The sequence below is a fragment of the Lygodium microphyllum genome, chromosome 25, assembly GCF_053477565.2.
Source record: "Lygodium microphyllum isolate KBCC chromosome 25, Lygodium_microphyllum_v1.1.10, whole genome shotgun sequence".
NCBI lineage: Eukaryota > Viridiplantae > Streptophyta > Polypodiopsida > Schizaeales > Lygodiaceae > Lygodium > Lygodium microphyllum.
This window is the reverse complement of record NC_141159.1, coordinates 96622392-96694480: the sequence shown is the minus strand read 5'-3', so window position 1 is coordinate 96694480 and position 72089 is coordinate 96622392. Positions and strand designations below refer to the sequence as shown.

General features: G+C 41.0%; 1 protein-coding gene across 1 annotated transcript; it reads right to left on the bottom strand.

Annotated features, from left to right (window-relative positions):
• Positions 1 to 14626: 14626 nt before the first annotated feature.
• On the bottom strand, positions 14627 to 63605 carry NAGK (N-acetyl-l-glutamate kinase). The gene is made up of 2 exons (XM_087666865.1): positions 62472 to 63605; positions 14627 to 15060 (listed from the first exon to the last, which is right to left on the bottom strand). The coding sequence occupies exon 1, from the start codon at positions 63501 to 63503 to the stop codon at positions 62484 to 62486; it is 1020 nt and encodes a 339-aa protein (XP_087522991.1). The 5' UTR covers positions 63504 to 63605; the 3' UTR covers positions 14627 to 15060; positions 62472 to 62483.
• Positions 63606 to 72089: the final 8484 nt, after the last annotated feature.

The following is a 72089-nucleotide window of genomic DNA, read 5'->3' as shown; positions in this document are numbered from 1 at the left end:
GAATCTGCCTGTATCGACCGTTCGCGACGAGATTGACCGTAGAGCTCGATCGTTCCAGGAGCTCCGCCTTCGCTCAAGATGGGTAGTGATTGGAAGCTCTTGATCTCAACTTCACTCTGATACCACTGGTGCGCAGATCGGATGCTGTACGCTCGCGTAGAGAATGCCGGAAGGTCCCCAAGAACAATAGAACTCTACTTTTTACACAAAATTCAATGTAAAAAGCATGAACGACATGAACAAGAGACCAATTGGGTGCAATCTCCCCCCATGCCTTGTGTGAGCGCTCCACAAAGCATGTATTTTATGTATTAATCATCTTCAAGCTCAAATAATAGCCCAAATTACAAAATAGCAAGCTTTTAGCTTTTGAGTTTGCTTTAACACAAAATAGGAATAAAGCTAACGGACGGTGCCCAAAGAGTCTAGCATGCCCAATACAATGTCCAAGTATAAATAACATAATCGTGTGCCCATGCGCATACAAAATAATAATAAATATCCAACGCTTCAATAAATAGGCGTGACAAAATATAGGCGTCATGCCTAAGATATGCGCCCATCAAAATATAAGTAATAAATCGAATACTCGCTATCCTCCAATGCTTTCCTCCGCCACTGCTGCTATCTCTACACATCAACTGAAGCATTCACAATCGTTAGTAAAATAATACAATTAAACCAACAAAAGTGAATACCTAGCAGTCTTCAGGCGCCATGCCTAAGGTATGCGCCCATCAAAATATAAGTAATAAATCGAATACTCGCTATCCTCCAATGCTTTCCTCCGCCACTACTGCTATCTCTACACATCAACTGAAGCATTCACAATCGTTAGTAAAATAATACCATTAAACCGATAAAAGTGAATACCTAGTAGTCTTCAGCTACATAAATAAATCAACTGGTTAGAAATCAATCCTAACCTTAATTTATTACGAGTACGCACTCTAAACTCATAAACGTTTATTAATTTAATATGCATTTTGCGGAATCACCCGCTATGGAATCACCCATGTACACACTAAATTAATGAAATGCCCGAAAAGGACTGGCGTCCCCATCAACTTCTCACACAAAGAATCCACTTTGTGTATGAACCCCGGTCATCAAAGTTTACGGAATCCACCGTAAAACCTCACGGAATCCACCGTGGCACGGAATCCACCGTGAAATGTGCCTCCTGGCATCAGGAAATGAGAGGAAGAAGGTAGGAGGAGAGGTGTGGAATGGGAGGCTGTGAAAACAATGTAAGTAGAAGACAAAACAGCACATGTCCTCCTCCTTTTGCTTATCATTTGTATAATCACAAGTAAAAGCAGTTGCTGTCGTTGCTAAGTAACAAAGTCATGAGCGAGAATAAAAGAAGAAAGAGCCATGGCATAAGGCAGCCTGAGAGAGTATATACCCACATCAAGCCTTTAGCTTCTCGTCTCTCTCCACACAGCAGCCTGACTTATCACCGGTAATAAAGAGGAAGGTGACGTTCGATATAGTGGGAGTAGAAGCCACAGAATTGGGCACTAGTAGTACAATAGCGATGATCAATTCTTCACCTTTCTTGCAACTTAGTTCCCAACAGTGCTCCATTTGATACATCTGTATAGTCTTCATCATGAGCTTGGTGAATGTCTTCTTTAACATTACCCTTGGCATTGTCTTTGTTGACAAAGAGGTATTTCTGTCTCTGTACTTGATAGGATGACACAAATAAAATTTCTTGACACCGTATTCTTGCATCTCTTTCTAGAGAAAATGTTGGCAACTGCATAAATTGAGAGAGGCTTGGAATTTGTGGTACCTTTTAATCTTCTCTTCAAGTCCTTGAGGCTGCAATACACTTTTCTCATTTTCTTCTTGCAAACCTTGAGAGCATCCATGAGTAGCCCCCTAGCAAGATCGCCAAAAATGAAAGGCCCAAGGATAGCACTAAATCTACCAAGAGAACATGCCGCCTCATGGTGGCATCTACAATGCCTATGCCCTCAAAAACCTGTAAGAAACATCCTTCCTCTCACCAAGAAGCCATGCTAACACACGCAAGAATCTAGCACACAAGAAATATGGCCATCATCTTCATCCTCACTCTCTCATTCTTCCATGGATGAAAAGAGACAATAAAGCACAAGAAAGGAAAGAGTGCAAGGGTTGTTTCAATGCAAGAGAGAAGAGAAGATACGTGCAAGTAGAAGATAAAGAAGAGAGAGAAGGAGGTTGCAACCACCTCTCTCAACCACTTTTCCCCCAAATCACACTACTCCTCATTTCCAATTTTCTTTTTGTATTTCTATGGAATATTTGTCTTACATGGTTTTTTTCTTGAAATCTTAGAGCAAGAAGGTTTGATTATTGAAAATAAAACAACCTCATCACCTTTCAAATTGGAAAAGTGACACACACACATTTCAAGGCCATGACTTTATAATTGTTAGTCATGCCTTTTACAATGCTTATCTTGAGATTTTGCAATGAAGTTACAAGGTTAAATTATCGAACTTCAAAAGATTTGCCAATGAAGATCATACTTGTGTGCCTAAATTTGCACAAATTCGGGGCTATCATGTCTATGATGCTCACTACTTACATAAGGATTTCTATCCTGATTGGGATGCAATCTATTACTCTTGGTTGTCTCAATTAGAGGCATATTGTGAAAAGATTTAAGATTTCTCTATTGCAATAGTATAGCTGAATCAAAACAAGGATTTTGGGTTGAGAAAATACTCTTTTGTAAGCTTCACGATATGATATTTTATTATGTGCAGGCTATTTTAGATCCGATTATTCCATGCAAATTTGGGACCTCATTTTGGGACATAGATATATTGTTTGTGCTTGATCTCTTATATAGCAAATATTGAATCTTTTGGGATGATTCAATTTGGGATTTCTTTGAGCCATAGCCTCACAACTTTATTTTTCCAAGTGAAAAATATATATCATGTTAGAAAAGATGATGAAGGAATTGAGATACATGTCAAGAATTGAACCTCCCATTACTCTTGAACTTGACATCACAATGTAATGTTTATGTAAGTAATGAATATTGCATCTTTGTCATGTGACATCACAAAATTATGTCTATGTAGGTAATGGATATTGCAAACAATTTCATCTACGTCATATCCTTATTTTGGGAAAGCACTAAAGGTCCCAAAATCATGTTGGGAAAAGGATTGGGCATGTCAATAGTTTTGGAAGGAGTGGTATAACAAGTTTTACATTGGAATGATCATTAAGTATGATGTATCCAAAAGCATTTGGGGAGAAATTTTTGAAAATGATACAAGTCATTATGATTTTTCTTTGGAAAACTTAATGGAGTTTCTAGTACCAAATGAAAATGTTGTATTGGTCAATGATAAGGATGATATGCCATTGTCAACATTTGGGAAAATAAAGCTACATTATATGAGAGAAAATGCATGCTTAAATGACTCAAGTGCTAAATCCACATATGAATGTGAACAAAACAAGCAAATGCAAATTGTAACAACCCAAGATGCACAAGTGGATGAAACATTGGATGTAGTTACTCTTCTAACATTCTTGCAAAGTGGAGATGAACTTGATATTCAAAACATGGAAACCATGCAATTTGAGGTGATTCCTTTGAATTCTTGTAATCATGCTTCTCATGAAACACCCTTGGATGAGCACAATGTACAAAGACAAAGTAACTCTTCCAAAAGAAGGGGTAGACCAAAGAAACCAATTGTTCGTGTAGTGGCCACAATTTCTACTGAGATGATAGGAGACTCAGATGTGGAGTTTGAACAAATAAGTGATGAGGCTATAGAGTCAAAAATAATTTCAAATGGAAGAGATTTTGATGAAAGACCTTTTGAGACAATAGAATAGGAAAGTGGAGAGGGACATTTATGTGAGCGCAACACATTTATCCCTCTTCCATTTTGTGAAGTAGAACCAAAACCCTTGCTACAATCCCAAAGAAGTATGAGTCCATTTAAATTGTTTCTTTCTTTGTTTCTTTTACATCTTGTTAACTCAATCATAAAGGAAACAAATAGGTATGTCCATGAAGCACACGCTACAATGTAGGCACAACATTCTAAATGAGGGCATGGGAGGATATTGATAGAAACACCCTCTTTCAATTTCTAGGTTTAGTTATTGTTGTTGCCTTACAAAAAGGGCCCAAAATACTAAGGCTCATTGGAAAGGAGAAACAAAGGGTGCACTTCGATTTCATGACTTTAGAAGAAAAAGGAGTCTAAAAAGTTTTCCAAATCAAGAGATGTTTGCATTTGAGGGACAATGCACAAAGGCCAATTGACAAGAAGACTTGAGATTACAAATGTTTGCAATCTAAAAAAATTCTAAGAATATTTAAATAAAACTCTCAAGAAATGCTATCAAGTTGGAAGAGATGTTACAATTGATGAAATGATGATTCCAATAGGAATAAACACAATCCAATCAAAATGTACCTACCTTAAATCCACTTAAGTTTGGAATTTAAGTGTATAAGTTGAGTGATGCAAGAACTACATATAACTACCATTTTCATGTATATTACAAGCTACCTTGTAGCAATGGTTCAGGGTTTGCAATGGTTACTCAACTTGTAAAAGCATTGCCAACTAAGGGGCACCATGTATATTTTGATATTGGATTTACATAATTTAATCTTTTGCAATGGTTGATAAACAACAGATTTAGAGGGATAGTAACTATGGTTGTTACAAAGAACTCAAAAGTGTGGCCTAAGGATCATGTATGGTTGGATAAGTAAGCAAGAGAAATAAATCATAATGGAACTATGAATGCAAACAAGAATGGAAATGGAATACTATGCTAATGGACAATTATGTTCTTATCAAGTGTGAAGGAAGAAGCAATAAGCAATGTGTGGTACGTGTACAAAAATTGAGGGAAGTAAAGTAAAATCAAGAAGATTCTTGCAATATGGTTGAAAAGAAATGGCATACCAAATGCACTCTATGGAAATGTGCAGCATGTGATAAGCATATGTGTGTACATGAGTGCTTTGTGTAATATCACAAAGTGCTTTTACTCACACTTCAATAGGTGAATCAATCACTTGAACATGTAGATTTTAGATAAAATTCCTTTTACTTAGTAATCTTTGGTGAAATTTATGATCCAATGTACTTGGTGTATATATTCACCTGTTTTCATTTTTTGCAAGTTTTGGGTTTATTATCATTGGTATAAGTTCATCAACACTTGCAATTCTTGGATATTTTTTGTACTTTCATATCTTACATATGACCATGGATTTTTTTAATGTATTTTTGGGGTTTCAAATACTTATGATATGCTATTTCATGCATATTGTCAAGCCATAATCAAAATATGTCCTATTGCACTATCATTGTTAGAAGCAAGAACGTTAGCATCAAAATGAAGTGCTTTCCACAAAATTTCCATATGAGAGATTTATTTTCAACTCAATTGACGTATGAGGGATTTGCAAAATGAGTTTCGTATCCATGTTGATACTATGTTACTAGTTATGTCACAATCAAAAGTAGGAAAAATAGCCACAAAAGTGGATAAAGTTTTTTTTTTTAAGACTCAGTTTTAAGAACCTTACTACATCAAATTATCAAATATTTTTGTACCAAGATATTGACTAGAGGTTTGATCACATACAAGAGGATTTTTTAGTGTGAAGATGATTGTGCTAAAAATAATTTTGGATCATAATTCTTGAGAAAATCGAAAATGTAGAAGAAAATAAAAAGCGCATCTCAATGAGTGTAAGCGATTTACATACCAACATATGTCAAAACATCTGGCTATTTTTTTTCAACTACTTATGGATGTCTAAATTACTATACTAAGATGTATTTTCACACTATGCCACAATTTTGAAGCTATGAATTCTCTACAAAAGAGCTCAAAATGCCACAAAAGTGGCCTTTTTCCTACAAGAATAGTGTTAAGATATCCATATTATGTATTGCTTGATGGTGCATTGTAAATTTTTGTGTTTAAAAGAATGCCAATCCTTAGCCAATGACCTATTTGATTTAGCTTTGTATAGATGCTCACTAATAGAAACATAGAATGCATCAAAGATCCCAACTATGCTTTAGACTTCTAGGTTTGATGGATATATATATCTATAAACATAAACCTGCACTTTAGCAAATTCCTGAAATATATAACCCAATGTGAAGCCTATCGATATACCTTAACTTACAATTTGATTTATGGCATGCCATGCAAGTGGGCCGATTCTATAAGCACAATTCGAAGTGCATATTTGCATGTTCTTTAAGCATCTCCTTGATTCTTTTCCTTGTTCCTTCAAGTTTAAAATCTTTGACTCGTCCCTTGTAAGTATCAATGAATTCATTTCCATGTCTTCTCTTCTTTGTATGCAACATAACTCAAGTATCAATAAAGATGACAGTAGAAATCCACCTTTGATTATCAAGATTAAAATTGTTGTATATTGTGATTCCTCTCATATAAGAGAAAGAACATTGAGGATGTGAAGCTTCCATTGAATTTGAAGATAAATCAAAACAAGACATGAAATGAAAAGTGAAAATAGTAAATGTTGTGCAAAATGAAGAGAGAATTTATATTTTATCAAATTGTTTAAGATGTTTGAGAAATGATAGGGATATTATAATAAAGGAAAAGCATTTGGATATAATATTCAAGAATTTTAAGAAAACGATAAGGAGACTATCAAATCATGCAATGTTGATAAAAAATATCTCCATTTAGTGCCTTAAATTATACCAATACCTCTTGCTTTTTGTGTCTATACGAATTGTATCCCAAAAATACCTAAATTTTCTTTATTTTAAAAATATTTAAAACAAGATAAGACACTTAAAATTTGAGAAATCCCAATTTTAACATAACGGTAGTTCTCTCTCTATTGGTTGAGAAAACTAAAAAGCCCAAACTTGAGTCCAATTTTTATCTAATGAGTGGCTAGGTGCTAGATTACCAATAGAGATTGGTAGGTCATAGGTCCCTTAAGTCAATCCTAGAGGATTGGGGCCGTGACACTGTTGCGTGAGGTAGATTTTGGAAGTTGTTTGGCCATCTAAGTCTTTGTATCCTAAGGGATGTGAATCGCACTTCTTAGGATAGGCATCCAAGCAACTATCAAGCATCCTCTCCATGGCTTGTGTAGAGCTAGGCACATCACAAAAGCCTTGCACTTCTCAAGCCATTACCACTGCTTCTTTGATCTACAAGTTACCCCTCCAAGACAAGAAGAAGAAAAAAATGCGTGTGCGTGCGTGTGCGTGTGCATGTGCATGTGCGTGTGTGTATGTGTGTGTGTGACACCCTAGTACACTCAATCTATGGAAGCAAGAAGGGAAGAAGAGGAGGAAGCTAGAGCTTCACTCTCACTAGTCATCCATTATCCGTCACTCTCAGTTCTCACTCTCAAGCTATGGAGGTTGCAAGCATATACAAGAGAAGGTAAAAAAAAAGAGGCTCAAAAGTTTGCTCACACAAGGATACGAGCTTCTATTCATTTGACATATTATGTATATAGGGTTTCCTTGTGATTGCACACCCTCAACCCTTCTTTCTCTTGTGAGAAATCCTTCTCCTTTTTACACTACTCTTTGGCTTAGGGTCTACCCATAGTGCATTTGTGGACAAGTTCTTTTGGAAAAGTAATAGGCTTTTCCCAGAACCTCCACAATATTTGCATGTTTTATATTTTTAACTTTGTAAAATATTGCAATCTTCATGGAAGTGAGCACAGCTTTTGCTTTTCACAACTAAAAAATCTACATATGTGGTAATTGAGAATGAATTAATTATTCCATGTCATGAGCTTGCAGTGCCTAGGATAAATAAAATGGGTTCCAAAATTTTACATTATTTTTATACAATACTTTCCTAGTGACCCCTTGGTTGCTCCTCATTGTCTTCTTGATGACTAGCTTCTTCATTGCTTTTGTCTTTCACCTACTCTACCATTTGGGATTGACATAAGCTTTCTCAATTCTTTAAATGGCTTTTTTTTAATTGCATTTAAGGTTTAAAAATTTGATAGTAGATTATGAAAATAATGGTGAGTTCGCAAGGACCCAACACTAATATTTGTGGACAACTCTTGAAGAGACCAAAAGATGTAAGAGCAAAAGCAATATCTCCAATTGTATTGTTTAGGGGTAATATAAGTTTTTCCGATTCTTTCAATGGAATACTTTGTTTGATTCCATTTAAGGTGTAAAAATTGATAGTAGAAATGAAAACAAATGGTGAGTTCATAGGGAATATTTGAAGGCTAAAATGTAAGAGCGGAAGCAATGGCACTAAGAGGAGTGATTGAAGGTAATAATGATTTATTCAAGTCATAATCATAAAAAGTAAATGGGCATACTTAATTGTTACATCCTTCCTCAATGAATAATTGTGTGGAATCATCAACTTTATCAACACCTAATACATACAACTCAATCAAAGGCAAAATTAGTGATCACCAGACCCAACCATGTGATTTATGACACAAGATCAAGCAAGACAAAGCTAATGTCATCTCCCTTCCTAGACCTCATCCTCTAAAATTATAGACTATGATCTGTAACTTTGTCTAGTACCTTATCCAACCCATACCGCATCCTAATGTTGCACGAAAAGTGTTCAAATACTTCTCAAAGACATCATGGATCTTTATAAAACGCACTCAATATAGCTTGATTTCTTCAACTACTACTATTAGTAGTACATCAAGCCTCCATATTGTATCAACTAATGCAAATACCCTTGAATTAGACTAGTTAGATGCTATCACTAACTTTATTCACATTGTTCTATACATCCCTACATGTATCCCAACTCAAGAACTAAGAGTATTTAATTTTTAGCAACATTTGTATGCCTTTTCAAATTATACAAGGCTATAGCAACATGTCATATTATATGTATGGCACTTAAAATAAAAGGAAGAGAGAGTGTTTAAAAAGTAATTATTTATAACTCAAGATTATTAAAATGATATGTATACACATATACTTACACCACACTTAGAGATCCTTGATTTAGTGATATCCAGTGACCAAGTTCGAATGGGTCCTTCACTAATCCCATAGCCTAGCCCTCTTCCATGAGAAATATGCTCGAGATACCTCAATTGTAGGGCCTTTCATGAAAAGCACGCTCGAGATACATCAATTGTAGGACATATATAGGAAGCTCAGCTAACCTACCACTAGATCTAACTCCCTAAGTCACATTGCAAAATATTATTGGCCTCGTGAAAATATCATTTTTCATGCCTTTTCCTCATCATTAGTGTAATGCTTTCTATCCCTCAATGAAAGTACATCATCCTTGCTACAACAATAATAACTAGAAATGGAAAAAAAAAAAGCATATTAATTACATATTGATATTTGTAAGCACGTGCATTCACATGTTATTTTGTACACCAATCTAGACCCGAATTGGGCCCTCAAGTATTGCACATTACCTTTGAAGGTTAAAAGTTATCTAGAATTAGACCATCTTTCAATCTAAGAATATATGTTATGTGCTCACGAAGACTATGACTATCCCACAAGGATTGATTGCACTTGACGTTTTCAATTTCAAGTATTTAAGTGATTGCAAGATGTTGACACTTACCCCCTATCCTTGCCAATGCATTATTTAGCCCTCCTCACCTAGCAATTCTCTTATCCTACACTATAACATCCTCATTTGAAAAGGTAACTTTAACACAAGTGTATTACCAAAGCAATGATGGCAACATGGTCTCTTAGTTACAACAAATTTCACTCATCAACTACAATTTACATTCTCCTCCTCCACGTTATATATACTTTAAGCAATCGATCTAACAAAAGGTAAGGCTCACAATCTACACTCCACCTCAATTATATCTACTCACAAACATCAATAACTATCCATGTTTATAATGCTATTATCGTGTGCCTTAGATCCATGCTACAATAAATTTTCCTTCGAAATATAGTACCAAGGGACCAGCACTCATCTATCAAGGGTGATAAGCTTATATATCTATGGCACATGAAATGGAAATGTATGCAAAAGTAAGCTTCATGATAAGTGAAGAGCACCAATCAAAGAAATGAAGCTATAAAGGATGGACATAACCACTATAGATACAAATTGGAGAATCAAAACACAATCTACAATATGTCAAATGTTTTTTGAACTTATTTTGAGCTCCAAAAATGCAATTTTTTTAAGTTTCACAAGTGCAAAAATGTACATAATGTAAAATCTAAGAGCCATGATCTTTTCCTTGTGGGTTGTAAAATCATGTGGATACGTGATAAAGATGTAGACAAAGATTTGTGCATTGCAATGGGTAAACCACAAAGAAAAGGCTTGAGAGTGGAAGTGCAATAAGATAACCTATCAATCTAAAGTTTGAAGTGTATGGAAGTGAGTCATTCTTGTGTGTGTGAACTTTATGGAGCTTTGTCTCTCTATCTCCTTTGCCTATCCTCTCCTCTATAGCTTAAGCTAGAGTAAGAGTGAACTTCACAAAGAGAGAGAGAGAGAGAGAGAGAGAGAGAGAGAGAGAGAGAGAGAGAGAGAGAGAGAGAGAGAGAGAATGACAAAGAGAATGAACTAGAGTATGAGAGTATAAGAGAGACCTTCTCTTCTCCTTTGAATCTTCTTTCTTCCTTGTTGACAAGAGTGCAACAATGAACTTAAGGATTGTAAATAAAGGGGAGCTTCATTGGTGTGTGCATCAAGAATCATGAGTCTCTCAAAGCCTCTCCCAAATATGCCTAAGGATCACAAATCAAGGGGAGTTTCACCCCTATGTGCATCAAGGATCATAAGACTCTCAAAGCTTCTCCCAAATAGTGCTTGCAAACTACAGTGATGGAGATTAAGGATGCAATGTGTTTTCTAATTTGTTCTTGAGTTCAACGGTTTGTGTCGTATTCTTAGCTAGGAGTGAAGTAGGAAAAGAGAGCAAGAGAGTTGAAGTAGAGCAACCTACAAAAGGGGTAGGTTAGTCAAAGAGAGTGTAAACATACATCTTAGGAAAATTCAAAGTACTCTTGCATGTGTAAATAGACACTTTGCGTATGTATGTATGTACTTACAATAACTATATAATGTACTTCCTACGATAATGTATATACTCTTTGCCATGACCATGTTTATACTTTCTCAATATAGTAGTAATAGGGAACCATCGATTCTTAAATGCCATTGAGAAATTTCTCAGATATGGAAATGTCAAAACTTCTAAAGGTGAAAAAGTGGCATTTGCAATTACTCCCGAGCCTCTACAATGAGTGGAGTACGACATTTTAGTAAGAGAACCATATATTAGTGTTTCAAATAATCCCAATGATATGTGTGAAGATCCATAGGTCCCCAAACTACAAGTAGGTTACAACTAGAAGCTTCTCCTGAAGTATAAGGCAAAAATGTGAACAAACTTACACCTAGTTGTAAGTAGTACAAGCAACTCTTATAGATCCCTTAAGGAGAATCATTAAATACACATCCACTACAATATATAACTAAAATTGTTCCCAGAGTTTAGACCTATGTGGTATAAGGAGATTGGTTTTGAGCCAAAATACAATTTGAAACGTTAAACTTTCAAAAGGAATCATCTATGCCGATGACAAAGCACTCCATAATATGATGTTAGTCATTTAACATGCACCTCTAGCCTTTTTTCTACACATCAAAGAAATTTACAAGCATTTTTCCATTTATCCATACAAAGTACTTTCCATTTTTTTAAATTGAGTTCTCATTTTTGTTATCTTTTAATAATGTATGAAAACATATTAAAATGAATCATAGATATATACAAGCTTCCCAAGTGGGAAATAACACCGAGGGGTGTTTAGAAAACTTTTTGTAGCATCTTGGCTACCACTCTATTTCGGCTAGACTTTAGAGACCTCATCATGGCTACTACTACTCTAAAACATTCATTGGATACCCCCGAAAAGTATTCATTGGGTACCCCCTGAAAGGGCTCCCCATCCGTTGCAAATGCAACCAAAAACCAAGCATTCCTTTTATTTCAAATATCCAATACTAAGGCGCTCACGAATTTCTAAAATTTGGCCACCACCTCATTGAAACAACCTCTGTCACCTGGTAAGTCCTGTTTGGAACCAACCTAAAATACCCAAAACAAGTGCAAAGTGTTCTTCATTACTTCTTTCACAAAAATGGAACAGTGGTGAAATCATCCAATACTACAACTGCTTGGTGGAAAGCTCATCTTCAATGCTCTCCAAAGAAACAAGTTTAACCTTATCGAAGGGGCAACCCTCCAGACCTAGTTTTCTTGCCTCCTCCATACGATCAAGGAATCAAGTGGTAAGTGTTTCTTCCAAGTCTGGATCAATTTTAGAAAGCAACAAAGAGAAGATTCATGGAAATTGCCCTAGTCAAGGGTTCTTATTTGTGTTTTACATGTACCTTCTTAGGTCTAGTATCGATCTACTTACCCATTTCATTTAGTTCACCATAATGACATTTGCAAATGACTCAAACACATTAGTTCAATAGAAATCATTATAGGATTTTAAATTATTCTTCCTAGAGAATTGAATAATCTTTCCAAGCAAGCTTTTTACTTTGTTGGCAACATTGGCAAGGCTACTAAAAACTTCAAGGGATGTCCATACTACCAACTTGGATGGCTATTCACTACCACAAATCCAAGGAGCATCAAACTAAAGTACTCAATTTGTTTTATCACTGCCTTCCATGTTCAACAACCCAAAATCAAACCACCCTCCTTGCACATTAGATATTAGAGATAACTTAATGTAAACACTTCCATTGCCTCTACCTCCCATTTTGACACCATTGCAATACTACCAATTGGCTCTGCCTTACATCTTGAAGCCATTGCAAAGCTAACAATGGGCTCTACCTCACATCTTCAGACAATTGCAATTCTAATAATACACATGAAAGTGATTATACCAACAAATGAGCTCTACCTCACATCTTCAGACAATTGCAATGCTAATAATACACAAGAAAGTGATTATACCAACAAATGGTTCCCAACATGAGCATGCACAATAGTTTGCAAACTAATGCTCTTGGATAAACTTTATACACAAGAAAAAGTATGTCAATAAACCACAAATCTTTAGCATGATTTACAACACAAGACCCACATAAAATAGTCAAATGTAAAGAATTAGCGTTCACCATGGATGAAATGTTGAAGCATCCTTCCAACATGTATGTTGAGGTTGGCTTATGGTTCAAAATGGTCCATACAACTAGTAAACCAAGACCATACTAAAAAAAATTTGCATTTCCTCACACATACAAGCTATCAACCTACTTCTCAAGTTTTAAAACATGCAACGAGCTACTTCTCACCCCTATTGATCCCTACGATGGATCAATCATCCATCATCCATCATTTACCGCTCAATGTGATCTTTGTGGTAGTGGGAAATCGCATTTCTCAAAAAGAGCCCTTTGCATTCTAGAACCCTCTATCCAAATTATGATGCAAAAGGGATTGTGGGCCATGCTTGACTCTCATTGGCCCTTGTGACATCCCTTTAGTTAATATAGACCATAAGTATGTTGTACCCCAATCATTTACAAGTAACTTGATGTTGGTACAAGCACTATAGGTTACATGTCTATACTTGCTCTGTCTTAGTGGTTTTTCAAAGCATCTTGTACTATTTCAAACAACATGTTTTAGCATGAAGCTTGTTTCAACTTAAACTTGGCCCCATCTAAATGCCACGGCATACTTTTGGGCCATAAATGTTAAAATGTGTTGCAACATACTCCTCATGCGTCATAAAGCCTAATAGCCTTTAATTCTAGTTTGGCTTTAAGAAGCATTCAATATTACACTCATTCCAAACAAAAATTCCAAAGGGTTCACCACATTGCAAAAAATACTTCCTTATACCAAATATCCTAAGGAGAAGCAAGCTAGTGCAGCCAGGGTTAGCTTGAGTGCATGGCTAATTATAGAGACATCCCATATTCTTTCTTGTGTTCTCATACAATGAAGATTTAGTGTATTTCATTGGGCAATACTACTAGTTGAATAAAATGTTAAACTTTCACACACAATGGAGTAACACACACGAGTATTGGATTACTCAAACGTCCAAAGCTTACATCATGCACTTGTTGCCAAGGGGTGCCAACAGACTTGAACACAATGTAGGCAGATTTACATCATTTTCTAAGGTCACTCACCAATTGCTCATGATAATGGGACCTTGGGCGTTGGGCTCAAGACCTCTCAAGACAAGCTTTGGGTTTACCCTCTTGCAATCGATTGTACCACATACTCTAAACACTCGCAATATCGTATAGATACAATGAAACGTACAGATACACTCTAATAGCTCAAGGTGCCTTCTTCCACCCTCTCTATATCAGTTAGCAGTGCCCTTTAAATCCATGGGGCCTGTGCTACACGTTTTGCATCCTTGACATGTCAATTGCTTGTTTTTTGGACACAACCAGAGACTTTCTTAAATCCCTTCCTCGAGGAATTGTCAATTAATGAAACAAATGGAAAAACTTGTGATAAGTCAGCACGTCTTCAACTTAGAAAGAGTGTACATGTTGTAGGACAGTACGGGAAAACAATCACAAGAATCTACACTTCAACAAGTCCAGAAACAAGCTCTTGACAAAGGGCAAGAAAGTTATCCACACAGTTTATAAGGAGAGGAGCCTTGTTTCAAGACAAAGCAAATGTTCCAACTCACCTGAATACAGGGCCATGCAACCATAACCAGCATAGTGGCAATGCAGTCTATAAAGAACAGGACAATGATTTTGTCGCGTAGTAGTTCATACCTCTTTCTCTTGTCGCATTTCTCACAGGTATAGTACAAAAAGGACCCATGACAGCTACTTGTCTTTGTTAGTTGAAACAACTAGTGGCTTTACTATCACACTGAAAACAATTATAGACAACCTTTTGAAATTCAACCTCAAAAACCTCCAGTCCTCAGAAGCTTGAGGGAGGCCAATCAGCTACCATAAACTGTCTACTAAGCAGTTCACATGAAATCTGTGAGTTGGCCGACTGCATTACTGCATTATTCAGGTCAATACCTGTAAATTTCCATATTTTAGTGCAAAAGTTGCATGATCCAGGTATGTTATTATGTTTTTGCATAGAAAATTGCAGTTGTTGAATACAAACCTTAAATTTGATCATCTTTTGATGGCTTAAAATTAATGTTTTTTGTGAACATTGAGATCCTCCTGAACTTTGTTCGGAGAATTCAAATAGTAAGTTTGTACACTTTTGAAGGGTTTTTTTGCTTTGGCATGGTCATTGAGGACTCACAAAAAGAGAGCTCCACAAATCCTTCGCCACAAGAAGATTACGCACCATATAACTCCACAGAGGGTAGTAGGTGCCATCAAACTTGTCCTCATAAGTGAGAACACCAGGGATACTGCTCTAGTCATTATGCCCCTAACGTGCCATGCCTCCAATGATGCACAAAAATCAGCAACCAAATACATCACACTGCAGTATAGAATGTACTCTACTGAATACCCAAAATCCCCTCTCGGGATTAGAATGCAAGTGCCAAACTGTCACAATTCTTAACAAATGTGCCCAAGGTTGCACAAACCAGCACTCAGCCTGCAATTTACAATGATACGCTGCTGTACCACAACTACCTCGAAATGTGTGCCCAATCGACAATTTACAGCAATTTAATGCTGAATCTCCCCAAACTTTATTGAAAAACTGTGCCAAAGCTGACTGACACAGAAAGATGATGCTGCTGTAACACCTGTTGTTTGCCTTGGAATGCATGTCAAGCAAAAGCCCCAAATTTCTCCCAAAATTTTAAATAAATTGAAGAAATTTATACCTTACTGTCTAAAATTCTGATGAATTGTTGCCTTGGCACAAGCGCCAATAGTAACCAGCAGTTGTAATCCGCCTCATGATGCATGCTGGAGCCTTGAGATCAAAAAGGCCCAAATTTCTTGCAAAAATCTAGAGGAAATTGTGCAATGTCAGCATTCCTGGTGTCAATTCAAGAGTGCGATGCCGATTCGGTCAAAAGGTCAAAATGTCAGGTGCCTCAGGATGTGCGCATAGACTTTTGACGTTCATGCAGCTCACAATGCAAGTTGGATTGCATCAGTGTGGCAGTTGGAGCTGAGCATGATGAGCACGAGCAGAAGCAGAGAGAGTATGCACATCACTCAAGGTGCTGAACAGTGAGAGAGTGTGAGACTGAGAGTCGACCGATAGGTGTGTACCAGTGTGGTACACACAAAGAATAAAAGAACGTATTTATACTTAGGGTACGGTACACTTACACCCACTAGGGTGAGTTCACATGTGTGAAGTAATATATACACGGGAAAGCGTGTAGGGCCTTTACACCCAACAATCTCCCACTTCAAGGTCCAAAGCGAACCTTTAACCAACTCCCACAAGTCTGATGCAATGCTCATGTGGAGCCTTTGCAAGACTTTTAGTGAGAACATCTCCAAGGTTATCCTGTGATTTGATCTTAGTCAAGGTGACTAGACCATCATCCAAAACATGTCTGATAAAATGACACCAAACATCAATATGTTTGGTACGTGCATGAAACATGGCATTCTTAGCCACCCATACAACGCTCTGGCTATCACATCTAAGTACAGGTGTTTTGGTGGGCAGCCTAAAATCCTTGACCAAACCACCAAGCCAAACTGCTTCTTTTGAAGCTTCAGTGGCTAAAATATATTCAGCCTCACTGGTAGAGAGTGCTAGTATTTTTTGCAATCTAGAGCACCAAGAAACCGCCCCACCAATCAAGATAAAGATGTACGCACTAGTAGACTTGTGAGTATCCAAGTCACCTGCCATGTCTGCATCACAATACCCTACAGATCTAACGTACCCTTGCCATAGCAAATACATTTTCTTTGTATGCCCTTAAGGTATCATACGATACATTTCGCATAAGCAATGTCAAGTCTAGTGGCAACCGTAGCATACATGAGTGAACCACAAGCTGAAGCATAAGGAATACCCTTCATAGTACTAGCTGTCTTATCATCTTTTGGACAGTCTGCTTTGCTAAAGCTTAAGACAAGGTAGAAAAGGTACACCAAGAGGCTTAGCATCTGTTATAGAAAAACAATCAAGTACTTTGCTAATGTACTTTTCTTGTGAGAGAAATAAGAGTTGTTGCCCTTTATCTCGTGTTACACGCATGCCCAAAATATGTTCAGGTGCACCCAAATCCTTCATGAAAAGGCTGAATTCAATTGTCTTTTCAATGCATTAATTTGGCTTTTATGCTTACCAGCAATAAACATATCATCCACATAAAGCACAAGAATAAGAAGGCTTCCATCATCAACCTTCTTAACATGTAAGCAGTGATCTGCACTACTCCTTTTAAATCCATGTGAGAAACTTTTTATACCATTATCTAGGAGCCTGTTTCAAACCATACAAGCTTCTCTTGAGCTAACATACCAAATGCTCCTTTCCTTCTATAACAAAGTGTCACCAGACTATGACAACTAGTACCTTTTTGTTGATTTCTTTATTACATATTTTATTTGGTTTTTCTTTTTGGAAGGATCCCTCATGAAATTCAAATGCCTAAATTGCATGGCCAATGTGTGAAACGGACAAGAATGTCCAGTGAGTCAAGACTGGACAGTTAAGGTCCAGTACAAGTCTGGAAGAGACTGATGGCATTGTAGATTAACAAGCCTGAAAGAGACTTGTGAAAGCGTATATGGACAAGCGTGTTGAAGAACTAGCTTGGAAGAGACTAGTTCAAAGTGAAGATGGACAAATCTTCAAGAGATTAGTTCATGTGGGATCATCAGTGGAACTTCACTTTCAGTTGAGCTACTTTACAGATTTGGATGTAGCCATAGTCTGCAAAGATGGTCAAAAGACTAGTGGGGATGCAATGGAAGCAACTCCTAAAATTTAGGGAGTTACTATTTTTGAACCCCGGAATCTATTCGCGTCATTATCTTCCTTTTTGTACGAGGATTAATCCTCTGGTCTGTGCCGAGGTCAAATTTTGAACCGAGGATGGAGAATTTTAGACCGAAAGGTTTAAACAGAAAAATTGTTACATGTATGCTATGTGTCACAATTTGGGCATAAATTCCCAAAAGAGAGAGAGAGCGCAGCACAAAAACGAGTTTCAATGCGTGAGGGGAGATTGGGGGCTCATTGGAGAAGGACAGCTGCAGATGGAGAGCTCTTGAGAGCTGGTCTTCCTTGTCAATGATGCACAGAGGCTTGAGCCTGCTCTCTACTCTCTCTCTCTCTCCCTAACAGTATGGTTATGTTGCAGAATCAAGGGCTTTTCTTCTGATTCAGGTACAGCTGTGTGGAATATGCTGTTTTTGCATGAGGCAAGAGCCTCCTTTCTCCAGGAACAGGAGCAGTTGTATGCTGTCCCAGCAGGGACAGGTGAGGGTGGTAATCTCACAATGTAAGTGTCTGAAACAGCACTTGGCCCAAATGATGCAGGACAGTGCAGGGAGCAGTATGAACTGAAAACAGGTTTCAGAACAGGTCCGAACCAGTAATTACAGAGGGCAGAATAGTACAGGGAACAGTAAGAGTTGTAATCAGGTTTCAGAACAGGTCTGAACCAGTATTTACAGCAGAATTGCAGGTATGAACCAGTGATTACAGCAGAATTGCAGGTCAGAACCAGTGATTACAGCAGAGTTGCAGGTCTGAGCCAGTAATTTCAGCAGGCTGAAATGGTCAATTCTACACTCCAATCAGAAGTTTCAGACTTGGGTAGAGTTTCCCCTCTTGGTCAACTTGTTTTGGGTCAATAATTGTACTGTTATGCATAATTGCCGAGGCAATAGCCTCTTGAACAGGTACAGGGTTTGCTAACTGCATTCCCAAGCAGATACTTGTGTGGAAAATGCTGATTTCCTGAGATTTCTCGCGTGAAATCTCGCAGGATTCAAAGGGCAAGTGGCCCATAAGGTGCGGGAGCCCGCTGGCTACGCACACAAGTGATTGGCAGGTAAAACAGGGCCCAAAACAAGAAATTACAGCCTGCTGTATATTTTTGCAGGTTTGGGTTTTTGGACATTTTTGGTGTCTCTTTGCGCCAGAAGCTTCAAGGAAGCTCCAAGGACACTGTACATGTATTTTGGAGCAGTTTAAAGACAAAAACCAGAAAATGCAGCGTGCTGAATTTCTTCCCAGGCACTTCATTGAGTGTGTTTAGGTGTATGGAGGCACCAATTGAGTAGGGATAATGACCGGGTCAAGTTATATTGCCGTTATATTGCCGTTATGGTGTCGAAATCAGGTTGGAACTGTGTTTCCTTCTCCACTTTGTACAGGGACAGCTTGTAGGCAGGTTATTGTGGGATTATCCCTTTGTTAATGAATAAAGAAATACCGCAAGGGGCACCTAACTTAGGGGCCAACAGGGTGTCTGTGTTGCAACAGGAGCATTCTAGCTTCCTGTGTTTCTTCTTGATTATGTGTCTTTAAGTTCAGGTAAAGTGGATGACTGTAAATTGAATGAAAGCATTTCTGTATTTTGGTTGTACACTACCGCCCTTTCCAGTGAACAAGCCGGTTACATGGTTCCGTTGCCAGGACCGAGTCACTTTTTTCCTAAAGAGTGAGCCAGGGTTTGTTTGGGTGTAAGACACAGAATTGTGCATTATGGCTGATAGAAAGGAGGACACCAGAGAGGAAGCGTCTTCATCACAGGAGATCCCTGTTGTTCATGAGGTGGGAGAGTCTTCTAGACCTCCACAGTTTGTTACTCCTGTTATGGTTGAGCCACAAGTTCTTACGGCTTCTTCTATGGATGAAGACAGTTTCAAGACTCAGCTAGTTGCTATTGTGAGTATGTTTACTCAAGTGATGCAGAATCCAAGGTTTTTGGCATTTTTGCAACCCTCCCTTCCTTTACAGCAAGTTGGGCAATCTGCAAAGATTTCGGATCCAGTAGAGGTCCAGGATAAGGGTAAGCATGTTGCAGATTCAGTGGAAACACCAAGGCAGCTTGCGGAGTCAATGGAGACTCCAAGATTGGTTCTGGCTGTCTAGGAACAGGTGCCGGAAACGCTAGTTACACAGGCATTGCCAGTTCAGCTTGCCACTTTACAGCAGCCAAATGTTTGTTTAAATTGACAGGGAAACAATTTTCAGGCTTTACCACAGGTTTTCCCACCGACCTCTGTACATCCTGGATACTTTTGAGGTGGATCTGTATTTCAGAGTATGGCTGGTTATGCGCCTGGAAACCAGATTTATGTATCAGGAAGAGTGTTTGGGGGTACTGTTGCGGTTTGAAAAGGCATGCTTAAAGAAGCGGAAAGGCAAGGAAAGTCTTTTCACTAAGCTTAGTATGCGTTACTATGGGCCTTTTCAAGTAACAGAGAAAATTAGTGATGTCAGCTATAGGCTGAAATTGCCTGACAATTGGAAGATTCATAATGCTTTCCATGTAAGTCTTCTTAGACCTTATGTGGGTGATGTGCCAGAAGATATGCCAGCTGAGGAACAGCCCGAAGTTCAGGAACTTGATGAAATTCTTGTTCCAGAACAGGTATTGGCACACAAAGAAAGGAAAGTGAAAGGCAAGGTTGCTAGAAGGTATTTGGTTAAGTTTTGGAACTATCCAGCTATAGATGCTAAGTGGATGGACGAAGGTGAACTTGCAAAGTCACCTAATGTGTTGGAACTTTATCTTGAAGCATTTCGCTTGCAACCTACCTTGACCCCTTGTATCTCTAAGCTGAAATAGATTGTCAAACTGACAATTGCTCAAGAAAGAAATTATGTACAGAAACAGATTTTGTACAGGTTAACACTTATTATGTCCATATGGTTTTCTCAGTGCTAAAGAAGTAAGTATTGCTTGCAAGAATACAGTTTTTACTTCTATTGAATTGAATACATGTTGTAACAATGGTTACTCGATCGGGTATGTAATCTGTGAATTGACTCAGTGGGGATATCATTTTGATGTACCGGCCACTAGATCTCTAGTCAAGGTGATGTGGAGTCATCAAATGAGAATCTGCCACTATGGGGATATCATTGTGGTGTACCGGCCACTATATCTGGAAACAGTGATGTGGAGTCACATGATGATAGTCTACCATGTTTCACAGTTAGAACATACATGTGTTAACAGTGTGTTCAGTTCGCAATGTTGACTGATAGCATGTATGTGTTGTACATATGCTGCCAAGTATAAGTTCACTGGGTTAGCTGGAAGCATTTATGACATTCATGCAAACGAGGACGTTTGCGATTTTGAGAGGGAGGTATGTCACCAGACTATGACAACTAGTATCTTTTTGTTGATTTCTTTATCACATATTTTATTTGGTTTTTCTTTTTTGAACGATCCCTCTTGAAATTCAAATGCTTGAGTTGCATGGCCAATGTGTGAAACGGACAGAAATGTCCAGTGAGTCAATACTGGACAGTTAAGGTCCAGTACAAGTCTCGAAGAGATTGATGGCATTGTAGATTGACAAGCCTGGAAGAGACTTGTGAAAGTGTATATGGACAAGCGTGTTGAAGAACTAGCCTAAAAGAGACTAGTTCAAAGTAAAGATGGACAAATCTTCAAGAGATTAGTCCATGTGGGGTCATCAGTGGAAATTCACGTTCAGTTGAGCTACATTACAGATTTGGATGTAGCCATAGTCTGCAAAGATGGTCAGAAGACTAGTGGGGATGCAATGGAAGCAACTTCTAAAATTTAGGGAGTTACTATTTTTGGACCCCAGAATCTATTCGCGTCATTATCTTCCTTTTTGTACAAGGATTAATCCTTTGGTCTGTGTCGAGGTCAAATTTTGAACCGAGGATGGAGAATTTTAGACCGAAAGGTTTAAACAAAAAAATTGTTACATGTATGCCATGTGTCACAATTTGGGCATAAATTCCCAAAAGAGAGAGAGAGAGCAGCACAAAAACGAGTTTCAATGCATGAGGGGAGATTGGGGGCTCATTGGAGAAGGACAGCTGCAGATGGAGAGCTCTTGAGAGCTGGTCTTCCTTGTCAATGATGCACAGAGGTTTGAACCTGCTCTCTACTCTCTCTCTCTCTCCCTGACAGTATGGTTATGTTGCAGAATCAAGGGCTTTTCTTCTGATTCAGGTACACCTGTGTGGAAGATGCTGTTTTTGCATGAGGCAAGAGCCTCCTTTCTCCAGGAACAGGAGCAGTTGTATGCTGTCCCAGCAGGGACAAGTGAGGGTGCTAATCTCACCATGTAAGTGTCTGAAACAGCACTGAATCAGTACTGTTTTTGGACTGTTCAGAGGCTATTTCAGAGCCCAATTGATTCCAGAATCAAGGGGCATTTGGCCCACATGATGCAGGACAGTGCAGGGAGCAGTATGAACTGAAAACAGGTTTCAGAACAGGTCTGAACCAGTAATTACAGAGGGCTGAATAGTACAGGGAACAGTAAGAGTTGTAATCAGGTTTCAGAACAGATCTGAACCAGTAATTACAGCAGAATTGCAGGTCTGAACAAGTAATTACAGCAGAATTGCAGGTCAGAACCAGTGATTACAGCAGAGTTGCAGGTCTGAACCAGTAATTTCAGCAGGCTGAAATGGTCAATTCTGCACTCCAATCAGAAGTTTCAGACTTGGGCAGAGTTTCCCCTCTTGGTCAACTTGTTTTGGGTCAATAATTGTACTGTTATGCATAATTCCTGAGGCAAGAGCCTCTTGAACAGGTACAGGGTTTGCTAACTGCATTCCCAAGCAGATACTTGTGTGGAAAACGCTGTTTTCCTGAGATTTCTCGCATGAAATCTCGCAGGATTCAAAGGGCAAGTGGCCCATAAGGTGCGGGAGCCCGCTGGCTACGCACACAAGTCATTGGCAAGTAAAACAGGGCCCAAAACAGGAAATTACAGCCTGCTGTATATTTTTGTAGGTTTGGGTTTTTGGACATTTTTGGTGTCTATTTGCTCCAGAAGCTTCAAGGAAGCTCCAAGGACACTGTACATGTATTTTGGAGCAGTTTAAAGACAAAAACCAGAAAATGCAGCGTGCTGAATTTCTTACCAGGCACTTCATTGAGTGTGTTTAGGTGTATGGAGGCACCAATTGAGTAGGGATAATGACCGGGTCAAGTTATATTGCCGTTATATTGCCGTTATGGTGTCGAAATCGGGTTGGAACTGTGTTTCCTTCTCCACTTTGTACAAGGACAGCTTGTAAGCAGGTTATTGTGGGATTATCCCTTGTTAATGAATAAAGAAATACCGCAAGGGGCGCCTAACTTAGGGGCCAACAGGGTGTCTGTGTTGCAACAAGAGCATTCTAGCTTCCTGTGTTTCTTCTTGATTCTGTGTCTTTAAGTTCAGGTAAAGTGGATGATTGTAAATTGGGTGAAAGCATTTCTGTATTTTGGTTGTACACTACCGCCCTTTCCAGGGAACAGGCCGGTTACACAAAGCCTTCGGGCTGTTTCATGTACAGCTCTTCTTCCATATCACCATGCAAAAATGCAGTTCTAACATCCATCTGATCAAGTTCAAGATCCATAGATGCTACAATGGCAAATAACACTAGAAGAGTGATCATTTTGACAACAAGAGAAAACACTTCCTGAAAATCAATGCCTTCCTTTTGTGTATAGCCCTTAGCGACAAGTCTTGCTTTGTATTTGGGCTTGCCATCCACACATTTGATTTTATAGACCTATTTGTTTGGAATGGCTTTCCTATCCTTGGGCAATGTAACCAAATCCCAAGTATCATTCTGATACAATGATTTCATTTCTTCCTACATAGCTAGCTCCCACTTTTTTTTTAGTTCATATGATAAGACCTCTTTATACGTAAGAGGCTCACCTTCATCTGTGAGCAAAATGCAGTCCAAAGAAGGATCAAATCTTTGTATAGGTCTTTTGACACATGTAGACCTTCTTACCCAATGATCTGTATTATCAGGTAATGGATCCACATCCAAGGAAATGTCAATGACCTCATTGTTTGGCTACTGAACTGCATGTTCAAGTTGCTGTAATACAATTTCAGGCTACTGTAATTCATTTTCAGCATGTTGATTCTGGTGCTCAAGCTAATGTTCAACATCCCCTTGCTGCCCATTTTCATCTGGCTTGATAATGATACGCTGATTGTCATAATCAGCATCAAAAGGAGCTGAATTTTCAATGGTTGATGGCTGCTCAAGTAACTGATCATGCTGAAATTTAACTTTCTTTTTGTTTGAGTCAGTAGATATGACATTTTTTCAACAGCTTTGACTCATTAAATACCACATCCCGGCTGCGTAGCACCTTTTTCATACTTGGAACCCAAACTCTATAGACCATTTCACCTTCATGTCCATAACCCATGAAGATGCCTCTATGAGATTTCATGTCAAGTTTGGTTCTGCTATCAACAGATACATGTACATAGCATTCGCAGCCAAAGACTCTTAAGTGGTCATATGAAGTACGTTTGCCAGACCAAACCTCTTCAAGAATGCCACTTTCAAGTGCACAATGTGGAGATCGGTTGCAAATATACACCGCAGTTTTAAGTGCCTCTTCCCAAAACGATTGCAAGAGATTAGTTGTGAACAGCATGCACTGAATCTTCTCACATAATGTGTGATTCATTCGCTCAACCACACCATTAGATGATGGATTGTAAGGAGCTGTAAGCTCTCATTTAATCCCATTTTCATCATAAAACTTATTAAATTCTTTAGATACATACTCTCCACCATTGTCTGTTCTTATGCATTTTAACTTTAAGCCCTTTTGAGTATTAACCAATGCATAAAGTCTTTTAAAAGCATCCAATGCCTCACTTTTTTGCTTAAGCAAGTAGACCCATAGCTTCCTAGAATGGTCATCAATAAAAGACACAAAGTAATGGAAACCACTATGAGTTTTTATTGGCATGGTGCAAACATCAAAATAGACTAAATCCAAGATACATGCCTTCCTAGAGGTTCCATGAGAGTATGTGCTCTTTACATGTTTACCAAGAGTACAATCATCACAAAAGTCAAGCTTTGAGTTTTTCACATCAACTCTTCCAAGTGAAAAGAGTGCTTGCAAACCCTTTTGGCTCATGTGTCCAAGACACTTGTGCCATAACTCCATGTGTGACTGTACTTCAGCAATTGCAACAAACTTTCCAGGAAATACCTTGCAGTAGAGATAATACAGAGTCCCCTTTTTACCACCTCTAGTGACTAGCATAGATCCTTTCTGTATTTTCCACATGCCACCACCAAAAGTAGTAAAGTAACCTTTGTTGTCTAGCTGCAAGCCAGCTCTTCTTGATGCCAAGTACATACCTAACATCATGAAGAATCAATTCCTAACCATTTTCTAGAGCTAGGTATATGGTGCCCATTCCTTCAATATCACATGCATGATTGTTACCGCGGTAGACTTTTCTGAGATTACCTTTTGCATAAGTAGAAAAACACTCCAGAGATGAAGTTACATGAAAAGAAGCACCGCTATCAACAATCCACAATTGTGACAAACCATCATGAGCTGACAACAAAGCATCTATCGCATCTCTTTTAGTGATATACATATCCTTCACTATCATAGCAAGCGGATCTAAAAATGCAACCAACAAATCAGCATCTTTATCATCTTCTATTTCCTTAATAACAACACTAGATACCACATTTGCTTTTTCTCTCTCTTTAGAGATAGAGCTTGTAGGGGGTAAAGGTACCTTTGCCTAGCCACCTGTATATTACTACATTGACAGTACCCACGTCTGCATACTACAAGCGGCGGGTACCGTCACCATCACTTTATTCTTTATTCTTTTAGTGATAGATAAATAAAGGGAAACCGTCACACATTGTGATTATTGGAGTTCCCACATTGCGAGTCTCTCTCTCTCTTGCTCTTGCTCTCCTGCCATAGCTCTCCCGTGCAAGCTTCAATCCTTCTCACCTTTCAACTAGTATCATAGCATAGTTGCTTGAGCATTCGAGCTTGGTCCGTGACTCCTTCAGCATTCATTCAAATACCTACACCATTGGTCCTCACTCTTGGCAACCATATCCGACTCCTTTGAACCGAGCACCTACCCAACCCATTTGAACACCCTCAAAGCATTCCTTCAAAAGTATTGAAGCATTCTTTTGAGTGTTTATTTCAGTTTATAGGGTACAGCAAGAAGGAACAGTCATAGGAGCTCCCCCATTTCATATCTTGGCTCCTACTTGATTAGACTTAACAAGGCTTTGTGTAGGCCTTCTTTAGGCCCTACTTAAGTCCCCCCTTCCACCCCATTAATGCCACGTGGACCAGCAGCATACCAGCAACATTAGCCTTGTTTTGGCCAGCTTGAAGACCTGTAAAAATTCGTTTTTTACTTTAGTCCTCCCTCAGCACTTGTTGGCAGCTTGAAAACACTTCATTTGGCACTTGGAAACACCCCCTTGATGCTCGACATTGATTTGTTGACTGATTTACCTCAGTCTAGGACTGTTTTCCACAGTCCACAGGCAGCCACAAACAGTGTTACATCAACACGTTATATTTATGCTTGGTTGGCATTGACATTTGATGCCCGGTTAGTCCCGAATGGTCCCCCAATGTTAGGGGAATACACTCCAAGGCTGAAGCTTATTTAGTCACTTTAAGCTTTGCCTATTGGTCACGGGTGCTTCCCAAGTGTTTCATATGACTATTGGGATACAAATGAAAGTTGGCATTTACTTGACATTGGTCTACACTGGCATGCTTTGTGATAAGAGGTTATACCTATGGTCTATGTATGACCCGTTGGTACATGCTTGATGCTTATGTCACCTACACATGCTAGTTACATTGTTTGGACTTGAATGCTACTGGAGCTTCGTTTGGGCTTGACTTTGGATATTCTAGAGCTTATTTAGTCTTACTTTGGCTCGTCAGAGATTGATTGGGATTGTCTTCATGACATTAAATGCTACCATTGGATACTTGACCACTCATATGCTCTAGATGTCTTACTGATGTATGGTCTTGGATACTCTGTCACTAGTGCTCTTACATGCTTTGCTTGAGCTTATTTGCTTGACACTTACGACTTTTGTGCCAATGGAAGCGTCTTTGTACGCTTATCAAACATTGAGCAGTGCGGGTTATACATATTGAGCTTTTGGATCTTTGAGACCGGAATCTCCTCGTGGATGATGTATGGTTGATATACCTTGGTCCATGTAGATGTACTTGGGCTGATTCGGCTTTGTATTCATTGAGAAGACACCGACTTGTATCAGGTCTTAGCAGTGGCATGTACATTTTGCCTTGTTGATTGGGGAGTGTACCGACTTTACTAACGGACTTTGTCTGACATGCTTGGGTGTTGACTCATGTCAATTTAACTGTTACATGCTTGTTTATGCCTGCTTAATGCTAGTTTTGCATTGACAATCAATGATTGACTTTGAATATTGGATTTTGCCTACTGTCGGTTCTCATTGTACATTGTTGTCATAAATTATAGCAACCATATATCTCCAGACTGCCATGTATTTTTCATCCTGGTTTGATGTACTTTTGATGGTACTTGGTGGGCAGCATCTTTAAATACTCGTTTCTCGTCATTTTGCCTTGGTTTTTATGGTTTTTTTTATTATATTCTGCACTTTACAACAAGCAATTTTGAACTGTCTGCATTGTTCCAGCTTGCAGTATGGCATTTTCTTTCACTGGCAGTGCTATCTTCAACATCACTAAGCTTGATGGTACGAATTATGCCTATTGGAAGAGCCAAGTTTGGCATGTATTGGTACAAAAATTGCAAATAAAGCCACTAAGATTGAGTGGAGAGCAGCCTAAAACTATGACTAATGACGAATGGATGGAGCTTGATGAGTTATGCAAGTCCACTTAACGGGTTCATTACAATATGGTTGAGGAAGCACAGAGTGCTTGGCAGCTTTGGGATAACATCAAGAACCTCTATGACAAGCAAAGTCCTACAAGTCAAATGTATTGGCTAAAACAGCTTATGGATCTCCGCATGAAAGAGAATGTGACCATGTTAGCTCATCTGAGCCACTTTCATGCTATTCTTAAGAACTTGGTTTCGCGGGGCATTGATTTCAAAGAGGATGTCACTCCGTTGTTCCTGCTTGGAACTCTTAATGAGTCTTGGGATGTATTCCGCACTGCCTTATGTGCTTTTGCCACTACTTTGAAGCTATCTGATATTGAGAGCTCTCTTCTGCAAAAAGAGATAAACTATAAGAATTTGGATGCCTCTCGTGTATCTCATGCTTTAACAGTTAGAGGTCGACATGATAGAAATGCAAAGAATGACTGTGGTAATAGCCTCGGTCCAAGTCGCGTGGCAAGTCACGCAATAAGTCTTGTGGGAGATATGCAAATCTGTCTTGTCATCATTGTCGGAAGAAAGGCCATATAAGGCCACAATGTCATGAATTGCACAATGAAAGGCACAAAGACAAGGGAAAAGAGAAAGTGCACGAAAAGTCTTCTGATTGTAGAATAGTACCTGCTAAGTCAAGTGTTAAAATTAAAGAGATCAATGTTATGCAACCAGAGGATAGTGATGGGGATTATATCCTTGCAGCAGCTTCATCTAGTGCTTCATTGTTGATAGAGATACACTTTATGTATGCACAGTGTTGGCTCTTCAACTCAGGTGCGTCCTTTCATGTGACACCTTGCCGAAAGTGGTTCCATTCATATCATTCTGTTTCGGGTTCTGTGCGCTTGGGTGATGACAGGTCTCTTGAGATTGTCGACATTGGAGATGTTAGGCTACAATTTCCTTCTAGCAACAGTTTTGTTATACAGGATGTATGTCATATACCTACATTGACACGCAATCTCATGTCCGCTGAACAGCTTGATGACGCAAGGTATCATGTGTCTTTTGGAGACTCTGCATGGAAGATTACCCGTGGCAGGCTTGTGCTTACGCAAGGTGCCAAGGCTGGCAGCTTCTACCCCTTAGTTCTTTCTGGATCTACAGTTGATCATGCTTTGTCTGTGAGGTCTTTACCTAAAAGATGACTCAGCAGAAGACAGAAGACGATGAAGCAGAAGAGAAATAGTTTCCCTCCGTGAGCACGAGTGATCCTCCCAACCACGCCTAGATAAGTGCTGGCACCTCTCTCTCCGTTTCCTCTGCCAGCCGTCCACTTTTGGTGAGTCCTACTATTCTTGGACTCTCTTACTCTCTAGGCTCTCCTTAACCCCGTTCGGGCGCCCAAGAGCCTGGACGGTCATCCTCGTGCATGTTCCCCTAGATTTACCTTAATGTCACATTAAATGTCACTTTAATGTCACATTCAATATTTGTGACCTTAATGTTACATTAAATATCACTTTTAATGTAACATTAATGTCACATTTCCTTCCCCTTAAGAATCGGGTTAGTCCTCGAAAACGATACTTGGAAGGTCTAACTGTAAATCGGGAAACCTTTTCGTTAAAGTACTTACTCGCTCCCATGTTGAGCTTTCTTCTGAACAATCTTTCCACTTAACCAAACATTCTTGGTAAATGGTATTCCTTGTTCGTCTGTTGCGAACATTTAATATTCTTTCCGGTTCATGTGGATTAGATTGGTCATTGAATAGCTCCTCAATATCATCATTTAAGATTAGATTATCCAAATCACCCAGCTTCTTCCTTAATTTACTTATATGAAAAACTAGTTGTATTTTACTACCAGTAGGTAGTTGGAGCTTGTAAGCCAATTCTCCCACCTTTTTAAGTATTATGAAAGGACCACAATACCTTGGTGAAAGCTTTGGACATTGTCTCTTTTTTACAGTTTTAATTTGTTCAGGCACCTTAAGATAGACCAATTCTCCTTCTTCAAAGGAGATGTCTCTTCGGTGAGGATCTGCATATGCTCTAGCTCGATTTTGAGCCTTTTTAATATTTTCTAGAGCAAATTTTAACATACTATTCATATCCTCCAAAAAGTCTTTAGCTGCCTAAACCTTTTCCTTATGCAGTCCTACTGCAAAAGGAGCTCTGGGCTGAAACCCATACATTAACATAAATGGACTATATCCAGTGGAAGAGTGCTTGGCACTGTTATATGCAAACTCTGCTATCGGTAAATACTCTTCCCAATTAGTTTGCCTTTTACTTACATATGCCCTAAGCATATCTTCAAGAATTTGGTTAACCCTTTGAGTTTGCCCATCTGTTTACGGATGATCCGCCGTACTCATGCTAAATTTAGTATCCAATTTCCTAAATACCGCACGCCAAAAATGGCTATCAAATTTTCTATCCCGATCAGAAACTATATTTGCCGGAAGGCCATACAATCGGTATAAGTTCTCTACGAACAACCTAGCCAATTATGGTGTTTTAACATCAGTTGAAGTTGGAATGAACCTGGCCATTTTGGTTAACCTATCCACAATCACCCACACAGAGTCGTGCCCCCTCTGTGTTCTGGGTAAAGCAACAATAAAGTCCATGGAGATACTCTCCCATTTTCCCAAAGGAATCTCTAGTGGATGGAGAAGTCCTCCCATTTTTAATCTTTCAGCTTTATTAACCTGGCATTTATTACATTTGACCACATAATCAAGGACGTCCTTATTCATTCCAAGCCAATAGAACTGCCTTTTAATAAGACTATAAGTCTTATTAACTCATGGATGTCCCGCGCTAGGGATATCATGACACTCAAAGAGTATCTAGCGCCTTATTTCTGTATCTTTCAGGACACATACCCTACCCTTGTAGAGTAAATAACCATTATCGATGGTAAAATTCTTCCACTTGAATCGAGTTTGAGCAACCCTTGATGCTCCATTTCCTTGTTGAACATCCTCAGATATTCCTTCCTCAGTAGAAGCACTTTCATTTGGATCCCCATTTTTTATTGCTTCCCATATATTGGAATATGCCCGATCAACCTGGCATTTCCCTTTTAAAGATTCAAGCAAGTTGGAAGTGAACTGAGTAAAACTCAATTCATTAATGATGGGCATTCTGCTGAGTGCATCAGCTACTATATTATACTTTCCTTTTCTATATCTTATCTCATAGTCGAACTCTTGGAGGAGTTCGGCCCATCTGGCTTTACGCCCGTGTAAATCCGGTTGATCATTAAGCCACTTAATGCTTTCATGATCCGATAAAATCAAAAGTTTGGCACCATACAGATAGTGCCTCCATTTCTTCATTGCATGTACTATTGCATACAGCTCCCTCTCATAAACAGAATAATTCTGTTTTGCACGGTCTAATTTCTTGCTTTCAAAAGCAACTAGTCGATCTTCTTGTAATAAGACCGCACCTATTGCCTTATCACTGGCATCAGCTTCAACCACAAATGGTTTATTGGGATCCACTATTAATAATACTGGAGCTGTAGCAATAGCTACCTTAAGTTTTTTAAAACTTTCATTTTGGTCTATTCCCCAATTAAAACTTTTTTCTTTCCCTTTAAGTTGGTCTGTCATTGGAACAGCTATTTTGGCATAATCTCGAATGAATCTACGATAAAATCTAGATAAACCTAGGAAGATCTGCAGCTCTTCCAGGTTCCTTGTAGGTGGCCATTCAATAATTGCCCTTACTTTTTCCGGATCCATGTTAATTCCCTCTTTCGAGATAATATGCCCCAAATATTTGACCTCTTGTGCAAAGAATTCACATTTAGTTTTCTTTGCATAAAGAGAATGTGTTCTTAACAGTTGGAATATTAATTGTAAGTGTTCCAAATATTCTTCTCTTGATTTACTAAAGATCGAGATATCATCCAAGAAGACTACTACAAAATGTCCTAGATAGGGCCGTAAAACACTATTCATCAGCTTCATAAAGGTAGCTGGTGCATTAGTGAGGCCAAAAGGCATCACCAAAAAATCATAATGCCCGTATCTAGTACAAAATGCTCTCTTGGAAACATCTTGTGCCTTAATTCTTACTTGGTGATAACCTGATCTTAAATCTATCTTTGTGAAGAATTTTGCCCCTTGCAATTGATCAAAAAGATCTTCCATTCTGGGCATAGGAAATTTATTCTTCACCGTTATTTTATTAAGTGCTCTATAGTCAACACAAAGTCGCATAGAACCGTCTTTTTTCTTTACCAATAAAATTGGTGAAGCCCAAGGTGAATTACTGGGTTGAATAAACCCTTTATCCAGGTAATCCTTAATTTGTCTTTCAACTTCTTGATGCCGTGTTTCACTTAACCTATACGGTGGTTTAGAAATAGGGTGTGTATCGTTCTAGTTTTGGGGACCACCCTATGGTAGATTCCCAGGAACCAGAAATGCAAGAAGAACAGTGGGAGGAATTTTTTGCTACACGAGAGCAATTAGATGATCTTACTGCTCGTGTGCAAGCTCAGGGGGTTCAAATGGAATTTTTAACAACCCAAACACTCACTGAAATAAAATCTCAATTAGCTTTATTGTTAGAAAGAGATAAAAATAAAATAGAAACCTCCAATGTCCCATCTTCGTCGAAAGATTTAGATGTGACTATGCGAGATCCTAAGGAACCCCACCATAAATTGAGGGATAATCCAGTTTTAAAGGATATGAAACCACCTCAATTTCACGGGGAGGAAAAAGATAGAAATCTTTAAAGGATATGAAACCACCTCAATTTCACGGGGAGGAAAAAGATAGAAATTAAAGATTTCTATCTTTTTCCTCCCCGTGAAATTGAGGTGGTTTCATATCCTTTAAAACTGGATTATCCCTCAATTTATGGTGGGGTTCCTTAGGATCTCGCATAGTCACATCTAAATCTTTCGACGAAGATGGGACATTGGAGGTTTCTATTTTATTTTTATCTCTTTCTAACAATAAAGCTAATTGAGATTTTATTTCAGTGAGTGTTTGGGTTGTTAAAAATTCCATTTGAACCCCCTGAGCTTGCACACGAGCAGTAAGATCATCTAATTGCTCTCGTGTAGCAAAAAATTCCTCCCACTGTTCTTCTTGCATTTCTGGTTCCTGGGAATCTACCATAGGGTGGTCCCCAGAACTAGAACCTTCCATTACTCTCTCTTTCCCTTTTTCTGCCATTAATACACTGGAATTGGAAAGCAAAGATAAGAAATTTGGATACAAAGTAAAGTACTTCCTTGATTTTAATGGCAGGTAGTTGTTGCTGGTTTGGAAAGAAACCCGGAGAGTAATGAACAAATTCTATCGTCCGAACAAAGTCGATTACGCAAGAAATGAAGCTTCTTTGCAGAAACGACTAGTATTCAGCCCCTTTCTTTAATAATCACGCAATCCATCAATGCCCCTTTCCTGAATTTGCTCTCTGCTGAGCTTGTACTTGTGATATAAATGCAGTCGAGGCTGAAAAGAAGAATTCTGAACACGCAGTCGACTAATCAAACACGTATCAGAAAATAACTTCAACTTCAGCCCGTGAAAAGGAGAAGAATGCGTGTTTCGTTGGTGTGTTCATGGAGGGGCGTTCACGGACAGGCGTGACCAGGATTTGGTGGCCCACGATCAGCCTACGGCATTCACGGACAGGCGTGAAAAGGTAGCTGCCCCCTCGATAAGTGACGTGACATAGATACACGTCACATTAAACTTTACATGACGTGTCACCCAACACCTTTAACCAGCGACCTCACGGATTCGTGACAGGTCGACGAAAAACAAAACCCGTCGACTGAAACGCTAGCGGGCGAGCCTCACGCGACTGGCATCCTGGCTGGCAACTCGTCAACTGGAACGAACCACGAGACCATCGATGAAGAATTCCACAAGTCCACACGATACTACCTGTCGGCTCTGATACCAATGAAAGATGACTCAACAGAAGACAGAAGACGATGAAGCAGAAGAGAAATAGTTTTCCTCCGTGAGCACGAGTGATCCGTTTCTCCTCCCAACCACGCCTAGATAAGTGCTGGCACCTCTCTCTCCGTTTCCTCTGCCAGCCGTCCACTTTTGGTGAGTCCTACTATTCTTGGACTCTCTTACTCTCTAGGCTCCCCTTAACCCCGTTCGGGCACCCAAGAGCCCGGACGGTCATCCTCGTGCGTGTTCCCCTAGATTTACCTTAATGTCACATTAAATTAAATGTCACTTTAATGTCACATTCAATATTTGTGACCTTAATGTTACATTAAATATCACTTTTAATGTAACATTAATGTCACATTACCTCATGTATCTCTTTGGCATGCCCGTTTGGGGCACATGTCCATTAAGGGAATGACAATGCTTTCTAGTTTATAGTACTTACTGCCCCTTGACTATTCTCATTTTGATTCTTGTGATCATTGTCTTTATGGCAGGCAGACTAGGTCTACGCATAAGAAGTCAAGTATATCACACATGAGTGAGCCCTTGGCTTTGGTTCATTCTGATGTCTGTGGGCCCATACCCTATTAGTCTATGGGTGGTGCAAAGTATTTTGTTGCTTTCATAGATGATTTTTCACGTAAAGTATGGGCTTATCTCATAAAGCAGAATTCCGATGTATTGGCACTTTTTCAGAGATGGCTTGCTTTGGCAAAAAACCAATATGGGTATAGGCTGAAATGCCTAAGGACAGATAATGGGGGTGAGTATGTCTCACGTGCTTTTGGGCAATTATGTGATGAGAGGGTACCAAGCGTCAGTCGACCGCCCCTACATCCCTCCCCAGAATGGTAGGGCTAAGCGGATAAATAGGACCATCCAGGAGAGGATTCGCAGTATGCTTAGCCATGCAGGCCTACCCCAACACTTTTAGGCTGAGGCAATTACAACTGTCGTGCATATCATTAATAGATTGCCTTGTAGTACCATTGATTTTCAGATTGCAGAGGTATGGACAAGAAAGCCTCCCTCTTATGCGCATTTACGTATCTTTAGATATGAGGCATTCTGCCATGTGCGCAAGGACAAGCATAACAAGCTGAATCCTAAGAGTATTAAATGCATATTCCTTGGTTATGGAGATGCAGGAGATGGGTTACCGTCTATGGGATCTGCAAGCGCACAAAGTCATCCGCAGCCATGATGTAGTCTTCCATGAAAACAAGATGCATAGGCAACCTGAGAGAGTCGTGAAGATACGCAGGGTTATATTTCAGGAAGAGCCACGTGCTCCCGTGCAGCCAGCTGGACAGTCTACAGCAGCAGCAAATGTTCATAACCAAGGTGTTGGACAGAATGTAAGGCAGGCAGCAGAGCCTACAGTGCGGCGTTCTACTAGAGATAGACACATACCCAACAGACTTGAGCCCTCCATACACTATGTCTTGGTTATAGATGCAAGAGAGTCTCTCACCTATGCTGAGGCTATGCACAAGGGTGATAGTCACTCTTGGGAGAGGGCTATGTAGTCTGAGATGACTCCATGCATAAGAATGAGACTTGGAATTTGGTTTCCTTGCCTGTTGGCAAAAAGGCTCTGCCATGTAAGTGGGTGTACAAGCTGAAAAGTACCCCTGGACACCCCAAGCCAACATACAAGGCTAGATTGGTAGCAAAGGGTTTTAAGCAGTAGCATGATATTAACTTTGATGAGGTCTTCTCTCCTGTGGTTAAGATGACTACCCTGCGCTTAGTCTTGGCTTTGGTTGCACAGCTTGACTTGGACTTGTACCAAATGGATGTCAAGACGACTTTCTTACATGGAGACTTACATGATGAGATTTGCATGGAGCAGCCTAAGGGCTTTACAGAGTCTGGCAAGGAGCACCTAGTATGCAAGTTGAAGAAAAGTCTTTATGGCTTGAAGCAAGCACCTAGGGAATGGCATCATAAGTTCAATGCCTTTATGCAATCAAGGGCTACAGCCATAGTGCTATGGATCCGTGCTTTTACACGAAGAAAGCCCACAATGGATCTTTGCTTATTTTGGTACTCTATGTGGATGACATGCTATTAGTAGGGAAAGCTCATGATAAGCTAGATGCTCTTCAGGCTCAACTCAAGAAGAGCTTTGAGATAAAGGATCTAGGATAAGTCTCTCATATACTTGGTATGCGCATTAGATACGACAAGCATCAAGGACCCCTCTACTTGTCACAGAGGAAGTACATTCATAAAGTCCTTGAGCGCTTCCACATGCAGGACGTGAAGCCTATTGGCTGTCCATTGCCTTCTTATGTGAATATATCATAGGCCGATTATCCGCAAACAGATAAGTAGAGGGGCGAGATGACCAAGATTCCCTGTGCATCCGCAGTGGGGCAGTCTTATATATGCCATGATAGCCACTCGTCCAAATATTGCATTTGCAGTTGGTGTTGTGGCACGCTATATAGCTACACTTGGCAAGAAGCATTGAGATGCCGTGAAGAGTATCATGAGGTACCTAAAGGACACTGTATATATATGCATATGCTATGGCAGCCAGAATACAAGAGTCATGGGGTACACTGAATCTGATTATACAGGACATGCAAATAGTAGAAAGTCCACTTCTGGCTATATGTTCACCTATATTGGAGGTGCTATCTCTTGGATGTCTAGGGTGCAGAAGTGTACGACTCTTTCCACCACTCAGGCCGAGTATGTTGCAACCACTAAGACTTGCAAGAAGGCCATTTGGTTCATGACCTTGGTATTGATGCTATCTCTACACTGTATTCGAATTCTATGACTACTATTCAGTAGCCAAGAATCCGGTCTTCCATACGAAGACGAAACACATTGAGATGAGGTATCACTTCATACATGGGGTCGTTGAGGACAAGTCTGTTGACCTTGTCAAGATCTCAACTGACCAAAATCCTACAGATCTACTCACCAAAAGCCTCTCTATGGAGCGCTTTGCCTTCCTCAAGAGTTTGATGGGCGTAGGATGAAATGACGTCTTTCCTCATCCTGTTATACATATGTACATGTTGTACTGTCTTTTCTTTTTTCTTTTTCACTCCTTATTGGGGCAAACTCACCTTTAAGTGGGAGGTTGTTGGGAGTAAAGGCACCTCCGCCTAGCCGCCCATGTATTACTACACTGATAGTATCCGCACCTGCACGCTGCAGGCATCCCTCACCGTCACTTTATTCTTTATTCTTTTAGTGATAGATGAATAAAGGGAAGGCCGGTCACACATTGTGACTGTTGGAGTTTCCACATTATGAGTCTCTCTCTCTCTCTCTCTCTTGCTCTTGCTCTCTCGCCATTGCTCTCCCATGCAAGCTTCGATCCTTCTCACCTTTCAGAGCTGCCATCCTTCTTATTCTTTTTGCCTTTTGCATTAGCCTGCTTCTTGCATTCTTGTTCCTTTTTAAAGCACTTGCAATCGGGCTTTTTGTGCCCTTTGCGACCACATTGATAACAAGTTGCATCTTATTGTTTTACCTTGTTTTTGCTGCAATTTTTATTTTTATTTGCAGCAATATATCTTTTTTCAGTTCTTTCTCTTACATTGTAGGCTGATCCATTGTTTTTCCCACTTACCTTGCGTCTAATCTCTTCATTTAGAATAGAACCACGCACACCATCAAATGTCATATTAGGATTATTGCTCAATGACACAACCATTGCTTTCCATGAATCGGGCAAGGTCATAAGCAAGAAGATAGCCCTCAATTTAGGATCAAAAGCTGACAAACCTGCATCCTGTAACTAACTCAAAATACCAGTGAAAGCATTCAAATGCTCTGAGGCAAGCTTGGACTCATCAAGCTTCAAGTTGACCACCTTCCGCATGAGATATACTTGATTGACAGGAGTTGTATTCTCATAAGTAACCTTGAGTTTCTCCCAAACTACATAGGCAGTATCAAGCCCCTTTATATCAACCAAGTTATCATCTCTGACAACCATTTTAATATAAGTAATGGCCTTTTTATTCATTTTAACACAATCCTCATCTAACAAAGCAACAAGCTTATGTTTTTCTAAAGCATGATCACAATCCTTTAGAAAGAGTATACCTTGCATACGATCTTTCCAAATATCAAAACCATTGCCATCGAATTTACAAATCTCAAAGAGATTCTTTGTGTCAAATGTAGATGCACGGCCAGCCATCTTCAGCAATAAAGAATTGCAATAAAAGGCTGAATGCTTTCAGCCAATAGCAAGGTTGCTGAATGTAACAGCAAGTACACACTCTTGTACTTCCAAGGTGTCCAAGAAGCAGATGTTTAGCTGCAATTTCAATCTCAAGTACTGATTACAGCATATACATGAATCAAAACTGATACATTTGCATTAAAGACAGCTCCCACTTCAGTAATACATCACCAAAATTCCCAAATGCAATGACCCAAATGCTATATTTACCACTGTTTCACTGCATAGTGAGTATTAAGCAATACATGTACCAAGAAAAGCTGCCCTTTTTCAAGATTTTAAGCATCCAAAACTCAAAAGACTCCCACTCAGCATTGAATCTACTGCAAATTTCACTGTCCAATCTCAAAACGACTCAAAATACATCATCAATGTGAGAAGTCCCAAAATTTCTGCAGTGAATCTGCTCCAATTGAATCAATACATCTTCCCGAGCATCAAGTATGGGCTAATGTTGCACAAATTCCAAGATTTCTGCAAAAGCCCCAAATTTTGGGGTCCAAGAGTGCACAATTTCCAAGAAGTTGGCTCAACCAAGCAAAAATTTCGCCTGCGTTTGAGAATCCACAAACTTTTTGAGGCCTGTGCACTCAATGTTTGCAATTTATGGTTCAAAAGTCACTGAAATATGTGTCAAGCACCAAATCTAGAAAAGCCCCAAATTTTAAGGGGAAAATTTGCACAAATTCGTGCTCTGTGCTTGCTTGTGTGAACACCCGGAAGAGAGGGAATAAATCAAACTGAAGATTTCTGATTTTAAGAAAAAAGAATATTGTGGCCGTTGACCTACCCGTCGTCGGTGCGGCCGCGTGACCTGTCGACTTGTCGACTCGTGCAGCCCGTTAGTCGCGTGGCCTGGAACCCCACCGGCACTTGTCGCCTGTCTATCGACTGGGCCTGTCCCCTATTGATTGTCTGATCATCTATCGACTGTCCGCTCACCTGTCATCTGCCTTCGCCAACTATCGATTGTGCCTGTTACCTGCGCCTATCACGAAGATGTCGCCTATCACCTACGACTTCTTCCCCTCACCTGCGACTGCTTCCTCTCACCTGTAGCTGCGCCTATCGCCTACACCTATCGACTATGAGTGTTGGCTATTGCCTGCACTTGTTGACCATTGAGTGCTGCCTGTGCCTATCAACTACAAGTGTTGCCTATCACGTCTACCAACTTGAACCGTTGAGCTTTGATACTAGTTGGATGAGCATGAGCAAAAGCAAAGAGAGCATGCACATCAATCGAGGTATTGACAAGTGAGAGAGAGTGAGAGTCGACTGATAGGTGTGTACCAGTGTGGTACACACAAAGAAAAAAATAATGTATTTATACTTAGGATACGGTACACTTACACCCGCCACGATGAGTTCACATGTGTGAAGTAATATATACATGGGAGAGTGTGTAAAGGGTCTTTACACCCAACAAAGTGGGCAAAGATTTGTTAAAGCAAGGCAACAAGCTGTAGCAGAAACGGTGGCTAGCAGTTGCGGATAGTCTACGCAGCAATAGAGGCAAAGCTCGAGTAGGCTAAGCGAGTGGCAGGAGGCTAAGCAAGCAATGCTCCGCAGACAGCAAGCAACGCTATAAATAGGCAGTGGGGGATGAACAAGCACAGCCTAGTGGGTGAAGCTGGAGACGCAGTAGTGGCGCAGTTGCAAGAGGCCAATAGAGGAGCAAGGGGGCGGCGACATAGAAGGAGCAAGGAGGCGGCAATGACCTTGGTGGAAGCGCCTGTAGAGTGGTAGGCGAGAACAAGCATAGGCGTCGCTTCTAGTGCTACACCTGGTGGTCAACAGGCGCAACAAGGCAAACAATTGGTGGTTGAATGGGAGGAGTTAGCGGACCAAGCGACACTGCCAAGCAATGCACAAACAATTGGCGGAAAAGCTGGCGGCTATGTGGGCAGCAGCTCGTTCTCTTCCTCACACAAACGGAAGCTAGTGTGGCAACAAGACCTTGGGCCAAGTGGCACCAACTGATGTTGGCTAAACGAACCCTACACATAGAAGTTGCTATGACACCAAATGTGAAAAATGGCACTAGCTATAGAGGAGAAAAAAATGAGAGACAATGATAGCGAGTGAGATAAAGCTAGAGAGTAGAGTGTACTTGCTGAACTAAAAGATAGAGTGAAAGTACAACTCCAATTTAGGTCATGGGTTGACCTAACCAACCTTCCACCAACTAACTAGAGTTCTGTTTAATTACTCTAGAGCCTAGTGTCACTACTTTAAGTTTACAAGGCACTTCGTGTACACACCCTACATTAATACTTAAAGTGTTCACACCACACGGTATACATTGAGCACTGCCCAAACTTTCTCTTATCTTTTTCATGTCTTGAGTTTTCAATGGGCTAAAACTTCTCCAAAAAGCATTCTCAACCTCTTCATACTTTGGTTACAGTCTACTTCTCAATTATTCAGCTTGCCAAGCTCTGTAGAGTCTACGAACACAGGATACATTCAAAAGAAAAAGATAAGAAGCACAATTAAAAGGCGGACAAGAGAGCACCGAAAAATGAAGACAAAAAGAATTGGCAGCCTGTAAAAAGTGGAGAAGTGTAAACCTAGACAAAGAGTGCTACTCCGACTTTCTACTCAACAACTCGAACTTGTACAGAACTAGAGTATTTGCCGAAGACTTTCTATGTGGATCCTACTCAAATCCAATAATTATTGATTAGTCTACATCAACATTAGAGATTAGGTTTTTATGTTGGTATCTCCTCTTATAATCCTAGAGTTACTCATTAAATCCAAAAGTATTTTGTCTTGTAATCCAAGACTTCTTGTTTTCGAAGTTCCAAAAGTAGTTTTCCTAGTATTATGGACTTACTATTTTAAGTTCCAAAAGTCTTTTTTTGTAATCCTGGTCGTCATGGGTACCAAAAGGAATTTGTCTTGTAATCCTAGACTTCTTGATTTAAAGTTCCAGATGTTATCTTGTTTAGTCGAAGTAAGTACCACCTAGTCCTCCTATATTCTAAGTACTATTCTAGCTATGTAATCATCCTATTTTACTTTACTTTTCCTTTGGCTAATATTTAGTCCATGAAGGGTGTTAGAATTAGACCCTTCATCCAGGCTCATGAGAACAAACCTTTGATTAGAAAAGAATAAAATTTGAAGTCACCCATGATGTCATAGGCCACCTACCCATCCACTTGTCTCAAACTATAAAGAGGCTACTAATCCTTCATTTGTAACAAGCTAGAGAATCAATCTGAGAGTGTCAGTTTCAATACACTTGTGAGGATGTGAGAGTGAGCCTACATAATTTTGTATCTTCTTCTACTTAATGGCATCTTGATTTTGTTAGCAGTCTAGTCAACTCATGCATGAATCTCAGCTATGCTTGATATTACTAGGTAATTTAGGCATTTTATAGTGGCTATTTTAGTGATTATTTAGGCATTTACTGCTGGCCGACCAACTGCCATATTTGGCATACTTTGGACCTACTTATTGTAGGGACTTGTTAGGCACGGAGATCGAGACAGACAATCATTATGCGCAGTGAGAGACAGAGAGAGAGAGACAAAGCAGAGTAGAGAGTGAGCACGTTTGTAGGTACAATGACGAGTGAGTACCTTTAGGTTTTTAGATAGATATATATGTGTAAGTACAAGTGCTAAGGGTGTGTTCACACCCAGGCACATTTAAAAGGCACGAGGCCTTTATTCCCAACAACCTCCCACCTAAAGGCAATGTGCCTTAAAAGGAGAAAAAAATCAGCTAAGTCTAGGTATGTACAAAGCTGAAATACATATATCTATCCAACTCCCATCATCTGTCGGCAATGAGCAAACCGCTCTGCAGGAAGACCCTTTGTGAGAAGGTCTGCAGGGTTATCATCGGTATGCACTTTGACAAGTTCAATGTTCTTGTTGTCAACTACATCTCTAATGAAGTAGTACTTCACCTGTATGTGCTTTGTCTTTGCATGAAAGACAGGATTCTGTGCTAGTATGATAGCACTCTGACTATCACAATGGAAAACAAGTAACTCTGAGATGCCAAGCTCTCCCACCAGACATGAAAGCCATAAAGCCTCCTTGCATGCCTCAGTGGCAGCCATATACTCTGCCTCTGTAGTAGACAATGCAACAAACTTTTGTAGCCTGGAGATCCAAGAGAAGCCTGGAGATCCAAGAGACTGCTCCTCCTGTGAAAGTAAACACATACCCAGAAGTGGACTTCCTGCAGTCCGCATGACCAACATAGTCTACATCCGTAAAGCCAACAACAAATGCCTTCTACTTTCCAAAGCAAATGCACAACTCCTTTGTGCCTTTGAGGTATCTCATAATACCTTTCACTACATCCCAATGCTTCTTGCCAGGGGTTGCCATGTATCTACTAACCACTCCCACTGCAAAGGCAATGTCAAGACATGTAGCAACCATAGCATACATCAAACTGCCAATAGCTAAAGCATATGGTATCTTGGTCATTTCAGCCTTCTCATCATCAGATGTAGGGCTGTCCTCTACACTAAGTTTCACATATGGAGGCAATGGAACCCTATTTGTTTTCCCCCCCTCCATATTGAAACGCTGCAAAACTTTGGAGATATACTCCTGCTGAGATAGATAGAGTAAGCCTTTCAATCTATCTCTAAGTATTCGCATGCCAAGAATGTGATTTGTATCACCAAGATCCTTCATGTCAAAGCTGCCATGAAGACTTTGCTTCAATGAATCCAAGGCATGAGTATCCTTGCCAACAATCAACATGTCATCAATATACAAAACCAAGATAATCAGGCTGCCATCTGCTGCCTTCTTGGTGTACAAGTAGTGATCCACTTGACTTCTATGAAAGCCTTGGGACTGCATAAATGTATCAAACTTATGATACCATTCTCTTGGTGCTTGTTTCAGCCCATACAAACTCCTTTTGAGTTTACATACCATTTTTTCTTTCCCTTATTCAATAAACCCTTCAGGCTGCTACATATACATGTCTTCATGCAAATCACCATGTAAAAACGCAGTCTTTACATCCATCTGTATGAGCTCCATATCCTCAACTGCAACCAAGCCCAAAATGATTCTCAATGTAGTCATCTTGACTAACAGAGAGAAAATCTCATCAAAGTCAATTCCATGCTCCTGCCTGTACCCCTTTGTAACCAATCTTGCTTTGTACTTTGGTGAGGAACCAGAAGTGACCTTCATCTTGTAAACCCGTTTGCATGGAAGGGTTTTATGCCCTTTAGGCAACTGCACCAAGTCCCAAGTCCCATTTTTTTCAAGACATTCCATCTCTGACAACGTGGCTTTATACCATTTCTTGTTGTCTTGTCTGTCCATTGCTTCCTTGAAGCAAGACGGTTCACCACAATCTGTCAACATGACATAATCAGCCACATTGTTTACACTAGGAACAATTCTGTCAGGTTGTCTAGTAGCCCTAGACGATCTCCTAACCCAATGGTCATTGTTTGCTGGCTGTCCTGCAAATTTTCATTTTCAGCATACTGTCCTGGCATTTTAGTACGCAAATCAGCATTAACAGCTTGTTGTCCTAGCTGTTCTTGCACATGTAATGGCTCATTTTCATGGGCAATAGCTGGCTGATCATTTCCTACTTTTACATGTTCATTTACAGTAGGTGCTTATTGTTGTACAGCATGCACAATTTGCTGTCCAAAAGGTATTTCTTCCCGGAATACAACCCTACCGACCTCCTCAATCTTTTTAGGCTGTTTGTGCATGCGATCTTCCCGGAAGATAACATCATTGCTGCGTACTACTTTCATTTTCTCGAGATCCCACAATTTATACCCCATTTCACCCTCGTCACCGTATCCTAGGAAAATGCATTTACAGGACTTTGGCTCACGATTCAGCTGCAATTTCCGTTGTACATGTACCCACAAGCATAAAATTTGACACGAACGGTCAAAAGCCCCAAAATTTTTTGTGCTCAAAGCATCAGCCGCACATCTACATTTTCTTTGACATGCATAGAACAGGCCAATTTTGCCAAAATAGAGCAATTTCAGCAAAACCTCCAAATTTTACCAAGTGTTGATGTCCAAATTGCATGGAATTCAACCTGCATGTACATAAAATGACCAAATGCTGCATAAATTTTGCCCAAACTGCAAAAGCCCCAAATTGCATGGAGTCAAATGTGCATCAATGTCGAGAAATTGGGTAAATTTCAGCCCAATTTGCGCATGTACATGAAAAGCCCCAAATGTCGGGGACAAAATGTCACAAAATTCCTGCAATTTTTAGACAAATGACCTTGCTCTGCATCACAATCCCCAAATCCGGGAAAAGCCCCAAATTTTCAAGCCAAGTTTGCACAGATTTGGCCTATTGTGCCTGGCATGCAAAACCCCGTCAAGAAAGGGGTAGAAGTTGAATTTTTTTTCTTGTTTTTCTTTTTTTTTAAGTTTTTTTTTTTATGAGACGGGGTCCGTTGACCCCGTGCAGATCGCCGACGAGACGTCGCCTGCACCTACCCACCATGAACCACCGTCGCGCGACTGCTGCCCCATTCTGCTCTGTCCGGTGCCCGCTATTCCGACTACTGCCCGTTGGTCCTCGCCAACTTTGCTGCCCGCTGTGTCCGACTGGTGACTGTCGCCTATTCACGACCTGTCGCACCCCGTCCAACGGTCCGTTGACTTGGACTTCGTCAATCCTGTCGCCCACGATGCCTGCAGCCCAACCTGCAACTCCGACTCTGCCGTTGACTCCTGCAAGACTGAGCACCTAGGCTCTAATACCAATTTGTAGGGACCGGTTAGGCACGGAGATCGAGACAGACAATCGTTACACACAGTGAGAGACAGAGAGTGAGATAGAGCAAAGTAGAGAGTGAGCACGTTTGTAGGTACAATGACGAGTGAGTATCTTTAGGTTTTTAGATAGATATATATGTGTAAGTACAAGTGCTAAGGGTGTGTTCACACCCGAGCACATTTAAAAGGCACGAGGCCTTTATTCCCAACACTTATTCAATGGCTCCTCTCAATGAGTCATCATCATTCCTCAGGAGGTCTTCCTGTTGGAGAGAGGAGCCAGTGCCAATGCCCACGCAACCAATGACTCACTGTTGTACACGACATTCTCATGTTTGCTATATGGATTCCATTTCCTAAGCACATCTCTCAGTTCTCTTCCTTTGCATTGTTCTTTTGTTCTTTGGTTCTCTTTCTCTTCTGTCTTGTGTTCAGCACTTTATTTCAGCACTTGTCTCTATGCTTCCATTGCTACACCACTTCTGACATGGTATCAGATTGCAGGATCTAGGTTTCTGCTGTGATTTTTCTGCTGATTACATGTCCTTTCCCATACTGATTAGGCATGCATTTTTCAGACCAACAACATGTGTTTTCAGCCTGAGCCTGGATTTCAGCCTGCAATCGTCAGTTTGCTGCATTCAATGCTCCACCAGCCTGCGTTTATGGTTTTCTGCCCCTAACCATGTCTCGATGATTATTCGTACATCCCGTTTTTGGCAGTTTTTGACAAGTTTTTCTTCATTTTGCAGCAATTGCTTTCGTTTTTTATCAGATTTTTGGTTACACTATGTGTCACTCTCATTTTGTGAAGACTTTGCTGTTGGTTTGGCTGTATGTTCTCTCCGTATACCCTCTATCCTCTATCTTCTCTACTTCTCCTCTCCAGATGGCTCCTCCGTGCATTTCTACAAATGATAAGTTACATGGACCTAACTATCTTACACGGAGCGCTGCTGTGATGAAAGCTTGATTTGTGCAGAAGCGGATTTGGTACATTGTATGTGGAGCTATTCCTCGACCTCAACGTCCTTTTCCTCTTCCCGACGATTTTGATGAGGAAGCTGTGCTTACCCAAGATTCGGATGATACATTGCTTCAGGGTATTCCTAAAGAAGTTCTAGAGGCAAGAACCTCTTGTAGGACATCACTAGAAATATGGTCAAAGCTTCAGATGTTGTACGAGGCACCTTCCCCCATGCATGCTATGACCCTTTATGGACACTTCAGCAGATGAAGTTTGAGTCCAAGGACACCATTTAGTAATTTTTGCTCCGTGTTACACAGGTACAAGACCAACTTCGAAACAAGCAATCTACCCTTCCAAAGGTACATCTCGTGGATACGGTACTCTACAAGCTCCCCTCGGAGTTTGATGGAGTGGCAAATTCTTTGAGGGCACAGACATCCTCTACACCTATGAGCTTTACATGTCCTTGATGTTGCTTAAGCATGAGACATCTTTGTGTTTACAAGGGAGGCTCTCCTCTCATTATGGTGGTTCCAATGAGGCCTTTACAACTTCAAAGAGAGGTGATAAGAAAAAGAAGTTGAAGGCCTAGTGTTATCGTTGTGGTAAGAAGGGTCTCTTGCAAAAGGACTCCAAGGAGTTAGCAGCCTCACGGAAGAGGAAGAAGAAGAAGAAGCGGAATGCAGTCTCCTCCGCCGCATCTTCCTCAAACTCCGACTATGATCCTCCGGCCAAGGAGAAGCCCTGTTAGAGAGTGACATTCCCTAGACAAGCAGGTGCAGTTTTCAACATGTAGTCCGTGTGGCAGGAGCATAGGCAGCAGGGCAAATGACACATGGCAGGTCAGACAAGTGCAGGTGACATGTGGCAAGAGTCGGAAACCTGCATGTTTTCTCGTGTTTTTCCCAGCCTATTCATAGGCCCTAATTCCAACAGTCTTGGTCAGTTGGTTTTCACAGATTTCAGGCTCCAGACCACTGTGGAGACTGCTCTTGGGGATGATGGAGACTGAGATCTTCAAGGTGGAGACATACGCAAATATTCTCTCTACACCCATGTTTGTATATTTCTACATTCCTATACAGCATTCTTCACTGCAAATACATTTTACTCTCTCTCTCTCTCTCTCTCTCTCTCTCTCTCTCTCTCTCTACCCTTTGTCTTGGTCATTCGCTTCTGCATTGTTTCACTCTGACATGGTATCAGAGCATTGAAGGACTAACCTAGGGTGGACCAAACTGAAGAGGAGATTTCAGCGCGACACAAGGCTGCATTTTCAGCGTTCAAGTGCGAGCAAGTGGGCTGCCATCAGAACAAGGTTGAGGCGAGCGTGGGCGTGCAAGAAAGAAAAATATTTGTTGAAGCTGCTGCTGGTTTATGTTGTTAGAGAAGGAAGAAGGCTGCATTTTGGGCCTTCAAGTGCAGATTTTACCTTTTCATCACCTTCGGCGAGTAACGAAGGAGCAGGACGAGTGAGCGAGCGCCCTAACAAGCCGTATTTTCACAGTCAGAGGGGGGCTACTCTCTGTGTTTTGGGCAGGCATTGTAGGTGAAGATGTCTTCTAAGGCCAAGACTAAGTTTCAAGCGATCATGGACCGGAGGGTGCCCGTCTTACCCGCTCTTCCATCAAATCAAAAGCTCGATGGCGAGAATTACCGCATCTGGCGAGCAATGATGCTTGCCATTCTGAAGTCCTATGATTTGGCAAAGCTTGTTACGGAGGCTATTCATCATCCTTCTTCGCAAGACGAGTCCAAACTCTCTTCCAGTGATAAGGTGGAGTTAGCAACGGCTCAAGCACATTGGGATAAACTCAATGCTCGCATTCGCTCATTTTTATTTCTCTCATGTACTACAATTGTTCTCTCTCATATTGAGCATTTAACAATGGCCCGAGGCTAGAGCTTGATCAGATGTACAATCGGATGACTGTCATGAAGCGAGTTTCTTTGGTAGTGCAGATGCAGACAATGAGTGTCAACAAGTCGTCTTCTATGGGGGAGCATATCAACAAGCTGAGGCAGCTTCAAATGCAAGTTCAAAATGCAAGGAAGGTTATCACTTCTGAAGACATGGCAATAACTCTTCTTTCACAGTTACCACCCTGCTTCAGTGGTTTTTATTCCACCTTTATTGCTTCAAGGCAGTCTGAGACTCTTCGATGGGAATAGTTGGTTCCTATGGTCTTGGACCAAGAGAAGCAATTGAAAGGTACCAATGCTTTGAAATCTGAGGCCTTGGTTGATCAGTCTTCTCAAAAGAAGGGGAAGGACCAAAAGAATAAGAAGAACAAATCTCAAAAGGACAAAGAAAAGGAGTCTACTTAGCACATTTATGGCAAACCAAGTCACTAGAAGAAGGATTGCCCCGACAAGGAGAAGAAGGAGAAATCTTCAAAGGATTCTGAAGCGATAGTCGCTCCCTCATCAGCTGCTTTCCTCCACTTGGAGGTGGTTGAAGATTCAACCCTGACAGCTTCTGATGCTGCATTGACGGCCCTATACACTAGCGAGCGGATTGTTGACAGTGGTGCCTCCCGACACATGACTCCTTCAATAGGTGTTGCTCATTTGCGGCCTTTGTATGGACAAATTCTCATTGGTGACAATTCATCTATTCCTATACAGGGCCAAGGTAACATACATCTTATTCCAAATGGACGTGGTGGTGCCCATACATCCGAGGTACTTTATGTGCCGTCATTGGGTACCAGCTCCTTTCGGTGCACAAGATTTGTGCCCTCGATCTTTTTGTCGAATTTGATGAGGATCCTTTTCGGATTCTTAATCGTGGATCAAGCAAGTTCTTCCTTTAGGTTATGAGGAGAATGAAGTCTACAGGTGACGGTCTTCTTTTGCCTTGACTTCTCTTCTTCTTACCTCCCAACTCAACTCGAGCTTTGGCATGCTTCTCAGTTTGGCCGCCTCAATTATGATTTCCTTCAAAGGCATCAAAGGGACGGCTTGTTCAAGGTTTGTCAGATATTGTGGTAAACCAGCAGCCTTGTGTATCCTGCATCCATGGGAAGCAGACTTGTGATGTTATTCCCAACAAGGCTTCGAGGCGGTCTTCCGCACCCTTGGAGCTTGTTTCTACTGATATATGTGGACCGATGAAGACGGAGTCCCTTAGAGGTGTTAGCAGTCATGTTTGTCATGCCTTGTCATCTCCTACCTGTGAGCCTCAGTCTAAGTCAGATGAGGACTTTAGGAGCTCTGACTTGTCTATCACTTGTTTTGATAGCTCATTCTAGAGCACTCAGTTTATTGCATTTCAGTGCATTTTCTCCTCCAGTCGGGATTTTATGTGCATTTCCCGGGGCAGTTTCTGCATTCTTTAGCCTGCCTCGCCTGCCAGACATTGTCCACCCTTTCTGGGATTTTTCTGAGCATTCCTAGCATTTTTACCAGCATTAAATGCTGGTCGGACATATTTATGGCCTCAAATTTCAGGTCGGCCAGTTTTTGGGTTTTTTGGCTATTTATAGCCATTTCCCACTTGGCAGTCAGTTGTAATATCACCTTCCCTCCTTCTTTGGCAGGTGCACACTCCGACTCCGTCATCTTCCTCCGTCTTCGGTGCTGCCGTCATCATCAGCCTGATCTGGTGCCCTCACTGACGCTTTGGGCTGCGTGCAGGGACTGATCAGTCCATTTCAGTGTATTCAGCATTCATTTCAGTCAGTGCAGATTTTCTTCCTTCATTTTTTGCTCTCTCTCTCTCCTCCTCTATGTCCGTGTTCTTCTTCCGTTGCGCACTCTCACATGGTATCATCGCCTAACTGAGAGCACGGAGAACCTAACCTTGTGGAGAGATACCTCACCCCTCTTCTACTGCTGTTGCCTCATCTCCAACTGCCCAAGCGGCCCCTCCAAGTGGCCATTCTTCTTGCGTTTGCTGCAGACGACTACTCCCGAGGCTGCCACGTCATCAAACGATCCCTCCTGCTTGCGTTTACCATCAGGCGGCCCCTCCTTCAACTAGGCAACACATCATCAGGCTGCGTTTTGCAGATCTGGTGGTCGTTTCCACTCCTGGCGGCTCATCTCCTGCTGGCAACCCACTCCCAGGCTGCGTTTTGGTGTTGACGGTTTCTGTTCTAGTGATCTTCATCAGATACCCTTGCGTTTTGCAGCTCCAGGTGTTTGTAGGCTATCACAGCCTGCGTTTTGGTGGTTGGTGACCAGACTGCTGGTCATTATTTGGCTTCGGCACAGTTTTCTTTGGTGTTTGGTGTTTTGCAGATTGGAAGATGTCTTCTCATCAGTTTACAGGCTTTGATGACTCAGATGACGAGCTTTTGTCTCAACACTCATCTGAACGGAGGCGTGATTTCTATCACGAGGACCGTCGTCCGGAGTCTATTCCTCTTTCCCGTCCCCCTTCTATTCATGTATCTCGGCGATCCCCTTCCAGTGGGCCGACGATGCAGCCTTTGGTACCCCCTGTACAGGTACCCGTACTTCCTCAGCTGCCCAAAGAGGACCGGTTGGATGGCTCCAACTTTTCTCTATGGTCCTGCAAGGTGGAGTGTATCTTGGACTCCTTTGATCTTTGGGAGCTTGTTTATGTTCCTATTCCCCGGCCTAAGGTGGATCCCGCAGATGAGACATCTATGGATCGTGTAGCCTTATGGGATCGGCTCAATTCTAGAGCCAGATCTTTCCTCTTTCTGAGTTTGCAGGATTCTGTCCTTGTTCATGTTCACAGGTTGAAGACTGCAGCAGACGTGTGGAGAAAGCTCGCGTCTCTCTATCAACAGAAGACGTTTGCCCACCGGATATCTCTCGAAAAGAAGTTGCGGATGCTCGCTATTGATGATAGTCCTTCCATGAAGGACCACATCAACAGATTACAAGATATGAGGGATGAGCTTGCATCCCTCGGTCGGACGATATCTTCTGAAGACATGGCTATGATTCTTTTGACTCAGCTGCCATCGCCTCGGTTTGATGTCTTCTACACCAGCCTTCTTACATCGAGGACCTGTGAGAAGCTTCTATGGGAGGAGCTATCCCCGCTTGTCTTGGAGCATGACAAGCGACTCAGAGAGGTCAGTGCTAGTGGATCCGACTCCACTAGAGCCTTTGTTGCAGGTTCGGGAGGACCTATTCCCGCTTGTGCACCTTCTATTCCACAGGTTTCTTCCCATCCCCCACCTCCTCCGGTGGTTCCCTCGTACCTCCCATCCCTTTCAGAGGGGGACGATCTCGGTGATGAGGCTGTGAATTCCCTGGCCCCTAGTGTTTTAGAGGGGGATTCCCAGGATCGTGAGGAGTTTCTTCAGCAACAGTCTACATCGACGGACTTTATCGACCTTGGCATTCCTCTTGCCACCCCAAGATCCGTTTCTCCCTTGGCCTTCAGCCACATCCAGGATCTGAGAGGGGGTGTTAGCAGTCATGTTTGTCATGCCTTGTCATCTCCTACCTGTGAGCCTCAGTCTGAGTCAAATGAGGACTTTAGGAGCTCTGACTTGTTTATCACTTGTTTTGACGAAGGAGGTAGCTCATACTAGAGCACTCAGTTTATTGCATTTCAGTGCATTTTCTCCTCCAGTCAGGATTTTATGTGCATTTCTCGGGGCAGTTTCTGCATTCTTCAGCCTGCCTTGCCTGCCGAACATTGTCCACCCTTTCCGGGATTTTTCTGAGCATTCCTGGCATTTTTACCAGCATTAAATGCTGGTCGGATCAGCATTAAATGCTGGTCGGACATATTTATGGCCTCAAATTTCAGGTCGGCCAGTTTTTGGGTTTTTTGGCTATTTATAGCCATTTCCCACTTGGCAGTCAGTTGTATTATCACCTTCCCTCCTCCTTTGGCAGGTGCACACTCCGACTCCGTCATCTTCCTCCGTCTTCGGTGCTGTCGTCATCATCAGCCTGATCTGGTGCCCTCACTGACGCTTTGGGCTGCGTGCAGGGACTGATCAGTCCATTTCAGTGTATTCAACATTCATTTCAGTCAGTGCAGATTTTCTTCCTTCATTTTCTGCTCTCTCTCTCTCCTCCTCTGTGTTCGTGTTCTTCTTCCGTTGCGCACTCTCACAAGAGGGAGCTTGTATTTCATGCTAATTGTAGATGATTACAACAAGATGACATGGGCTTATTTCTTGAAGCTAAAGTCAGAGGCTTTCTCCAACTTTAAGGATTGGTTGCACTTTGAGAAGAACCAATCAATCCAGAAGCTGAAGACCTTGCGATCGAATAAGGGTAGAGAATTTGTTTCTAATGAGTTTGCTTGTTTTTGTGCAAATCATGGTATTCACCAAGAGTTTGCTAATACAAACACCCCTCAGGAGAATGGCATCTTGAAGCGGAAGAATCGCAGTGCGATCAAGATGGCCCGTACCATGATGAAGCATCATCAAACACCTCAAGGTCTATGGGCTGAGGCTATGGCTACTACAATTCACATCCTTAATCGTTCCCCTACTTCCACTATTGTTGATATGACTTCATATGAGGCGTACTTTGGGCCCAAGCCAAATGTTTCTTATTTTAGGGTTTTTGGGTGTGATGCCTATGTTTACATCCGGAAGACACAGCGTGACAAATTTAAAGCCGCTTCCAAAAGACGTGTTTATGAGCTATAGCTCCTAGTCTCAAGGCTACCGATTGTATGATCCTATTAAGCGAAATGTCTACACGATGATGTTCGGTTCATGGTAGTTCCAGTCTCAAAGGGGTATGAGGAACACCCTATTCTTGGAGATCCCAATGATAGTTGGGCACCAACGACTGTTCCTCTAGAGCTTGTGCCTCTTGAGGACTCTTCTTCGGATGAGGAGCTTAGTTCTCAGCCACCGGATTCATCGACTGCTCCCCCGCCGTTGATGGATCCTTCCAAGACTTCAACAGATGAAGAGTGACGAGGCAAGATCCAGCCTCCTCCTCATTGGGCTCGTGACACTCTTCGTGATGCATGGATTGAGGGGGTCCCTGAGGAGTGGCAGCCACATTATGGCCTGCGGCATTCTCAGAGGAACCAACCACACCATACTAAGTTTGTTTACACTAATTAGTGTTTTATGACTCGTGTCATGCAAGATCGGGAGCTCACTTCCGAGAAGGAGGCTTCACAATACAATCATTGGCTGATTGAATTAAGTGTTGGAATAGATAAAAATTGAGGAACCCTATACCTCCCCCAAGGATAGGTGTTGAAACCCCATACCAAGAGGAGATGTTTTTACCGCCACGGAAGAATGGACCGGCTCCGATGGCGAGAGGTCTCCCAACAGGGATCGTATTAAGTAGGAGGTGGATAGGGCGCCAGCAGGGCTAGTAAATCTCTTTTTGCACCTAAAAACTACTTGGTCCTCTGTATGGCCCGAGTTCTACTTGGGACACCTATAACACTAGCTATAGGTGGATTTGATCTTGGTGACATATAGATGCACCGAATGAGGCAGCATGCGAAATTGTAATTTTTTTCTTTTCTCCTATATAGGCAGGAGAACACACATTATGAAATATAATCAATGAATTTGTTTTATTCTGGTTGTATGTCTGTGAGTAAATTACGTAAACAAACAACTGTACATAAAGGGATTTTAATTAATGAAGCTGTTTTTATATGTTTCACGTAATGTGGTAGGTAATTAGATAACTAAGAACTTCCATAGAGGGAAGCGGGTGGATGGATTCTCGACAAATCTAGTCCTATGGCAGGGTGGTCTCGATTAGCCGAGAGGTTTTCCCAAAAACAAACACTAGGAAAAAACTCTAAGAATGGCCGATTTGTTGACTTACCTAGGATTTGGTCTCAGAACCCGAACTGTAAATTATCTTAGGGGAAAGGTACGACGGCTGTGCCAAAGCATTGCAATGGATCTCATAAATCCTTTGTCTCCTACTGGAAAAAAGCGTTGTACTCCATGAACCAAGGGTAATGGCAGTCGCTCCTTCCGGATAAGAAGCCTCTTGAAGAACACCTCTGGATGTGAGCTAGTTGTTGATAGGTGACCGTTAGATCAATTAGGAACCTTCAGATCGGTCCTCCATGGGTAACGGCAGGACGCTTCCATTGCGGGTAGACCTAGGGTTAACCAACCGGACAAAATCCAATCATTCTGGTTAGAGTACGAATGGCAACGGCTGGAAGGAAAACTCTGGGAGACTACTAAAATGTTATCCATCAAGAAATTAAGGCGAGTACGTCACATCAAGATTCTCTATAAGTCTGCTCAACCATATAGCTTCCTTAGAAGCTTCAGTAGCTGATATGTATTCAGCTTCAGCAATCCTCAGTGCTATGATATTCTAGAGCACCAAGAAACGGCCCCACCAACAACTGTAAAGACATACCGGCTAGTGGATCTACAAGTGTCCAAGTCACCTACCATATCTGCATCACAATAACCCTATAGACTAAGTGCACCCTGCCCATAGCAAATACACTTTCTTTGTGTACCCTTTAGATATCGAAGAATACACTTGACAGTCTGCCAATGTGGTTTGCCACGATTTGACATAAACCTACTGACAACTCCCACTGCATGAGCAATGTCTGGACGAGTAGCGACCATAGCATACATAAGAGAGCCACAAGCTAATGCATAAGGGACTTTCTTCATAGCATTGGCTTCCATGTCATCTTTTGGGTTGTTGGCTTTACTAAGCTTAAGATATGGAGGTAAGGACACCCCAACAGGCTTAGCTTCAACCATGTTAAATCTATCCAGTACCTTTTCAATGTACTTCTCTTGAGATAAGAACAGCAATTTCTACATCCCTGCGAATCCTCATGCCCAATATATGCTCTGCATTTCCCAAATCTTTCATGGAGAAAGCTGATTTCAGCTAATCTTTAAGAGCATCCAAGCTAGTCTTTCTTTTCCCAGCTAGCAACATTTCATCCACATACAAAACAAGTATGATGGGGTTGTCATCTGTATCCTTTTTCATGTACAAACAATGATCTGCACGGCTACGTGTAAACCCATGAGAGAGCATAAAAGTGTCAAACTTTTTGTACCACCGCCATGGTGCTTGCTTCAGCCCATACAAGCTGCATTTTAGTTTACACACGAACTGCTCTTTTCCAAGAACTACAAAGCCCTCACGCTGTTTCATGTAGATTTCCTCATCAATGTCACCATGCAGAAAAGTTATTTTCACATCCATTTGGTACAGCTCTTAAATCCAATACAGTAGTGAGAGCAAAAAGCACACAAAGTGGTCATTTTCACAACAAGTGAGAAGACCTCTTGGAAGTCAATCCCTTCCTTCTGTGGATAACCTTTGGCAACCAGTCTTGCCTTGTACTTGGGTTTCCCATCAACTGTCTTTACTTTGTAAACCCATTTGTTTGGAAGAGGCTTCCTTCCTTTGGGCAACGACACAAGATCCCAAGTATCATTAGCATATAGAGATTTAATCTCTTCCTGCATAGCTAGCTCCCACTTACTGCTGAATTTGCATAACTTAGCCTCTTTATATGTGAAAGGCTCACCCTCATCTGTAAGCATCACATAGTGCAAAGAGGGGTCATACCCATGTGGTTGCCTTCTTAAGCGTGAAGACCTACGTACCCAATGATCTACATTCTCAAGAATCAGGTCTACATCAAGAGGTATGTTATTTTCAACATTTATTGGCTGCTATAAGCCATTTTCAGCATGCTGTTCATGCTGTACAACACCTTCATTTTCATTTCCAGCACCTGCATTTTCATAATCAACAAGTCTATCTTGCTGTCCATGACCTCCTTGTGCTTCTATTTGCTGTCCATCATCATCTGGCTCAAAAATAACCGGCTGCTCATCAATTTCAACCTGCGGTACAGCATCATGACGCTCATCATTTGAAGTAATGGGTGGCTGCAAATTCCGAAATTTGACCTTTTTCATATCTTCATCAGAGGCTAAAGTACTTTTCAGCAACTTTACCTCATTAAACACAACATTACAGCTACGAACAATTTTCTTGGACTATGGTAACCACACTCTATAGCCCAATTCACCCTCATCACCATAGCCCATGAAAATGCCTTTGGCGGATTTCGGGTCAAGTTTACTCCTCAGCATGCACAAAAGCATCAAACCAAATCTCCTCAGGGATGCCAGTATTTAAAGACCTATTTGGAGAGCGATTGCAAATGTGAACTGTAGTTTTAAGTGCCTCTCCCCAAAATTCATAAGGGAGATTAGCAGTGGACAGCATGCACTGCACTCTCACATAAAGTCCTATTGTATCTTCCAGCCACCCCATTTGAAGAAGGGCAGTAAGGAGCTGTAAGCTCCCTCTTGATTCCATGCAATCAGTTCTCAAGCATTTCAGCTTTCTACCTGTCTGAGTGGTCACAAATGCATGAAAAGTTTTAAAAACAGCAAACACTTCACTTTTCTTTATCAACAGATAAGCCCAAATCTTCCTGGAACAATCATCAATAAAAGAGACAAAATATGCAGCACCACCCAAAAATTTCACGGGCATACTACATACATCAGAATGCACTAAGTCCAAGACATTGGACTTACGAGAGACACCAGAGTAAAAGAAATTTTTCATTTACTTTCCAAATTGACAGTCATTACAAAATTCAAGTTTAGAGCCTTTTCCATCAACCCTCTTCAAAGAGGTAAGAACATCAAGTCCTTTTTGGCTCATATGGCCTAATCTCTTGTGCCACAACTCCAAATGACAGCCAATTTCAGCAACTGCAAGAAACTTGCCATTCAAAGCTTTACAATGCAGACAATGCAAAGTGCCCTTCTTGGTTCCTTTTGCAATCAGCATAGAACACTTTTTCAATTTCCACAAACCACTACCAAACAATGTAGTGTAATCATGCAAGTCAAGTTGTCCAACAAATAGTAAACTCTTCTTGATGCCAAGCATATATCTCATATCTTTCAACACACGCTCTTGCCCATTATCCAAAGACAAGTGTCCAGTGACTATCCCATCAATGATGCAAGCATGGTTATTACCAAGATATACTTTTCCATAACTGCCTACATTGAACATAGCAAAACACTCCAAGCAAGGAGTTACATGGAAAGAGGCACCAAAGTCTACAATCCATGTCTGAGTGATACCATCAACTGATAAAAGTGCATCAATCATATAAGCCTTGGTAATCTGCATATCTTGCATGTGACATACAAAGGCATCATAGTACATCAGCCTTTGCATCCGAGAGCTCCTCTATGACTACACTGGAGGCCACATTGGCCTTTTCCTTGCCTTTGGCTGCCTCAGATACATCTGTCTTATCCTCTTTCTTCTTTGTGTTTCCTGCATTCTTCTTTCTCTCTTGTTCCTTCTTGTAGTACCTGCAATCAGGCTTCTTGTGGCCTTCCAACCACACTAATAGCAAGTAATATCACTCTTTTCCTTTCCTTTGCTCTTGCTTCTGCTTCTCTATCCAGCATTTGCATGTTTCTTTTCAACCCTACCTTTAACATTGTAAGTTGAGTTGTTGCCTTCTCCACTAGACTTACGTCTAATTCTTCATTCCAGATTGACCCCTCACACCATCATATAAGAGATTGGGATTATTACTAAGAGAAACTACCAAGGTCTCCCAAGAATCAAGTAGTGTCATGATCAGAAAGATCACCCTCAACTTATCATCAAAATCCAAATTAGCATCCTTGAGCTAATTTAAAATACCAGTAAATGCACTCAAGTGCTCAGCTGCAGGCTTGGACTCATCCAATCGCATATTCACCAACATGCGCATTAAATGCACCTGATTAACAAGTGTGGTGATCTCATAGGTAGTTTTCAACTTCTCCCATATTGCATGACCAGTATCTAAGCCCTTAATGTCTGTCAAAATGTCATTAGTGGCACCCATCTTAATATATGCCACAACCTTTTTGTTAACTCTGGCCCAATCTACATAAGACATTTGTGCGGGTTTATCTTCCTACAAAGCATCCTCACAATCCTTTAAGAACAATATGCCCTGCATACGGTCTTTCCAAAAGTCAAAACCCTGACCATCAAACTGTTTGATTTTCATCAAACTGTTTGATTTTTATTAAACTCTTAATGTCAGAACTAGAAGGAGTTGCAGCCATTTTTATCACAAACACAAGTGTAAACGGACTGAACTACAAGAACACAAGCTGAACCAAGAAATACACTGTTGTTCTTGAACAACCTGCAATAAACCTCTACTGTTTTTACATAAACCAGCCACCACACAGGCAAATACTGCAGAAATTTACCAAAATCTGCACAAAATCTGTAATTTCCAGGTCCAATAGTGCGTAAATGTCAGCCAATCTGACCAAGCTAAGCAAAATTTCATCAATACATGAAAGGCCCCAATTGTTCCGGGTCCAATGTCAAGAAATTTTACTCGGATGAGTAAAATTCCAACAAGTTTGGCAAAATTCCCAATTTAATTGAGGTCAACATGCACAATGTCTGCAATTTCTAACACAAATGTCACTATCAAGCATAAACAGCTTCAAATCTGGGAAAAGCCCCAAATTTCCCGAAGCTGATTTGCACAGATTTGAAAACTGTGCTTCCACGCGTGAACCCCCGTCAGAGCAAGGAGATAAGAGAGATTGAAAGAATTTCTGATTTAAAACAATGGGGTTTTGGTGGTTGGTTTAGGGGGGGGGGGAGGAAAACGGTTGACCCACTGTCCCGTCGCGTCTAATGGCCCGTTGCCTACACGTATTGTCGGCCCATGCAACTCGCATCACCTCACCTACCTGCCTGCTGCGTGTGCCTCCTCGCTGGTCCCCCGCTGCCCAATCACGAGCAATGGCCTGCGTCTCCTATCGCCCTGCTGGACCTGCCATTGGTCGTCAACCAGTCGTAGCTTTCGCCTGCCTGCTAGTCGTCATCCAATCTGCCTCTGGCCCGTCGACAATTCGTCTAGTATGCCTGCGCCTATCTCTGCTCCTGTCAAGTCACACCTGACTTGTTGAGCTACAACCTATCTACCGATCTCGGGAAGCATGCGCAATCTGTGCTCCGATACCAATTGTTGAGAGTGCGCTACAGTAGAAGTGTGCAGGTGAGTGAGTGACACAGAGAGAGTACGATCTAATTTAGGTGTACCAACAATGTGTTGGTACACAAAGAATAAAATGTATTTATACTTAGGGCACATAAAGGGTGCATTCACATGTACAACATAATAATACACGTGTACGATACATGGAGGTGAATAAAGGACCTTTACATCCCAACAACCTTTACATCCCAATAGTACTGCAGTGATGGCACATTGGACACGCACAAGGCCTGCCTTGTTGCTAAAGGTTTTGCTCAGTGCCCAGGCATTGACTTCCATGATACTTTTGCCCCTACAACTCAGATAGCCACTATTCGCATAGTTCTTGCCTTGGCTAGCCATAGGAGATGGCCGGTCTATTAGCTGGATATAAAGTCTACCTTCTTAAATGGAGAGTTAAAGGAGGAGATCTATGTTGAGCAGCCTCGATCATCGGAGGTCCACGACAAGTTATTGTTTTATCTTGGGTACCGGTGCTGTTTCCTAGAGCAGCAAGAAGCAACCTACGGTTGTCCTCTCTTTGAATGAGGCGGAGTATCAGGCTGGGTCTTCTACTACATGTGCGACAATGTGGCTTCACAGGCTTCTAGAGGAGCTTGGCTGCCTGCAGACAGGTCCTGTTGTTCTATAGTGTAACAATGAGAGTTACATTACCTTGGCCAGGAATCCTATGTTTCATGCTTGGACAAAACATATTGCGATCCAATACCATTTCATTCGGGAGAAGCTTCTAGATGAGACCATTTTCCTAGTCTATTGCAAGACAGAGGACAATCTTGCAAACTTGTTTACCAAGGCACTTCCCCAAGCTTTAATTCGACAGCACTCCAAATCCCTTAGCCTTCTGTCGTGTCTAGGATCTCAAAGAGTGTTAGAGAGTGACATTCTCTGGACAGGCAGGTGCAGTTTTCAGCAGGCAGTCCACGTGGTAAGAGCGCAAGCAACAAGACAGACGACACATGGTAGGTTGGACAAGCGTAGGTGACACGTGGTAGGCAGCCGACCCGCATGTTTTTTCATGTTTTTCCCAACCTATTTATAGGCCTTGGTTCCAGCAGTCTTGGTCAATTGGTTTTCACAGATTTCAAGCTGCAGACCGTGGAGACTACTTTCGAGGCTGATAGAGATTGAAACCTTCGAGGTGGAGGCATACGCAAATATTCTCTCTACACTCCTGTATATTTCTGCATTCCTATACACCATTCTTCATTGCAGATTTTCTGTGTTTCAATCTCTCTCTCTCTCTCTCTCTCTCTCTCTCTCTCTCTCTCTCTCTCTCTCTCTCTCTCTCGCTCTCTATTCACCCTTTGTCTTGGTCATTCACTTCCGCATTGTTTCACTCTGACAAGTCCATGGCACGGAAGGGATCCAATTCTTCAGACTATGAGAAGGTTTTGACTGCCCCTTCCTCTGCTGCTTTCTAGTCCAGGTGATGCAGTCATCCCTCACAACTCTTTGATACCAAAGAGGAAAGTGAGAGGCTGGTGAGATAGGGCAGCTGCACCTCATCTATACAGGTATACAAATTCCAAAGAGGGACATTTGTGATGCACCGACCGAAGTCCTGGCAGGTTCAAATCCTAGAGTTGGGACTGACATCTAGGTTCGTGATGGACTATTTATTTGACAGAAAGTAGGCTTGGCTCCTAGTCTTGAGCTCACATGAGGAGACACTTTGGCAGTCTTGGCCAAAGACGGGGAATCCATGGTCACATATGTTCAAAGGCATTTTTTATAGGATAGTCTTGTATGCTACTACGAGACATTGTTGACAGACACGAAGAGCTGTTATGACTCTTCTCTATTTTCAAGGGCTCGTAAGATTGACATTGACCTCAGGTTCTCTCCAAGGCACCTTGGTGGTGCCTTGATCACCAACTACTTAGGTATCCATGGTTCTACTCTGGTGGTTCTTTGTTATACATAATTATCATTGTATCATTATACTGTATCAAATCACCCATGATCTGAGGGAGGGTGTTAGCAATCTAGTCAGCTCACGTGTGAGTCTAGCTATGCTTGATATTATTGAGTAATTTAGACATTTTATAGTGGTCATTTTAGTGATTATTTAGGCATTTATTGCTGGCCGACCAGCATTAAATGCTGGCTGGCCAACTGCCATATTTGGCATATTTTGGGCCTATCTATTCAATGGCTCCTCCTCCTCTCATTCAATCATCATCATTCTTCATGTTGTCTTTCTATTGGAGAGAAGAGCCAGAACCAGTGCCCACGCAGCCAATGGCTCACTGTTGTATGCAGCATTCTCATGTTTAGTATATGGATTCCATTTCCCGAGCACATCTCTAAGTTCTCTTCCTTTGTAGTGTTCTTTTGTTCTTTTGTTCTCTTTCTCTTCTATCTTGTGCTCAACAATTTATTTCAGCACTTGTCTATGCTTCCATTCCTGCACCACTTCTGACAGATTTAATACATTTCATTTCTCAATTAAGTCTCATGTCCATTTTATTTTGACAATGTTTCGTTATTATCCTCCGTAGCTTAGTTAGATTAGTGTGTCATTCCCATTTTGCTAGCATCTTGCACAAACCAAGCCTCCACGATAACCACATGATACTCTTTAGAAGAGCACCAGCTCAAGTACCATGCAAAGATATACTAGGCTTTTGTGTAGAAAATGCAAAATGTAGAAACTTGACTAAAACACAATAACTCAAACAAAAGCGCAAAAATGCAAAAGCACAAATAGAGAAGAAAGAGAATTGAATGAATGAATGCTGTAAATGAAAGAAAGAGTGTACAAGATGCTCAAATACAGAGCTGTGGGAGTAGTCAAAGAGTGATCTTTATCAAATACAAATCCCAAGGGTTGGAGTTGGGATCATGCTAGAAATGGAAGGGCAGTAGTCTCTCAGGCTGGAACTGGTAAATGCAGCAATGTAGCTGCCAAAGGATGATGGCAACTAATCACCAGCAACTAACTTGAGCTGGGCAACAGCTAAAAGATGATGTTTTGATGCAAGGCAACCTGCTATTGCAGTAAACGCAAGCAATAGAGACAACAAGCAGGCAGTAACTGATGCCATCAGCAAGAGGCTGCAAAACGCAGCATGGAACTTGATGATGTGGTCCTGCACAAAAGGGATGAACTGAATGGCCACACAGCCTCCTATTTATAGATGTCGATCTTCCCAAAGATTGGGTGTTTGCCTACGGAACACAAAAACTTTGGCAAAATTTCAGTATTGGGGCTGTTTTAGTGAGCTAAATAAGATTTAATGTGTAATGCATCTTTTTTAGCTTAACAACATGTACACTGCATTATGTTGGAAAGAGGGAGATTGGAAGCACGATGGTTGCGCACAGCCCATGCCTCTGTACACACTCATGCTTTCCTGTATGGATTCCATCTCCCATGTTTATTTTTGAATCCATGTGTTCTTGTTCTTTTGTTAAGTTCTCTATGTATACAACAGCTTCATTACTTTGCTTCATTTGCTCCGCATTCATCTAACAAATGTAGCCACAGGAATAAATAATAAAAGAAGGATGGAAAAAGAAAGAAAAAATCAGATCACCTTCAAAGAAGCAGTGATGTTCATTGCTAGAACCCTAGACAACAAGCCTATGACCACACAAAGTGATGTAGAACAGCTCAACAAACACATTGCGGAATTGAATTTGATTGAAAGCAGCTTTTTAGCACAAATAACAGATCTAAACAATGCTTATATCCCAAAGTTGAGATGGGGCAAAGATGGAAAATATGGCAGAACTTTTACTACATTTCTAGAAAAAGACAAAGAAATGTTTTCAAACCTTAAGCATTTATTATCCAACAATCATGGTTCCAGCTCCTTCATCTGTGAGTATTTCCAGAAGTAAAGAGTGTGGGAGATGACCATCGATTATGCTCGCTGTTCTTACACCTTGTGCCAGTGAGCGAATGCAGCATTCAACTTTTGGAATCATACCACCAGACACCTTCCCATCAGCAATCAGCTTTCGCATTCCTTTGATATCTATTTCCTTGACGAGAGACTGTGGATCTTTCATATCCAATAGGATGCCTGGCACATCAGTGAGTAGAATGAGCTTTTCAGCACTAAGTGATGCAGCAATCTCACCTGCAGCGGTGTCTGCATTGATGTTGTAAGCCTGACCATTGTGATCAGCTGCCACTGATGCAATCACTGGGATTGCGCCAGATTCCAAGATGCCATCAAGAATGCCTGTATCAATGGATGCTACCTCACCAACAAAACCAAGAGATCCCCCTGTGGGCCTAGCAGTAATCATCCTTCCATCTTTGCCACACAATCCGACAGCAATCCCACCAGTTCTATTGATAAGAGAGACCAAGGACTTATTAACCTTACCAACAAGAACCATTTCCACCACCTCCATGGTGGCCTCATCTGTCACTCGCAGGCCGCCCTCAAACTTGGGCTCAATGCCCAGCCGATTAAGCCACTGGTTGATCTCAGGGCCGCCTCCATGGACGAACACGGGCCGAAGACCGACGCAGGACAGCAAGACGAGGTCTTTAATAACGCCATCTTTAAGAGTTTCATCCTTCATGGCGGCGCCGCCGTACTTGACAACGACAGTCTTGTTCTGGAAGCGCTGGATGAAAGGGAGGGCCTCAGAGAGGACATCGACTCGGTCACGGGAGGAGAAGCGGCCGGAGGCATCTGGAGCGGCGCACACGCAGCGGCCAGCATGATAGCGCCTCTCGAAAGAGACCTGTTTGCGCCTAGAGGAAGAGAAGGACAGCGATGAGGTGCAGGCCAGGGAAGAGTTTTCTGCGGCAGCGGCATTGGGGGCAGAGGCGCAGTGCTTCACCAACATGGTGCCTCCCCCTCCTCCCTCTTCTTTGTTTCTCGTTCTCGTCCTGCTCTTTCTGTGACTCTCTCTCTCAGTGTCGAAGTGTCGCGCTCCCAAGTCAGATTCACACGATGATGTCGCACGTCACGTAAGTTTTTGCCGTACTTTAGTCCTATGCCATTAACTCCACATGGTATTGCACCCAACAAAAAATACCAACTATCCCTTAGTCAAATTTCACCAAAATGTGAAGCGAACAAGCTTCGCAATGATGCCAATGCCGGCCATACCACCTAGTGATACTTTACCCAACAAAGAATACCGCTTATTCCTCAATTCAATTTCACAAATATAGAAATCATGTCGATTTCACGATTATCAAAACTAGTTGGCTGGCCAACACAGTTAGTGTCATTGTCAATCTTGCAAGGCTATGCATTTTTGTAAGCAAAGGGAAGCAATCGTACTGTTAGCATGCTTCGTAGGGAACAAACAATGCACTCTGTGTATAATGATATTTTTGCTAAAGCTACTTTAATGCATGACAAATTTTCTTAGATATTGAACTTAGGTTCTATGTGAGTCACCAAAATCATACTTGTTATAGATTTATTTTAATAAAACCTTAAAGCAATGCATCATTTAATGTCACATCCTTAGATACATCTACAACTTTGATATGTCCTTTAGCATATCTTAACCTATAATGTTTAATATTTACATACTATAATAACAAATCATTCACATCTCTAAGATTTTGTTGAGCTCTCTCTCTCTCTCTCTCTCTCTCTCTCTCTCTCTCTCTCTCTCTCTCTCTCTCATATAGGTAAACACTCATTTCAACATAGAAACAATAGTTCAATACTATTATTTCAAATGATATTTAGTTCTATGAAGCCAAAGGATAGATTTATGTTTGGAAGCAATTTGATGATGATGTGAACAATGTTATTCTTAGAGTGTGTTTGCATTCACACGTCCAAAACAACTCAAATTGGTATTTGACACATTTGAAAATTTTGTTTGTTTTATGACTTTCCATTCTTAAATTCATTAAATATCTTAAAACCAAGGTAGACAAAAATCAAAATGTAAAATGGTGCATGTAAGCATTGTACAAATTATACGACGCAGCAAACAGAATCTGAGAAAGAGATAGAAAGTACACAACGTATAAGAGAAGAATAAAATTTTCTTTAACTCCAAACAACGAATACAAAGATAACTTTGTCCACCCGTGTGCTTCCACTGTGAAGCTTAGATGGCGATCTAGACAAAAGATAGGTGAAGAGCTTAAGGCTAGCTAGAACAACTCTGACTGGGTGAAAGATAGATAATTGATGGCTGAGAATGGGTTTAGCTTTTATAGCCTGTGAAGGTGGTTAGGTCGGCCTAACCGACCTACCATATGAGCCTCCAGTAGTCGGCCAGAGAATATTCCTTGTTCCCTTTATTGTCGGGATCGGGACGTTGCCCTCAGACCCCTACCAAGGGAGCCCAACTAGGAGCCCCTGATAACTCCCTTACCGTGCAACTCGATGCAATGTGCCTCGAGTTGCTACTAGCTTAACTACTCCATCTAACCCAAAGATTAGACCCGCAACAATCACCCTTTTGTCATCTGATCACATAGACCTCATCTGACATATAAGTCAAGACTTAATCAATATTTAGACTCACATATAGCTCCTCCTCATAATGGGGGCCTTACAACTTTGAGCACCATGGATCATTGGTGGCACCCTATAAAGGTGAGACATTAAGCATATCTAACAAGCATTGCATGAGGGGTAAAGTAAATGCGAGTAATTTTTCAATTAAAGATGTGTAGTGCGAGTACTTACACACACTCTCTCTCTCTCTCGTTAAAGATCCATTAGTTTAATGCCTTAAACTAATCCGTGTCTTCTTGGCATACGCTAATATGTCTAATCTTCTCTTCTCTATTACACTTAGTACCAAAAATTTTAGGAGGGCGGCTACATAGCAAACGCTCAGTCCCCCCAAACCCTCTCTTAGTTCCTCTCTCTCGCACCACAACCCTCAACAACCTCCATCTTCTTTCTTGGTTTTTCTCTTAAATGGCAGACTCTCTCTCCTTTTTCCTCTCTCCCTCTCTCTCTCTCTCTCTCTCTCTCTCTCTCTCTCTCTCATGGAGAGATGACCTCTATGTTGAGGGACATCTTCAACACCAATGAGATAAGCCAAGGGAGGAGGAGGCCAGTGGTGGTGGTAGAGTGGAGGCAAAATAGTGCTAGGGTGTGTGTGTGTGTGTGTGTGTGTGTGTGTGGTTGGCAGCGTGGGGAGAGGCAAAGGGATGGGTGGAGGTGGAGACACAGGCAGAGGCAGAGGTGGAGCGAAAGCCAATGGCCAATGCAACACACACACGCACACGCGCGCGCGCGCGCACACACACACACACACACACACACACACACTCTCTCTCTCTCTCTCTCTCTCTCTCTCTCTCTCTCTCTCTCTCTCTCTCTCTCTCTCTCTCTCTCTCTCATGCTAACAGGCAACACCGGAGGAGGCGAGCAAGGTGCCAATGGAGACGGAGGTAGAAGTTAAAAGTGCGGGCACAAGCGGAGGGAAGAGGTGAGTGATATTGGGAGCGTGCGGAGAGAGAGTGGTGCGCAGATCGGACGCAGGTAGCTCACGTAGTGAATTCCCAAAGGTCCCCAAGAACAAAGCACTCTACTTTTTAGCACAAAAATCAATGTGAAAGCAAGCACGACATGAGACAAGAGACAAATTGGGTTGAATCTCCCCCATGCCTTGTGTGAGCGCTTCACAAAGCATGTATTTAATATATATTTTTCAATCTTTTTGCTCAAAAATAGCCCAATTACAAAAATATACAAGCTTTTAGCTTTTGAGTTTGCTTTCTACCAAAAATAGGAAAATAAAGCTAATGGACGGTGCCCAAAGAGTCTGGCACGCCCAATCTCAATGTCCAAATAAAAATAACATATCCAGGCGCATAAGCGCATACAAAATAATAATAAATAGTCGATGTCTCTATAGACATAATCAAAATATAGGCGTGGCGCCTATCAAAATATATCCAAAGGTCGGAAATCCGCTAGACTCCAATGCTTTCCTCCGCCACTCCTGCTATCTCTACACATCAACTGAAGCATTCACAATCGTTAGTAAAATAACACAATTAAACCGACAAAAGTGAATACCTAGCAGTCTTCAGCTACATAAATAAATCAGCTGGTTAGAAATAAATCCTAACCTTAATTTATTACGAGTGCGCACTCTAAACTCATAAACGTTTATTAATTTAATATGCATTTTGCGGAATCACCCGCTATGGAATCACCCATGTACACACTAAATTAATGAAACGCCCGAAAAGGACAGGCGTCCCCATCAACTTCTCGCACAAAGAATCCTCTTTGCGTATGAGCCCCGATCATCTAAGTTTACGGAATCCACCGTAAAACTTCACGGAATCCACCGTGGAATATGCCTCCTGGCATCATACCCCCGGGGTGGGATAGCAATTGACCTCAATTGCTATTAGCTCAATGTGGAGCTAACAGAGTGGGGAAAGCATTTAAGTCTCTAGCGTGCATCCATTGTGCTTCTTCTACAGGATGGTTCTTAAATTTCACAAGATATCTAGAGTACCTTCGGCCAGTTCTAGTGGTCATGTAGTCAGTGTCTATGATGGCTTCTGGTTCAAGTATTTCAGTCTCTTCCTCTAGTAAAGGTGGGTTTTCATAGACAGGGTGGATAGGTAATTGTCCTCTAAATGGTCTCAATAAACTAATATGAAAGGTATTATGAATTTTCCAATGTGATGGCAGTTCTAGCTTGAATGCATTGTCATTAATCTTATGAATGATTCTAAATGGTCCGTAGAATCTAGGGGCTAATTTGACAACTGGATGTCTATCTACACTTTGCAGTCTACGCTTTTCTATTCTAAGCCAAACATAATCATCAATTTTGAAATTCATGGCTTGTCTTTTCTTGTTGGCTTGTTTGGTATATGATTGTTGGGCTTTAGCAATCATATCCTTTACTTCATCAAAAATAGTGTTATGCATAACAGCAATTTCATCGGCACTTTGTATTCTATTAGACAAAGATGCAACAGGTGTAGATAATCTATATCCATAAATAACTTCAAAAGGTGCTTTCTTTGTAGATGTATGAGATGTATTATTATATGCAAATTGTAATAAATGTAAATGAGTATCCCATGTCTGAGGTTTAGAGATAGTGTATGCACGTAAAAGATCTAAAATAGTGCTATTTGTGGCTTCTGTTTGTCCATTTGTTTCTGGATGAAATGCAGATGAGAAATCAATCTTTGTGCCTAGATTTGCAAACAGTGTAATCCAGAAATTATTACAAAATCTAGAATCTCTATCTGAAATAATCACTTTCGGCAATCCATGGTTAGTAAAAATAGTTTTCAAATATAACTGTGCTGCTTGTGATGCTGTTAAAGTTTTCTTACATGCAATGAAATATGCTTGCTTACTAAATCTATCTACAATTGTCCAAATCATGTCATGGTTAGATTTAGTATTTGGTAAGCCAGTAATGAAATCCATAGATATATGTTCCCAAGGTTTAGATGGAATAGATAAAGGCATTAATAGTCCATACTGTTTACCATGATGTCTCTTTATTCTTTGACAAATCAGACATTCAGAAACAAAATTAGACACATCTGCATCCATATGCGGCCAATAAAAATCTTCAGTTAACATGCGTAATGTAGAAATGATACCTCTATGACCTTGATATGGGGGACAATGAATTTCATTCAAGATAAAAGATCGGAATGGAATAGTAACACACAGTCTCTTTTCAAAGAACATGAATCCATCATTATATGACAATGAATCAACAGGAATGAAATTATTTTGAACTAATTTTTGCCAATCAGAATGAAAAGTAATATCCTGGTGATATGTGTCTTTCATAGCAATCAAAGAATCAAAAGATATGATAGAAATGTTATGAATTGCAGGTCTTCTACTTAATGCATCGGCAACTACATTTTCTTTTCCAGGTTGGTATTGAATGATAGGATGGAAACTTTGAATGAATGAAGCCCATTTGATATGGCGGTCAGAAATTTGGGGTTGGCTAAGTAGATGTCTAATGCTTTGCTGATCGGTCTTTATCATGAATTCTGAACCCATTAAATAATGCTTCCATTGTTTCAATGCTTGGACAACTGCTAAGAGTTCCTTGTCATAAGTGGAATATTTGAGCTCAGAGGGTTTCAGCTTAGAACTAGAATATGCTATTGGATGGTTATCTTGCATTAACACGGCTCCTATTCCTGATCCGCTAGCATCGGTCACAACTAGAAAGAATGGTCTATTAAAGTCAGGCAATTGTAGGACAGGGGCATTGGTCAATGCACGTTTAAGTAAATCAAAGGATTTCTGCTGGTTTTCAGTCCATTGATAAACAATGCCTTTCTTAAGAAGTTTGGTCAGTGGTAAAGCAAGTAATGAGAAATTACGTACAAACTTCCTATAGAAACTAGCAAGACCAAGGAATGAACGTAATTCATGTACATTTTTAGGAATAGGCCAATGCAATATTGCGTCAATTTTCTTAGGATCAACTTTTATTCCTTCTTTTGATACAATATGACCTAGATATTCTATTTCTGTCTTAAAGAATTCACTCTTGTCAGGATTTGCAAACAATTGATTTTCTTTCAGTAATTGAAAAACTAATGATAAATGCTCATAATGCTCTTTTTCACTTTGACTGAATACTAAAATATCATCAAAGAAAACAATCACACAATATTGATATTTTAGAAAAATACGATTCATCATTCTACTGAAAGTAGCAGGTGCATTAGTTAATCCGAATGGCATAACTAAAAATTCGTAATGGCCAAACTGTGTCCTGAATGCAGTCTTAAATATGTCGGATCTATCTAGCCTCACCTGATGATATCCAGATTTAAGGTCAATTTTACTAAATATAGAAGATCCTTGCAGTTTGTCCATAAGGTCATCAACTCTAGGTATAGGATACCTATTCTTTACAGTGATCTTATTTAATGCTCGGTAGTCAATACACATCCGATAAGTATTATTTTTTTTCTTGACTAAGAGCACAGGTGCACCGAATGGGGAACTGCTAGGTCGAATTAAACCTCTATTTAGTAATTCTTCTACTTGAGTCTGGATTTCTTTTTGCTCTATTTGATTGTGCCTATATGGGGCTTTGCAAGGTGGTTGTGTGCCAGGTATTAGGTCAATCTTATGGTCTTCTGGACGTGATGGAGGTAAACCTGGTGGTAGGTCTTCTGCAAAACAATCCTTAAAATATGCAAGAAATTCCTTATGCCTAGGGTGTATATGAGTTTCTTTTGCGTGCAATTCATTCACCCAAATGAGATATGATTTAGTATTCTTGCGTAGTGCACGTTTTGCTTGAGTATGCGAAAGCAGTGGAAACATATGAGATGCATGCATACCAAATAATGTAATAGATTTTCCTTGAAAATTAATATTCATTGTGTGTGTGGAATAATCTATATTGGGATTATGTTGGTGTCTCCATGGCATTCCTAGAATAATGTCGCTAGATTGTAATGGGACAACTAAGAAATTTCTTCTTTCAATATATGGACCAATTTGAATTTCTAAATTTTGAACTTCTTGTGTGCCATTGTACCTAGTACCTAAAAATGCAGCTTTTATGCGATAGTGCGTAGGTACTGTATGCAATTTCAATTCCTTTACCAATTTTGCTGAAATAAAATCATGCGTACTACCGTCATCATGCAATATAGTTCTTTCTTTTCCATGCACCATACATTTCATAGTCAACAATGAATGTAAAGTAGGCATACCAGGTAAAGTGTCGGAAATAGTAGTAGGATCATCTTCTTCTTCAGTGAAGTCCGGCATATCCTCATGCTCGTCCTCGTCCATAGCTCCAAGGTAGTTGATATGTGCTGATGGCTTCTTTGAATGACAATTTGCTGCGAGATGGCCTGGCTGGTGACACTTGTAGCATACGATAGGCTTGGCTTTGGTCACATTATTTGCAATGGCTGGGAGTCTGGGTATATTTGGATTTGCTTGTTGGATAGGCTTAGGATTTGGATTGATAGTGGATGGTAATGTAGGTGGTTTAGGCCAATTCTTGCGGAAAGATGGTGATGAAAAACGACCTGGATTAAACCTTCTGAAATTGGAATTGAATTGTTTAGATCCATAATTACCGTTTGCTTGGAATGGCTGTGGTCGTCGATCTCTTCCACGTAACTTATCTTCAGTGTCGTGAGCTAAGGAGATGGCATCTTCAAGGGTAGCAGGCTTGAACATGTTCACCTCAGCGTAGTAATGTCCAAGAAGTCCAGACATGTACTTCCGCTTATGTGTCGTCTCTGGTACGTCTTCAAGCATGCGTAGCTGTAGGAGTGCATTCCAAAAACGCTCTGTATACTGTGGAATAGGCTCACGGTCGCGTTGTTGGAGTAAATCCCATTGCTTGATAGCCTTCTCATGAAATTGCGGTGGTAGAAAATTTTGCATGAACTTCTTCTTGAAATCTTCCCATGTAGCAGGACATTCTATGCTCTTGCGGACGACAGTCCACCAAAGTGATGCTCTATCTATCAGATGATTAGTAACACACTTGATTTTATCTTTCTCAGGATAAGTTTCCTCATGGAAATAGTCATCAAACTGGCTAATGAATGATAAAACAGTCTTTCCCTCTCTTATGCCATTGAAAGTGCGAAACTTGAAACTTCGTTTACTTATCTTGGATTCCTTGCGAATGGTTTGTGCTTCAAGAGTGGCGTCGATGGTACGGCGTATCAAATCTTCAGCTTGAGGTTCTTCTTTATCAGTGGACGCTCCTTGTAGCTTTGTCAATTGCGCTTGCAAGGCTTGCCTAGCTCTTCGCTCTTCGTCTAATTGCAACATGATAAGATCCAGCTTTTGTTCCATGGTAGGCTCGGGTAGGTCGTCTTCAGTCATAGGATCATCCATGTGTGGGGTAGTCATCCTGTAAAACTCAACAAACCTTTCTCACTCAAAATCAGTTAGCGGGATGAGCGTAGCTCAAATTTGGGGTTACAAGGCTATGTATTTTTGGGTATTTTCTTCTTCAATTTTCAGAAATTCTGAAATATTTCTGTCTCCGTTTGCTGAAAGTACTTCAACGAACTTGTAGATAGGTAAAACAGCTTGCTGCGAACAACTTTCCAGTTCAGAGTTTTTGCAAACGAACAAGTCTTCTAGGAGTTTCAAGCGTTAGTCAGTTCTGATTTAGTCTGACTTGCAGAGTTGCAGACTTAACAGACTTGCAGGGTTGTTGACTTGCTGGACTTAGCTGATTTGCAGAACTTGCAGGACTTGATTCCAAGTGACTTACTGAACTTGACTTCTGTAGTGCGAGACCCGGAGTATTTTGACTAGTTTGCCTTAACTGACTTGGAGAGCTTGAAGTGTCTTAAGCTTAATGAGTTAAGCTTAAGCTTAATAAGCTTAATTGCTTAAGCTTATTAGGTAGGAATTAACGACTGAAAAACGGCGTGATCCGTGGAGGACGAGAGGAGGTGTTTGATGACGTCGCGGATTTCTCGGGCGTCCT

What these genes read in the sequence shown, in the direction of transcription:
- NAGK (XM_087666865.1), bottom strand. Translation starts at nt 63,503, where the DNA reads ATGTTGGTGAAGCACTGCGCCTCTGCCCCCAATGCCGCTGCCGCAGAA.